General features: G+C 43.5%; 1 protein-coding gene across 1 annotated transcript; it reads right to left on the bottom strand.

Annotated features, from left to right (window-relative positions):
* Positions 1-7,179: 7,179 nt before the first annotated feature.
* Positions 7,180-53,060, bottom strand: LOC118121392 (BMP/retinoic acid-inducible neural-specific protein 3-like). Its single transcript, XM_035177232.2, has 9 exons — positions 52,350-53,060; positions 37,362-37,735; positions 24,959-25,149; positions 22,403-22,593; positions 18,376-18,481; positions 18,047-18,283; positions 14,042-14,264; positions 9,027-9,369; positions 7,180-8,480 (listed from the first exon to the last, which is right to left on the bottom strand). Exons 2-9 carry the CDS (start codon positions 37,583-37,585, stop codon positions 7,710-7,712), a joined length of 2,286 nt encoding a protein of 761 aa, XP_035033123.2. The 5' UTR covers positions 37,586-37,735; positions 52,350-53,060; the 3' UTR covers positions 7,180-7,709.
* Positions 53,061-72,089: the final 19,029 nt, after the last annotated feature.

Consider the following 72,089-nt stretch of genomic DNA (forward strand, 5'->3'; position numbering starts at 1 on the left):
CCAGCGGCCCCTGAACGCAGCATCGCCTGAAACATACGCCGGAGTTATCTGACAATTATGAAAATGCTCCAAAACGGACTCACAATGTGCTTTTGACGACTTCTGAGCAGCTCTTCCACTGAGGCCCGGTGCCGTCTGTGTTCTGCTGGGCCGTCTGAGCGAGATGCCGCCGCTGCTGCTGCTGTGTGACATTTTGGAACAACATTTCCATAATGAAAGTAGAGCCGAGGTGTCCAAGTTAGTGTCTCATCGTCCACGCTGATGATTTCATGCTGCTCCTCCTCCCCTCTCTCCCTGTGCTGCCTGACACCTTGTTCTGCTGAGACACTTCTGCAGCTTCGTTAAGGGACAAATAAATGAAGGAATGGAAGAGAATAAGAACTGGTGTTGAGAAAGTGAAAGACTTTTTAAACTAAACCCGACTGAATAATCAACAGTAGGTCAAACATGTTACTCTCTGCTGTTTGGAATATGATATGCATGTGTATTTTTATGTGTATTATTAAATTAAGAGCAGCACAAGTCCATCAATACAAACATTCGTTCTAAGAAAATGTTTGGAAAAGAGACGATGGTAAATTCACCACATTTACTCGTTTAATCCAAAATAACAATATGTTATTTTGGTACAATTTTCAATGTAGGTCATTTACTTGTCTTATAATAAATAATAACAATATAAATCCTTTTTTAAAAACATATACAGGTACTAGAACACTCTCATATAAGGAATATATATATCATATAATTTGTTAACTGACATACATTTTTGTGTCACTGTGTTTTGTGCCCGATTGTTTCTTATATAGTTCTATTTCATTGCATTCTAATGTTTTCTAATATTATTTCTACCTATATTCTATATTTGGGCTGCTGTACTATGCAGATTTCCCTCCACAGGGATCAAGAAAGGATCATCTTATCTAATATTTACCATATTTTCCATATTAAGACGCAGGCTAATTAGATACAGAGATATTACTGAACTATGATAATTTCTGCCCTTCCTCTCTTTGGCTTTTAATCTCAGCAGATTCACAGCTGATGCGTCTTTCAAGTCCAAATGACTGTCGCTGGTCTGCCGCCCTGAATAATGTCTCTTTAGAATGCATCATAGTGGCTAATAAACTAAAGATTGATTTTGTGCTCATACAAAAACACATCAGGCAGGAAACCATCACATCGGTAATAAATTGATGCTGATCTGGTCGCCGGCACGAAGCAGCCAAATGCCAGGAGAGTTTTATTTATTTATATATATTTTCTTTCTTATCAGAGGCTCCTCGGCGGTGCGATCGATCTCGGCGCAGAGCCTTTTGTTCTCTGAAGTAATAAAGCAGCGTATTGATTTATTGGCGGGCGACAGTTACCTTTCGCCTCCTCCTCCTGTTCTCGGCTTCGTTGCGGCGCCGGGTCCCCGGGGAGGAAAAGTTTGGTCTATATTGAAGCCGAAGCTCGACACTTTGCTGCGAGACAATGCACATCCATACTGACACCGAGAATCAAGCTGCCGGTGGAAAAGAAACAATGCAAAAGGTATTGATCTGGACGAGCTGATTCTGTTTTGTTGTTGTGTGTGTGGAATGGGTATTGGTGGAGGACTGGGAGCTTTGTCATTGTGTACAAATATGTTTGTTGATTTTTCTGATCTCCACTCGGGGATGAATGATCTCCTCGAGTTGTCATAACAACTGGGAGCCGCCAGTAATTGTGTGAATGTGACTGGGAAACAAAGCGGCGGATGTGAGAGCAGGAGAAGGAAACCTGCCACAGCTGGATTTCACCTGAACACCAACAATACGAGACCGTCGCAATAAAGGAAAAGTTCAACCTTAATATAGAGCAACGCTTGTTTCCTGTTGAGGTTTTTCATTCTCGTGCAATCTTCACATACGCCCTGAATCAATACAGCCTGGAGTTTCACTGAAAGCACACTAACAAATTCCATGATTGAATTTGCACAGTATGGTCCCCCCCCCCCCTGAAATAAAACCCTACAATTCCACTGGAAATATACCTGGAGTCACTTCATTACAGAAATGTGTTGCTTTTTTTCTATTGGATCCTTTCAGGGCTAAAAGCTAAATGTAGCTTTATTTAATTCCAAAGTTAGAAATGTGAAAGTTGGTCATCGTCGCTCTCTGCTGAGATGAAGAGGGAAAGCCTACGTTGCCATGGATTCACATTTTATACTTTACCTGAAATTATATTAAATCCATGTCCACACATGTTTCTAAAGGGAATAATTCACACCTTCACCTTTTACAAATTAGTTTTCCTCACGTCTTTGTCAAAAAAAAGAAACGGAGTGTCAGACAATATGAGAGCACATAACACATCCAAGGCCCAACAGTCCCCTTAATGCAGCACTGGGTAGTTTTATACCTTTTTAAAACAGAGTTTTCATTTTGATGCTTATAGGTATCTCTGTCATTTGTCACAGCGCCCCCTGGAGGCCTGGACTATGTAATTTGTGGAATTTTACGTCACACACCAACAACCAGAGGTGGAGCGATAGCAGCCAGATATACGAGACGGTTAGCTTGGCGTTGTTGGAGGAAATGAAGAATAGGAAAAGAGAAAGTTATGAAAGTAAGAAACTGAAAATGGGTGAATATAGAAGCAAACTTTTACTTGTTGGAGCGGATGTTGTTGTTGTTGGACAAGAAGATCGTAACTTTTGCATGTTATCTTTGTCTTGTGCCATCCTGCTTGCTTCATGTTGAGCTGTGTACGTGGAACTGTCGACTTCCTATTTAATCAGAAGAGAGCTAATCCTGCATTGTGTTACTTTAAATTCAATCGAGAAACAATAAATTTCACACTTATAGAATATCAGTTGCTGAAATACTTAATTTTCTTCCTCAAGATCCATGAATTAGCGTATGGTGAAAATGTCAAAACGTCCCATGTCACAATCAGCCCATTGTCGGGATCTGTGCCAAACTTTAATGGGCAGTATCTTGGCCCATGTCCCATCCTCTTACCAAGTTTCATGAAAATCCTTTCAGTAGCTTTTTGAGGAATCCTCAAAAACTAACTAACTGCTGAAAAGCTAACAGACAGGGTGAAACATAACCTCTTTGGTGAGGTAAAAAAAATAAAAAGTCAGAATACCGTCTCTAACCTGGGTCAGATCAGTCTGGCTCTCACATCATTTTTTAAATATCTCCTCATTCACTGAAAGCTTTTTGAGGCTTTTTGAGGAAAGCTTTTTGAGGCTAACCTACATCCTGGCTCTGCAGGAATATCAACAGACCTCTGAGGAGAGATGACACCGGCCTCTGCTGAAAGAAATGAAATATGAACAAGGCAGAGATGCTTTAAACATCTGTTGAACTTAATTATAACAAACACTAGTTTATTTTATTCACTTTTCCTCCATGTTTAGTTTATCCAGCTGTATGAAATGTTCCACAGGTGAACCTCGCCTGTTGTTTGCAGATATATTTCATCCAAGGTCGACAACAGCGTGACTATTTTGTGTTTTGGGTAAAACAAAATCTTCAGGTTCAGTCAAAGCAAGAGTTAAAAAAAACCAAAGTAAGATAAATAATTGCCGGTAAATCAAAAAACACAGAATCTCATCAAGATTTGCAGCAAATTAAATCTCAGTTTCTTGCGCCTGCTACCTTTGATTGGCAGAGTGGTAAACATCAGAGCTTCTCTAATCACAGCTCACCTCACACCACCCACTCTGCACGGAGCCACCGGTGCCTTGAAAAAACTTATTTACAAGCTCAAGCTAATGAATCATGACTGTATCTGCAGGACAAGTTTTTTGAACTGGTCTGGTAAATTGCTCATTGAGCACGGTGCCTTTTAAATATCATAATTATCGCTCCACTACCTTGGGATCTGTTGTGTTTTTGAAGTAGGAGCACGTACGGTTGGGGGGGGGGCAGAATTATGTTTCAGTTCTTTTTCCATTTTTCTCTTTGAAAAACATCATCAATATCCATAATTACTCAGCCTGCGAATACTTAATTGATTTTTTTTGGGGGGTGAAAATGAGTAAATGATATTACTTTTTCTTACCCCTGCAGTTTCCTGTTTTGTGATCTCATTCCCTCCCACGCACAGGGTTTTGAAAAGCGTTTTTTCGGGACCATTTTTCCTGAATTGAACCTCAAAGTGGGAACAAAGTCACCGTGTAGACTCGTGAACACACGACCGGAGGTGCTGCCTCTCATCCTGTCAGAGCCGCTCTCCCCATGCTGCAGTGAAGCGCTCACTCCCACCACGTAACTGACATGGAACGTATCCGGGAGAAGACACGCTGACATTCGCTAATAAATTCCACCACCGGCTCATCTCATCAAACACAGCGCTGGTTCCACGTGGCTCTCGACACGAGCTGGAGTTGATGGGGGGGTGGGGGGGCGGACACAGGGAGGTGATGAGCGTTAACCTTCAGGTGCGTGACCTCCCTTTGGTCTGTGGTGTCACTATCTATGTTACAGGTGGCAGCTTCTACCCGAGCTTAATAATTCAGGCAGAATCTTTCAGAAGCAAATCAGTGTTTGAGTCGTCGCTGAATTAAAACTCTGTGTTTTTTAAAAAGATTAAAAAAAGAAGCTTGAGTCTTGAAACAGCAGCTAATGAGCCGAGACAGTTTTTACACTTAAAAAGTTTACAGTTTCCATCACTTGCCAAACAGAGTTTAACCTCAATAACAAACCGTGGACTAGTGACATTTTCAAAGTTCATTGCCGACATGGATCAGATCGTAAAGTTGGTCTGACTTGTTTACTTTCAGAGAGGATGGAGGCCACAGCTTCCAAAGTGCATTTGCTGGGTACACAAGACCCCGCCTCCATTTACAGACGTCATGTTCTATCTACTGAGGGAATCTGTCCGTCTGTCTGTCTGTCTGTCTGTCTGTCTGCCTGCCTGCGCGCTTCTGCCTGCCTGTCTGTCTGTCTGTCTGTCTGTCTGTCTGTCTGTCTGTCTGCCTGTCTGTCTGTCTGTCTGTCTGTCTGTCTATATGTGGAAGAAATATCTCAAGAATCCTAAAGACCAAGTGCAGTGTCACATGGTACTCTATGGAATCTTGAATCTTGAAAATCTGTCAAATAAATGAATAAACAATAACAAGCTTAGCAGCAGTGGCGGCTGGGATTCCTTAAAGTAAGTGTAAGCGCCATTTATGTTTGTTTTATTGTGAAAGTGCACTGGCTGAATTCATAGACAGGAAGTTAGGAAGTGAACTTGTATTATTATAAGGTTCTGTAAAAATAAAAGAGCTACGGCCGGGAGAAACACATTTGGTTTACCGTCACAGAATCAACGTGTAAATCAGCCTCTTGTCGCAAGGAAGTTAAGATAAAGGATAAACCCAATGTTAGATTAATATAGCTTCTACACTTGTTGTTGATCATGACAACAGCGTATTCACGACAATGATGACAACTGATCCTCTAGTTCGGGGATTGGCTTCACCGAACTTTGACTTATCAGGTGACCAGCTCTTTGTGCAGCAGTATCGCAGTGGACGTGGCTTCAGGGTTCTGCAGCCGGAGCCCCGCAGCCACAATGAAAGACAATCACATTGCCCAACTTAAAACTGTCATTCAGCTTGTTAGCTTGCACACTAATGAACTAATTAACTATCAGTTTGCTTCGGTGTGATGCCTTTGAGATGAGGTGTCTCATCAAAACAAAACACTGCAGTGCCAATCTGTTTCAAATGGCAAGAAAGGATAATGATGCATCTGTGCAGGATTGTGTTCAGGATTTCAAGCTCAATATGAAATCAAACTGTGATCAAGCTGCACCTCTGCATAGGCGAGAGTTGAGAAGTGAAATGGTGTTATGGTCGATCTGGTTAAGGAAACAACACCGTCTGCACAACACTGTCCACTGATCCAACAAGTTTAACTCTTGTTTCCTTCCTTCATCTTCTTCTACCTCAGCACACACACACACACACACACACACACACACACACACACACACACACACACACACACACACACACACACACACACACACACACACACACACACACACACACTTTGTGTTGAAAGCACACTTCAACAATCGGTTGTTATGCAGCTACTCACTTGACTTGTGCACAAAGTGCGGTGTATTCCGCATGAGCCTAATTGGTATTTGTGCCATCACCTTGTCTAAACTAGCCGCGCGGTGGAAGCGGTACGTCAGCTCCACCTCAGCAGCAGCCGCCGTCAGTCCTCAGGATCTGCACTGGATCCGTTCAGCCATGGTACTGCCGTGCGCCCGAGACCTCTCAGCCCGATGCAGGAGCGTATCTGTGTGTGTAAGCGATAAGCGAGAGCGGTGGAAGTGTTGACAAAGGCGTCAGGTCACGCTTACGTACTGTATGTAAATTGTGAGCGCGGCACAAGCAGATACACAGCTGCTGTAGCCGGCTGCCAGAGTTAAAATGCAAACAGATGCTTGGGAAGAGTGGGGAGTGAAGATATGTTTCTAACAATGCACTACAGAGAGAGAGAGAGGTTGGGCTTTCCCACAATTCCTATAGTAAAAATAAATATAAATAGTCTTGTCTCCCCAGACCTGAAACCACTGCTCAACAACGCTGACACTCGGACTCGGTTCATGCACGATTTTAGACCTCCGCCCTTCACTCATCCGTAAATGACATTTTGTTTTGCGCACCACTGAATCACATTCGGCAGCAAATTACTTTGATGGATTTACAGCATTTGTGAGTTGGTGTGTACGTGATTAAACCTGTGAGTGATATCACCTTTCAAACACGGTTTCAGGTTTACATCAGCTTGCCTCAGTGCAACAGAGTCAGTGTTTGGCATTAAAAAGGGGCTGTAGGTTGTTCTTGAAGAGACGGACAATGAATGGATCTGCGTTAGTTTTATTTAATTTACTAGAAATGTTCTAAATCTGTCTGTCTCACACAAAGAGACCCGACCAGGATGAGTCAGTTTATACACTGATGCCTGAAAACCCTTTTAGTTTGACCTGCTTGCGATTAACTTTTAAAACGTTGGGCTTTTTAGTGCTTGTGAGAAAAATACCTGAGTTAATGTCTGTTTTGTGAAGTGATCAGAAAAAACATCTGAGGAAATCTGTTTATAATCACTTGGAACCATTTCAATTTCCCCCGACTCCAATTTCTTTTTCAAAACGAGAGGAAATCTAATCAAGTGCCATGAAGAAATGTTGCCACAGCTGGGATCTGTTATAACATGATGTTTTAATATCAATTTATCTACAAAATCTTTACTGACACCACTTTATTCTGGTCTTCATGGAAAGTGCACTGTCACCGAAGCAAAGAAACATATAAAAATTACAAACAAACATACTGTACCATATATATTATTTTTTTTTAACCATAAAATGTCCATTGATTTCTGTTTGGCATTTGGTACTTACAGTATAAATGAGCAGAATCATATTGAAACAGGATGGTTCAACGTTATGCGGTGGTATCTGAAATTCTACTGTTGAACTGGTTCCAGTTGTGCATTGTCTTGCCTCATCCACCTCATTTTAATATAATATAGCACTGAAGTTAGTTGCCACAAAACAAAAACCAAAACAACCAGATAAGTACATTCGTCAGCTGTCCACAGCCGGTCCCCTTCCCGGGTTTTACCAAACAGTTCGGTAATCCACAGAGACGGAGAACAACTTTAAGCCACGATCACGTCCCGTAGTTCTCACCGAGCCAGTGACAGTCCAGATATCCCTTCCAGCAGCTGTTAACTGCACAGCTTGGTGGTCTCGTAATCCATAGAGTTGGGCAGACGTGAGCTGAAGGCCTGTAAGGAGGCGTGGATGCGCACCACCTCGCTGGGAGTCAGTTTGAGTCGGTGCCGGAGCAGACAGGCAAACAGGTCCAACCGCTGTTGACCGGGAGGCGACAGCCGGTTCACCCTGTCTCGTATCTCCAGGAGCTGGAGCATGGCCGTGTCCTGGGAGCCCTGCGTGTACGGGTAGTCCAGCTGGAGGATCAGGTCGCGGATCGCCTCCGGGTCAAAGTGCATGCTGTAGCCAAACACCTGGATGCTGTTGATCTTCATGTAGCCCAGGTTCCGAGCGGGATCCGTCATTTCCAAGGGCTCGTAGTAAACGCTGTCGTTCACCCCTTCGTGAGTCTTTATCCTGCTCCGAAGGTAGATGTGAATGGTTTCAAAGAACGTCTTCCATTTGTTGCCCAGTGTCAGAGTCCAGTTATAGCACTCGAAGGGCAGGTCCAGCTTCTTGGCCTGCCAGTCCGGGAAATTGTTCTCATTGACAGGGATGTACCAGCTCTCTGAGTGGCTCCCTCCAAAGGGGTTGATGTAGAGAGTCAGGACCGGCTCCAGGGTGCTGTTCTTAGTAAGGCAGATCTGGAGGGACACTCCCAGCAGCATGTGGACCATGTTGGACTTATACTTGTTGCTCTTCAGGGTCAGCAGCATCCTCTTCCTCCACGAGGGGTCAAACCAGCTGTTGAGTCGCATGTCGTTGCTGATGAAGATGGCGTGGACCTGACAGAAAGCAGACATGAAAACAGTATAAGTGTTGTGATAAACCAGTTGCAAAACCAATAATCTCAAGTATTTTTTGGTACCCAGTCATTTCATTGAAATGATTGGGGGCGTCACCTTGAAAAAACAGATATACTGTCTTCTTGATACACCCCTGGGCCAATGTGGCTGCTTTGCTATTTATTAATTACGTCTTGTTTGTTTCCAGATCGTTACCTCTGCCAAGGAGGTTATGTTTCCAGTGCCGATTGTCTGTCAATAAGAAAGATTACGCTAAAAACTACTGAACAATGTTATAGTAACCTGATGGAATATTCTCCTATTCTAAGCTTGTAGATGTACAGAACATCTAAAACATTGTACGATAAATCCAAAGGGAAACAAACTAGGGGAAACTATAAAGTTGCTCAGTAGCCAGAAGGACAAGACTCTGTACTGCTGAGTGGCTCCCATGAGTAAACGTACGCACCCCAGGCCGCCGCTGTGAACGACAGCTCCGCTCCCAGTCAACCTGACATGATTAAACAAAGGCTAAAAGAGAAGTACCTCCAGCCTGCGGTCAGCTCTCTGCAGGAGGTAGCCCAGCTCCAAGTCCTGGAGGTCGGTCTCGAATCCCAGGTAGTTCTCCGTGGAGTCCGCCACCATCGGCCTGCAGAGCCCCTGCGTCAGGCCAAAGCCCGGGTTGCAGCTCCCGCAGCGGGTGTGGTTGTCCGGTGCACACGTTGCACACGCCGGGCCTTCCCCGACAGTGCAGGGCGGAGGCAGCTGACACGGGCTGTGCTCGTATCTGCAGCTGCAGCTGTGGAGCTCCTCGGAGAACGCGCCGAGCTGGTTACTCTCCGAGCAATACAGCAGGGACTGGAAATGACTGAGCCAGTAGGACTGAGGTCTGAACCGGGGAGGAGAGATAAACAGAAGATGGAGAGAGAGACAAGCAGAGAGAGCGAGAGTGGGTTATTGAACAGGACTTATGGGTTTAACTCGTTTAATAAGTGGAGACTTTATTTGGTCCAGGGCACCTGCAGACAGCTAGCGCAGAAAGAAATGTAAAGTATAATATATGAGACCTGAGAGGATTCTGGGAATCATGGTTTAGATCATTTACAGGGAAAGAAACCTTCTTTTCTAGATTTATAAACACAGCCATCATTTCAATCTGTCCATATCAGTGCATACTATATACTATACTATACATACTATACATACTATATCTATACTACATAGTAAAATACTGTGTACAACATAAAACCAAATGATTTGAGGAGACAACTGAACAATGTCCATGATAACCAAGCAAACTCTATCCACTAGTGTAGTTTATTATGTCTTTGGTGCTGACACCTCAAAAATAACTTTAAATAATTGAATATTTGTTTGTTGATGGAATAAACAAAAAATTGAGAACCTCAAAAATGACTGCCCTTGTGGAATCTATGATTTTTATACATCACAAGGTTTGCTGTTTTTCTTTAAACAGATAAAACTTCCATAACTAAAGAAAGTATCTGTCTATTCCTTTATGTTTCAGTTGGATATTCACAGCAGGAAAATAATCTCTAGATATTTGCACAACAATCCATTAGGACTTTTCTTTCTTCAGGATTATTTGTTTGCATTATCAAGCGAGTTCTGCCTGAGATTCTTTCAGAGCATTTCCTGCGTTTGCCTTCAAGTTTCCTGATGAGTGGAGGATATATACATGCAGAGGATATAGGCACAAACATCGGTGTTTGACAAGGAAGAGGAAGCGGGAGACGGGATGTGGAGAGAAAGTTGTCTTTGATCAGTCTGCGACATTAATATTAGAAGTGCGCTGCAGCTGCAGGGCAACTCGCTCTCAGACATGCATACTGTATAATTCCCCCTTGTGAGCTGGAGTTTGATTCCCGTCTGTGGCACTTTCTTGACTGTGATCCCTTTATGCCTCTTATCCTCTTTGCCTTGCTGAAGAGAAGCAATGCGCAGTGCACACCGCTGGCTTCCCTTTCAGAGAAACAGAAAAAAAAGCTTTTTTCTTTGATGGTGGTGTATTGTGGTAAACTTTATGCTAATCTGAAAATGTTACAGATTACATTCGGGGGGGGGGGCATCCTTCCTCCGTGTCCCCATCTCATTGTGTGCTCGGGTGCGGGAATCGACTCCGAGTTCAGAAAATCACTGATTTGAATATCAAAACCTTCTAATGGAAAAAAGCAGCGAAGGGAAGTGAACCGAAAATGGCATTTCCTCTCCATCACCTCGCTACCTGTGGGCACAGCAATTCGCCTCCGACAGCGTCAGCGGGGCAAAGCGGTCGCCGAGACAAGCCTGCAGTTGTGCTGTTAGTTCCCCGGTGTGACTGTGTACAGCCTTTCTGCTCCCCGCAAGTCTGGTTCCCAACCAGCGCTGTAAATCACTGGGCCGTCTCACTGCAGCGGTGAAGGGGCAGGAAACACAGTTTGGAAGGAAAAATATAGTTGAACCCGGGAAGTTTGACGTGCTGAAGATTTGTGGAATTTAAGATTAAACCCACAGTTGGATTCCCTGACACAAGACCAACGCGCCGAGTTTAACTAGAGAAATAAAAAAACACCCCGACATTACACTTTGGCACAGATCTGCCACTACAGCAGCCTGCGTTCCTCTGACACCTTCTACATGATTTTGAAACCTTAGCTGAGGAGATTAGCTCCCGTGCAGCTGCATGTGCATTAATGAGGTGAAGCACAGATCAGAGATCAGTCGTGGCTCCACTTTATCCCACGGCTGAGGTCAGGGATGTTTTCAGGTCAGTCAACTTCTTTGACTCCAAACTGGGAAAAGTATAAATACAGTAATGCACCACCTCATTTTTTTATGTTGCTCTTGCAAATCTTTACTCCATTTCGTTTATTTATTTTCTGTGTATCTGATGATGCATATGGAATATTACATAAAATCATCATGCAGTACTTTATACCTTCACTCCTACTTGCACTGCAGGGTATACTTAAAGAATAACTGATGCGTATTTCATGAATTTCTCTTATGAAAGGACCAGTGTGTAGGATTAAGTTCCTCTATCTGCAAAAATATAATAAAATAGTCATAAGTATGATAACATTGGTATATATACACTACACACTAATGGTATGAGCCCCTTGTGCCATCTTGCACCGTCATGTCGCTACAGTGGCCAACGGAAGATGAGAAGGTTTCATCATTTTTACTTCTCTTACACATTGGGAAGAGGAGAGGTATTGCAATACGTAACCTCACCTCTAGATGGCACTACATTCTACACAATGGTCCTTTAACCCCTACGTTCTCTCAGAGGTACTCTACATCTGAAAATATAAAAACAGCCAAGTAGTAAAGTAAAAAATATGAGGAGTGTAAAGGAATGAAAAGGCCACATCCAGCAGCTATCTCCCCCTCTGGCCATCTTCTCCTAATGTGACTGAAACAGTGCGAGGCTGTAAAGATGAGATTGGTCCGAGTGCCTCGACAAGTTCATTAAAAACCTATTCAACATGTTCAGGGTTACATCTTAATTGCACTGTTTGAGATGAGAGGACTCACATTTATCAAGATCTTTCTGTGCGTTTTTAAAAATAAACCTGACTCCTTTTTTTTGGGAAGAAGCGTATGACTAAGAAAAGGGTATTTTTTAAAAATCTAATTAAAGCAGCGGAAGTGAAAACTCCTCTTGAATGACAATGTGGAGGATTTTTGCCAAGTGTGCTGTGTGTGTTTTATCATTACAGGCCTAATAAAAACCAAGCTGCCTGCTCCCTCCACTGTCTTATCCCCTCATAATTGTCAGGACAGACGAGAAGTAGCCGGCAAAATCAATCACATATCTCTGATCTATCTCAAGGATGCTAAAGAGAGAGAGGACCTTAGACAAACTGACAAATCTGCCATTTTCACTCCGAGATTTTCTCTGAAGACGGAAAAAGAATGAAAAGCTTCACAGTTAATGCTGCGGTAATGGAAATAGATAAACACCCCACGGTTGAGGACGACGACGATCCCCATTCCTTCTCCACGCACGAGGGCGGGAGGATCAGCCGCACACATCAGTGATTAATGTGTGTTGTTTTTTTTGCCGCGGCGCCGACGAGAAGAGAAGAGTTGAAGGGAGAGGTGAAGCGAGGCAGAGAGAGGGAGAGAGGGAGAGAGGGAGAGAGGGACTGGACATTGAAGGGACTCCACTGTATAGATTCATCTGCCGCTTGATTTATGTGTTGTGCTCCGTGGCGTCGCTGCCATTACTGTGGTGGCTCCGTCAAACTTAACGCGCCGTGACTGACAGTGACGGTTGGATCCATCACCTTCAGCGGTCGCACTCTTTGACAGATGGAGGTAGACTGCGTTTTCTGTTTTTGTTTTTCTGGTGATTTGTGGATTTAAGACCAAGTTAAACCCACATCGGTCTAAACAGTTAAGGGACTGTGACCCTTGTTTAATGTAGAATAAAGTTTAGTCTTTCTTATTATCCCCCCTGGAAATGGATGCACCTGACTGGAGATTGTTGTTTGTTAGATCTAATCAAATAAAAAACATAATAATTAGAACATACACATCGTACGCTTGTAACGACGTCATTACGTTTCGTTACGTGCGGTGAAATATGTGTCGATAACAGCGGGAGCACGAAAAAAATAACGTATAGAGCGTTAAGAAACATTTTGTTCATGTTTCAAAATTTTGAAATCTGTTGGAGCAATTTTTTTCAAGTGTTAAGCAAAAGTTTATTCAAAAGAACCTGCAGATGTTTGTAGTTTTTTGTAGAGTCAGTACTTTTATAATTCATAATGGTTAATTGACTCTCACAACCTTTTAGCTGTACAGAGTTTAGTGATAGAAAAATACTCAAAAAAATTACATCAAAAAAGGAAAGATAGCAATGTTGGCCCCTCGTGGATCATTTTGATTGCAAAGTTTTAGAAGTAATATGAATAATACACCAAAACCACCATTAAAGGGGAATTTCTTCCTTTGAAGCCATCAAACCCGATTTGAGAGGATATCATGGAGATGAAGCCCTTTTAAATGAAATTAAGTTTTCATGATTTTGTGTAAAGATTTAATGGGGGATTTCTTTGAAGTTCACTTTTATAGCAGCCAAAGACAAAGAGCTTATTAAAAAAAACAGACGTCTCACTTGTTTCTACTGACGTTGATGACTGCGTTTCCCAGCTCTTAGCAGGATGAACATATTTGTTGGTGAAAGCTGTACAATAGAGATTAAAATGTGAAATCCTTTTTGCATACGCTGCCATTGTTGCGGTGGCATTTCTCCCGTGTTCACTTTGCAACAACCCGTCAGCTTGTTTACCTCCACCTACGTCTCCTGGATTAGTCTGAGAGAACTGCAGGCTACGACTCCACGCAGCCTCGGGCGAAGAAATGCCAGAACTTTGCTTCTCCTACGGGGGTTAACATCAACATGAAATGGGGGAATTTACTAAAAAGAAAATGAGATGTCTTATTTACTCAGGAAAGTTTCCCTTGACTGGGAACATATAAAAAAAGTAGAAACGATTCAGACGTGGAGAATTGAAACGCATGTTTCGGTGGGGGGGGCTTGCGCTTACCGGTCCCTCGGGAGTCGAACTTGTGGCTGTTTGTGACATCTTTTACTGAGACTGAAGAGCTTGAAGATCACCCGCTGCGCTCGTCTGGAAAGGACCCGCATGCTGTTCTCCAGCTGCTCGTATCGCCACTGGAACAAACCGTCCAGGGACCACAGATGTTGGATGGTCGACACGTTGAGGAAGTAGTTCTGGGGCAGCCTCGCATAGAACCCCTTGAATTCATCTGTGACGGCAAAAAGACGGAAGACAGAAATTTAAGCCCAATATGACAAATATGGTTTTATGACACTGGTATTCATGTGGATGGTTTAATGGGCTCCATGATCAGAGTTGTGGTTAAAGAACATCTCTGTGGCGTCCTGGCAATAACGGGAGAGAGGGTTCGGGTTTGGAGCCTCCTACTGTAGCTTGGTAAAACTCCAACAGCGACAATAAGCACTGAAATCACCAAAACAAACCAATTTAGACGTATGCACTGGAGGCTTTTGGTCTGATTCGGTTGCAAACCCCTGGAACATCTGTCTGTAATGAGGTGATTGTCCACATGGCCCCTGTGGACGGACTGGTACAGTGCCCATGTGCGTCGAGGGCCGGCGAGCGGCGCGTGCATGGTTGCAGAAGGTACATGAGGGACATGGAGGAGGGGGGATTGGCAGCTGAGTGAAGGAGAAGGAGCAGTCTAGCGTTCCGTCACCACCAGACCATGTGGCGTTTTGAATGGGATTGTTTTGGGACTGCAGACGGGAGCCCGGCCGCGGCATGACTGTGGAGTATGTGGGGAAATTATGCTGGAAATATGCTTTGCCTGGGCAGCGGCAGCTTATCCTCCTCTTTCTTCTGAGCCCTGACTCCAGGCGGTAGATTTCATCCCTTAACTGTGAGTAAGCGAGTTTTCAGTCCATGCAGCCGTGAGATCCGCTGGTTCTCAGTCCAAGTGAAACTCAGAGAACAACAGGACTGATAAAAACTGGAAGAATGGAAACGGCAAGATAAAAGTAATCCGACGATTGGTTGAAACAAAATATAGATATTTACAAACCAGACCTGCTTTATTATCGATGGAGATATGTAAATACTAATATAAGATATGTAAATCTCACTATATACAATATGGAACCTTTATCCATCCAACCCGCTCACACTGATGCATCTTAAAGTGATGAATAATTTACTTCTTATACATTTTAACCAAACAGATGTCTAAATTGTCATTAAATATCTATAAATACTATTTGTGAATTGTGATTCATGCACAGGTGTTGTTTTGAAGTTCTTACATCAACCTTGATGGGTATATAATTAGGCTTTACTCTTATTGTGTGGGTTTAAATACCAGAGTGTTTTATGTTAATAATAAATGTGTCTATGTGGCCTAACTTTGATTTTCCTGCCCTACATGTTTACGTCCTGCAGGAGCTTTTTCATGCGTCCTGGTCTTGTCATATATTTACCAATCGATGATGACCACCTGAAACCGGATACCTTGACGAGGCTCATTTCAAAGCTCCGTTAAACAATTGATAGGTGCCCATTGGATTGTGTTATAGACACCAGAGGATGCAGCAGAGCAGAGGAGACGCTGCCTCTCTGTCGCTTCCGAGGAGCCTTTGAAATTGAAAGAGACCTTGGCAGCCGGTTTTATTTGGGCTGGAAACGTGGACTTTGTAGTGGCTGAACTGGGGACACGGCATCTGGCAGGTGCCGCTGTGAAAGATCACTTCTAGCAATTTGATCATATTCGGCAAAGCAAAAAGGAAATCAAAGGCTACTAGGATGTCACTTAGGAGGGTAAAAGATGAGGGGGGAGTGTGGGGGGGGCTGTTCTGCAGCAGGAAGCCAAGTGTTTTATGGGAACTGTGGTTTTCAATCTGGAAAAAAACCACCGGCGCCGTTAGAATGAGCTTTACCACGGTATCGTAAACATTTACTGACTCATCATCGTCAAGTTTTAAATGATAAAAATTGCATCACTGGTGGTTTTATTACTGCAAATGCTACTTTTACTATTATTTATTATTGTAATTCCTATTTGTGCATCTTCCTCTACGACTACTGAGGCCTGGGAGACGGTCAGTCAGGGAGACGGGTCTCCTGGCGCCTCCTGGTCACATGCACAGTCCCTGCTATCTTTATCTCTTTTCAGCCAATCGCAGCCTGACACTCGCACCTTGAGCCAATCACCTGTAAGATGTCAAAGTTTAAAATGAGTGACTCCCCTCCTCTTCTTCACCTCTTCCACCCTGGGTCACCTCCCTTCTAATCAGAAGCCATTCAACTTCATTTCTTCTTGTTCGCATTAAGTTCAATATATTTATATTTACTCGTTACTCATTTGTTTCTTAATAATAAATCTCAGACTGAAATAAAGAATCAACTCCCTTGAACATTATTATCTCCTCAGAGATGAAACCACATTTATTAACTATATTAAACTTATCTTTACTTCCCTCCTTCCACATCCTTCACCGTTTTGTTTTGGAGAAATTTCGAATTGACTTTGTGATCACTACATTTTAATGAAAATGTATATTCTACTCTCTATTTTCTCTGTCATCATTCGTATTACATTTATCTTCACAGAATGGGTTTAGCTATAATTGTGTTTCTTTCATCCTTTTCCTTTTCCATTAATATCAGACGGTGTGGTATTATTTTATTTGGCGTCATTGTTTTAAACACTTTATAACTTCTCGTTTGAAAAGAACTTTCCAAACAAGTTATTCATCATCATTATTACCTGCATTGCACATGAAGCAGAGCTGAACAATGGCCGACGCATTTCTGATTCCAGTATTATTTCCTTTTGTGTCACCATTTGACTTAAGGATAAGAATAAGAGGCAGGAATCACTATTCATCATCTTATTTGAAGCCCAATTCATGCTCCTACATGTAGACGTGTTCCCTACACAGAGCCCTACGCCGTACTCTGACGTGCAAGAGCTGTGATTGGTCCGCTTGGTAGCGTCGCATCTCCGGCAGACTTGCTGCCATTTTTGAAACGAGTTGAAGGAACGAACACGGACGACGTCTTTCTTTTCTTCGTTGCAGATCTTTAAGAAAAGTAATAGCTGTTCAACATCCATCAGCTCCAACACGATCCGTTGTAACTCTCGCCAGTAAACAGAGACGCCAGAGAATTTGTGGGACTGAAAAATAGGAAGACGCTCAACACCAGAATAGAAACTCTACCGCCACTAGTGTTTCTGCGGTGTCATTGCAGCGCGACTCACACACAACTACGCACAGCTATGAATCCTCGGCCCCGTGTGTAGCCGATGTTCGCAGCTCAGACGCAGAAGCATGAATCGGGCTCTGGTTTCAGTATTTTCACCACCTACTGTCCTCGTCTTCTGCTGATAAAGCAGCAAAGTAGAAATCAGTGGAAGGACACGTTTATGGATTTGCACATATCTGCATTCTGGGCACAAGCTTGCCCTCATTTCACACCCAGCAATGAAAACATTGAGAGTAATTGCACTTTGGGACATTTCAGCCAAATCTGAAGAGTGAGGGGAAAAAAAAGAGATGCATCCATTTTGATTTCACCTGAGTAATAACAAGCGAAGCAGGGTGACCGAGCGCAACGATAACAGCCCAACATTATGCTAAGAGCTTCCATTCAAACTCTGTCTCCCTGGTGATGTGAAAAGCTGGACCACCAATGAATGTTTTTTTTATAGCTGATTAATCTGCTGCAGACATATTGTAAACTAGCCGAGCAGAAAGCTGGTGAAATATTTAATCCCGTTCTGTCGGCCTGTTAATTTGCTATTTTCCGATGTCGTGCCAGGACCCAGGACCGACAACCACCTATTATAGTTCACCTATAAATCATAGAATAGGGAGAAACATGCATATAGGAATCCACCTCCTCCTCCTCAGATTTAATGGTGGAGATAAAACACTTGAATTCCTCCTCTCTTCCTCTCATATGTATGATTTATACTCTACAAGTTAGAATTTTTCCTGCAACACTCGCATTACTTTCAAGGATTTTTCCTACCTGATTCCTCAAACTCCTTGTAGAGAATCCCCCACGTCTCCGTGATCCTCTGCAGGCTGTCCTCCATGGCCTGGATGTCCATGTAGGGGCAGTTGCATTCTGGGAACTTGGGGTCACAGCTGCACCAGCAGTCGCTGTCCCTGCACACAAATCCGCCTTCTCCGTTGCAGGCGATGTAGCTGAGAGCAGCCTGCACGAAACTTTCCCTCAAGTAGTCCGGGAGGATCATTTGCAAACCTGTCGAACAGAGAGTTTAGTAACATCATCCTCGTTTGTCCCGTGTAGGAAAACGTGAGAATCACATTAAAAGTAGAAGTAGATGTACGAACCTTGCAGCTGGACTTTATTTTCAGGACTCTGAACCAGCACGGAGCTGACGGAGTCCAGGTTGTCATAGTTACTGCATCCGAGAGGACCTGTGCGGGTCTCCGTCACCTGGGAAACAACAAATACAAATTAAGCTCATCTCTGAATTCTCCACAGATTTCATTGCACAACATTCCCCGGGTTGATTCACTTCTTTGCTCAAAATGTATTGTTTTCGAAGGGGAAACAAACAAACAGATGGTTCCTTGTGCAACAGAAACAGTTTTCTCTGTGTAAATGAAGTCACTTCTCCAAAATCAACTGTGATTGTCAACGTGAAAGAAACAGAAAAGAAGAAACTACACTTATTTGGATTCTTCTTCTGCACTCTTCTCATATTTTGTGCCACACACAACGTTTCCCTTTTTTTCATCTCGCCGCTGATTGAAGACGATTCCATTGACCTTTGCCACAAAGCAGCTCCAGCAAAGCTTTCCCCTTTTTACACTTCATTTGCAAGAGGAGATCTTATTTCAGCGCTCGGCTTTCTCCTGCTGCGACGAGGCGGGGGAGCACCTGACCCACTCTCATTTTTCTCCCTTTGTGGTTGCGGGACACCATATTTTGCTCAGTGATTTGTCCTGGTCGGGCTTGTCAGAGGACAGTCGGCGCAAAGTGACAGATGGATGAGGCGGGACAATGAGGGTCAGTCGATCAGTAACACAGTCGCAGGAGGACCGTGGGGCTCGGGCGCTCGTTTGGAGCCGGTGCTGCGGTGAAGTGCAAAAAGCCAGTGTGTGGGGGGGGGGGCTCTTTAATCAAAAACACGATCCGGAGGAAAGAGGTTGGCGGCGAGGAGAGGAATAAATATCCACGATGAATGAGCGAAAAGGAAAAGAATGAAGATAATTCGAGCGCAATTGTTCAACTGTAATATTTATATCACATTAGATCCCTTGTTACTCTCACGGGGGATTTTAACGCTGCTGTAAATGTGAGGAAATGAGATACAACCCCTCTGAATACAGATTTCATATAAGGAATTATTTGATAGTGCCATATGATACGCCGTATGGCAAAAATATTGACTGATGAGCAGAGCATTCAATTTCTGCTTTGCTGAGCAGCTGTTGTTCACTGTAGATACATTCTGGTATATTAAAAAATACTTAATAGGACGTTATTGGCCACCTGCATGGGGACACGTGGCTGTTTGAGGGAACGAGGCAAAAGCCTGGAGCTCGATCTGTTGCATTATCTTAAATCTTAACTGTGCTTGAAAAGAAACACAATATTTTATACCTTGAAAATAGCAGCGTAATGAGTTTGATGGTTGAGTGGGTGTGAATCTGGAGAACGTTTCCTCTTTCATTCCCTGAGCATCTGTTCTATGTAACTGAGCTGAACTGTGGATCAGTTAGAAACACTCAGAAGTTATTTAAAAACCAGAGTTTATCTCCAATATTCAGGAGGAAACTTTTAAAATATGAAGAATTCTAAACAGAGTTTGGTGGATTTGTTACAAGCAGCAGCTCTTCTGGTTCAGGAAGCAGAGGATCATGGGTAATATCCACCGTTTAGTAAGTGGGACTGACACTGAGGCCAACGGAATGAATCACCATGGTGTGGCTGCAGGGGGCGCTGTTGCTCAGTAGGAGTTACATAGTGTTGCTTTAAGTATTTTATTTTATTTACTCATACAAACAGACGAGTGATCGTAAGAGATTCACGAGAAACAGAGAATTTCGAACCCTTGAAAAATACCTACAGCAGATGATTAATAGCTAAAAATCTTCATATACCACAATTAGGCTCCAAAGTGGGGGCTTTGCCTCGCCGGCCCTCTCCCGTTTACCCCCTCAACCTGTTTGATTTTGAATTCATTCATTGCGAGTGCTTAGTTGCATCTGTGCCGCCTCTGTGTGGGTCAACGCCCTGTGGAAACGATGAGCAGAGGAATCTCTCCCACTCCTTTTGACTCACTTTCTCCTCCCCCCCACCCCCTGTGATGGAGGTGAAGCTCTCCTCTCTCCTCTCTCCTCTCTCTGCCTTTGGAGCATGAAAGCCCTTTTCTCTCTCTCTCTCCTCCTCGCTTCCTTTTCTGTACGGCTACAAAAAGAAAAAAACCCTCTAATTCCCAAGAAATGAAACAGACAAAAGCATCTGCCTCTGCACCTCAGATGTGCCCACCTCAGCTGCGAAGAGGAACACCCTCCCCACACACACACAATGCACGGCGGCGAGAGGACACAGCTTTGATTATAAGTACAGGGAGTCTGATTCATGTTCTGCTGCAGTGGAAAAAAGAAGTCGCACACATCACAAGTCGACTGTACGGAGGAATGAGAAAAGGCGTAAAGGGAGGGTCATCTTCTCCTCGCCATCACCCCATTAACCCCCCGTGCCACCTGCAGGCGACAGCCGGAGGCACAGACCTGACATCAGCCGTGTTTCACCTGATTCATTTATCGTCCCTTTTTTCGCCATATGTGCTCGTCAAGCCGCTTTACCCTAAACTCCGTGTGACTCCTGGAGCCGGAGATCACATCTCACCACACGCAGGCTGATAAAAAGCATCGTCTTTACTCGGCCTCGCTGTTATGATTTTATTATTACAGGGACAGTGTTGACAGTTGTTATAAACCATAAAACCACATGGTACAAGTTTAAATACGATGAAATTATATTCGCTTCAGTCACTTAATTCTCAGCTGACGTTTTTATGACGTAAATATCTCAATTTATCACTTTCCCTCTGAAATATAATGACTATATATTTTGTTATTTTCAATATTTGTATGATTTCTCAACTTGGCAACTTCTTAAATTCTTAATGTCACAAAACAACAATGAATGTCTCTTGAATCCTGGACCTGCAGGTATCATCATACTGGCTGTACCACGGTGTCATGGTGAATAATGGAAAGTATTTCATTTTTCATGGTTACAGATCTACTCTCTCCTATTGAATATACTATCTGCTGCATAACTCAGGTTTTGCACTTATTATCTGTGCGATCTTCATTTCTGTCAGTGAAACTCAACGTCAACATATAATCCATTTCACTGCACATGTGTTCTCCCACATTTATAAGTATGCTTCTTATTATTACTTTACTTAACCCTCGATCTATTTCTGACTCTTGCTGCTGTCAGGTTGCACATTCCTCCACTGTGGGGTGAATAAAGGATTATCTTTCTTATCTTATCTTATTGTGACAGTATTTCAATATTTCTTCATAAATAGAAGATACAAAAAAGTATGGGACAGAAACTCACATCACTTCTCCCAAAGGTAATTCATATTTAATTCAGCGAAGGGGTTTCTTAAGAAGCTTCTCTTGGCACTGAGGTAAATCCTGAATATTAAAACCCAAGAAATCATGAACCGTTACCGTCAATGTTCATGTTTACTATCAGAGCCAGTGAGATGTAAAGGGGGGGGGACACAAGGATGTAATATTCCAGACCTTTGTTAATATTAACTATAAAAATACTTGATTTATTTGGACTAATACTGTTTGATCGGCTCTATTCACGTCCCAACTTTGCCTTAATCAACTTCTTTGCTTATTTTACTGAGTAGCCGCTGATCTTTCAAAGCGATTTGCCATTTCTTTTCTTCTGTGCTGACTGGAGATCAGCCTGCCTCATAAGGACTAATGATGTGACTTCGCCCTGGAATTAGCTCAATATTATAATTTGCAAAGTGTGCGTAGCTTAGCAACACAGGATAATGGTTCCAGGACTGACCACAGACAGTGAGGATTTACTCCCTGATTGTCTCCTTGGCTGTCGTGGGTCATAAAGAGGCAACAATATTAAAATGAGATTGTTTTATAACCAGTTAAAAACTTTACAACAGAAGTAGAGGATGACTGCCGATGGAAGATGGAGACACACGATAAACCTTCTTGATTTACACCGTTGCTGGGATGAAGTGAGTTTGACGAGATTGATGAATCACGGAGAATCATGAGTAAACAGAATCTTTATATAATTCGGCGCATTTGTCCTTGGGGCCGCGTCTCGGGGGAACAAAGGCGTTACCTTGATGGCGGTGGAGGCGATCTGGATGTGGTGCAGCTTGCGCAGGGTGCTCTCCCTGTCGATGAAGTAGGAGGCAGCCAGCTGGTGCAGAGCCTCCAGCGTCACGGCGGAGGAGTTGCCCGAGTAATCGCTCACCTCCGCTTTCTTACTCAGCTTCCTCTTGTCCACAAATATCGTCAAGGCCTCCTCTCCTGCACGGGGGAGAAGGGAGTGTGGTCACATTACCTGCTGCCATTAAAGGGCTTCAGAGAATAAACTCACTCAACCGCTGAGCTGCACGTCTCTGACATAAAATCAAAGCGTAAACATCCTGAGTGACTTTCGGTGTTTGTCAGTATCTTTGCTTCTAAGCACTCGCTGCTGAGGTGTTCAAACGATGCACTTCCCACAAATCGGGTGTTAACTTGTGTCAGATCTTATTTTACTCAGATATTCTGGGGCCTGAGTTTGCATCTGGAAAACGTTTTAATGCAGCACGTTGCTCATTTTCTTCCCAATTTCACTACAATTTAGCTCGTTTTTAAAAAACCTGCCACCTGCTCTGCTCGGAGACCGAATCCCAGGTGGAAGCAACTCAGCCGTAGCTTTTCCTGTGAAGCACAAAGATATTTGACCTCAGTCAGGACATCACCCCCTCTATCAGCCGCCACTGATCATAGCTATCAGCCCCTCATAAGAGCAGGGGCCTCGGTGCAGCACACACACACTTTGCGTTGAGTGCACATCCCATTTCTCATCGTAATGCAGCGTTAATGCTTCAGGGCCATTTTTCTGCCGACGGTCTGTCTTTCTTCCTCGGCTGCTGAAGGGCGGCCTCTTAATATCACAATCTATTTATTAATTTCATTAAGTCCATGTGTTTCTGAACCACGCAGGCAATCCATTCAGAACCACAGAGGCACATCTCTGGCCACAGTCCAAGACAAACTCCTCATTCTCCCCTTCGTGCGGCTAAGTGGCCGGGAGCCAGCGTGCAGGGCTGCATCGGCCCAGGCAGCCGGGGTTGCATTATATGCATCCACTCACACTAAACCTTTCCTAACCAAGGAGTCAGGTCTGAAGTAATTGGCAAGTGTTGCTCTTTGAGAGAAAATCTGCTTTGGGCCTCTCCGGCATCTTAAATGAGTTTATTTCTTTCTCTCCGCTCAGAGGACCATTAACGCTCGTCCATTCATCACGCTGCAGAAGAAAAGCTGAATTGGGTTACTGTGATTGGTGGTGGGAGCGGTGTATTTACAGTACACAGGCATTTGCATGTATTCATACATCTCTGAAGAGGGATTTCTGTGCCGCCAGTGGCGTATTATTCTGCTGCAGTCTGTTATGCAGCTACTTACTATGACCGAGTTACTGTGCCACGTCCATCTGTTTTCCAGTTGCGGCGCCCGGAAGAGCCGATTCTAAAACCTTTCATCAACACAGAGTGTGGACTCTACTGGAGCCGATGTCATCGGGGAGACGTGATTCCTGAGGACATGTTTTCCTTGTAATGGTCTAAAACACTATATCTGGCAGAAGTAGCTCTAGGTATGAAGAAACTGCTTCTTAATTTTTAATTTTACTCGTACGAGGATCATCAGCCGACATCACCTGAGACACCGTCGTTTTATCATCGCTGCACTGACGTTGCAAGATCATCATCCATGAAGACCTATTTTGCTGAATTCTCATTTTCAGTCAAGTTCGTTGAAACGTTTAAAAATCAAGCAGCGAGCGAGCGAGAGAGAGAGAGAGAGAGAGAGAGAGAGAGAGAGAGAGAGAGAGAGAGAGAGAGAGAGAGTTTTCATCCAACTCACAGAATTCATCTTAATTATCCGTCTGGTTACAGTTGATTAAATCTGCCAGCAACGGTTTTATTTCACCTGGAAAAACTGACGGTCGCTCACTGACAAAAAAACAATGCACCGGCTGCTTCTGTCTGCATCTGTGGGCAATCAGGGATCTGTTGTTCCCCAAAATACAACGGATTTAGAATCTGCCACTATTGTAGCTGCAAATTGGAGACATGCTGAGCGATAATGAGGTTGTCGATTTATGAAATGAAAGAGTGTTTATTATTGCCAGTAAAAAAGACGGCGTAAACAAATGTATGCAGAACATCGATGTACAATAACCAACATACGTGCTCAGAGTTCAAATTAAGACTGTGATCATGTCAGGTACGACAGATATGAAGGAATTTTGGGGTCCCAGCATTACTAAACTTTTTTAAGTACAGAGCGTTGTACAGAATAACCCTCCAAACACCACGCTGTTATATTTATATGACAGAAACAGCAGGTATCCATAGTTCCACCCACAGCTGAGCCGGGCAGACTAGATAATTATCATCAGGGGGTTTGAAGATGATCAGTATCAGTTGCACGTTGGTCTTTCTCTTCAAAAACTAATTTCTGAGCAGTTAATTTCATTTTCAACATTATTAAGACTTGCTGAAAACGTGTTGAAGACCTACCACATATGGTTTTACATTTTTAAGATGGACACAAATTCCTACGATTGAATTTTAGACTCTTTTAAACCATGTAATAAAATAATAGTCCAATGATCGTTTACCTCCCAGTGTAGCTGACAACAGGAAGTGGGTGCCATACTTCCGGATCAGGTTGTCAGTGACCATCTGGGTGGAGGGCCGGCGGCCCAGGAGTCGGATGTTCCTGATGAACTCGGGCGTCAGAGGCAAGGGAGACTCCAGGAAATCTCTCCTCTCTACAGCCAGGTTGTTCACCTTCCATCTCCCGAACTCCCTGCACACAAACACCAGAGCACCAGCATCACAATCAGAATAAAAAATGAAGTAATTTGTAATAATGGGAAGTTTTATGATCTATTGTAAGTGTAATCATTCTGCCAAAAATATCAAAACATTTGCTATTTGCAATTATTTATTAAACATTTTGTTCTCCAGACTTTGTGTAATAAGTTATTTCCTCATGTCTTTCACCTTCGTACTGAATTCACAGCACATGAGTCTGAAGAGGCAAATTCACCCTCTCTGAATTTTATATATATCAATATCATATCAAACATCCTCCGAGAGCGAGAGACGTAAATTGAATCAATGTCACTCTCTGCTTTTTGCGATGTAAGGAATCCCTGGACCGCCGCTGATAGAGAGCGAGCTGAAGTGAAAGTGAACTGATGGAGTGAGAGAGAACAAGAAAAAAGAGAGAAACCCGGTGAAAAGACAAGTTTGATCGTTTGAAACCTGAAATGTGCTCGTACACGACACAGGTGACAGATACTTTCCCTCAATGGCTTCGTCATGCACATGGAGATGGATGAAGTCAAAGATGGCGCAAGGAATCAGCTCATTCCTCAAACAGAGAATATTGTTTTTACAATGAGAAACAAAAGACTGAGAGCTTTTGTTGCATTTTCCTTTTCCTCTTCTGACCTCTGACAGCTAATCGACCTGACCCCGGCTATGAGTGCAGCTTATTGAATCCCTAGTGCTTCATTGATTATAATCGGTGTCGCATACATAGCCAGACCTGTCTCCTGGGCGCTGTGTCAGCACCGTGCAGCCATTATCCTCCCGCTGTAACGCCGTGTCGGGTGGGAGGACATGTTTTGCACGCGGGGAGGAGATCGCACTCATTAAAACGGCCGATTCCACACAGAAGACAGATGTTGTGGACTTTGCGAAGGCCCCGGGTTTACTTCCTCATCAAAACCTGTCGTTTTCTGTGCGTAGGTTTCCAGCTCGGCTCCTGTTGTGAAACGGGGGAATTGAAAACCAAGTGTACCAGGGCAGAAACAGGAGGGGGGGGAATCCAGCTGCCTAGATCCGGTGAGGCGGACATCAAATATGTCTGGCCATGTTCCCATGTGATTAGCCCTGATAGGACATTGCTGCTCCACACAGCAGGAAGGGAAGAACTTGAATAAACGCTTTGAATCCTGCAAAAAGACTTCTCTTCCTCCGTATCTCCGTCTTACAGCTTTTAAGCTCCTGTACTTTTTCTACTTTCATGTAAAAAATAAAAAACCTGCAGCACATGTTGGGACATTATTAAGGGAAATAAACAGATGAGTCAAACGCGGCTGAACTGCAGCAGAACTCGAGGAACCAATGGATACAGAAGTCGGATCAATAAAGGCCGGGCTGGCATCCGACATGCATTATTCCTCGTACGTTTGCTCAAGGCGCCGCTTTCCGAGCTGACATCGCATTCGCCGGCGCCTTGACTCACGCGGTACATAAAGTTATTCCACTACCAGCTCAAGTTCAAGCTGTTTAGTGGGAGATCTCCATGCGAAGTGTCCTTGACAGATGCCTTTGTGCCACTCTTCTCTCCAGCACTTCCACACTCACTTCAACAGGCGGCGCGCACCGTGCAGCAAAACCCGCCCGACTCCGTGTTTTCTTTGTCTGACACTTGGTAGAAACAGTTCAGGTTTAAGACGGCGCACGTTGGGTTTGGAGAGGAGACGTGTGCACGGCATCTGAAAAGCTCTGCAAAGTCGGATGTGTCACTGAAGGGAGAGCTGCGCTGAAATATATAAAGGCATTTTATTTTATGTGAAAGAAGCGAGGTGTTCATATTTCTCAAATTTAATAAGGAGCAGCAGCCACAACCACTGAGCAGTAAACTCAGTGGTCAAGCCTCCATTTCCTCGCCGCCGGCGTTTAGACGCATCCAGTGACGTATGTTTCTCAGTCATTTCATAAAATATAATTATTATGATATCAGGCTCCAAGTTACAACCTGCGACCAGGAAGCTGCTCATCTGTGCTGAATCCTTTTTATATCACAATTCATGCAAGTTTCTTTGTTCAATAGGACGAGTTAAACACTCACTTTACATTCATGCACTTATCTAATTGATAAGTGCACGAATCCCAACATGATTTCTAAAGGATGTGTTTCACAGCCACGAATTCTCCACTGGCTCAGTTCTGCTTTTCAACATGACCCTCCTCTTTGTTTTAACAGTTTTCCATCTCAACCTTTTTTTAAGCCAAACATTTTAGAAAAGTGCTCTTTCAATATTATATATTTGTTTCAGGGTTTTGTGCCTGGTGCAGCACAGAAACAGCTTTTTATTAAAGTAACTCTCAGACCTGATGCTCACTGCAGTTTCTGCTGCTGGCGTTTTTGCTAGATTCAAGTTCTGTATTGAATCCAGTTGACCATGGTATTATTATAAATACCTTAAAGACCATTACACCAACTGCACCTGACGTTCAAATGTGTTCTGGGCGACTCCATTGCGATTGGATGGTGCTTGACCACATGACGGTGCAGGTGTGAATGAACCCCAGATGTTGTCAGGGAAACGATACAATCACAAAGAACACAAGCTGAATCTCTGCACTCGGAGCACTACCACACATCTGTATCTCATCTCCAGCTTGCTAAACAACTCTTCTGCCAGATATTTAACCATAGTACACCCGCACTGCATTGATCACCTGCTGGTTGTGGCCTGCTACTACACTTTATTTGTGCCCTAGGAGGCTACAGCTGCTTCCTGCGTTCCTCAGGTTGGGCCGTCCTCATCGTCCACGCAGTTGTTTGTAAATGAAAGTAACTTTTTGTTCGAGTCCTGCTGCTGTGGAACTCCCTCTGTGTTATGAGGAACTTAATTCTACAAACTCACAACCCGGATTTAAATTGTCCTCAAATCTGTTGGGGATCTATTTTTACTTGTTTTTATGATGTGCTCCATTTTATCAGATCCTGTGTCCTCTTTCTAAATCTTTATTATTTATGTGTTTTTTTTTAAAGCAACTGTGTGTTTTATCTGCTCTGTGTTGATAATGAGAATGAACAGATATTTAATTGATAGTTTATTAAATTAATCCTGCCCAATTACTTTCTGATCAATTAGCATTAATGACAGCAGGAGTTGGACCAACTCTGTCTGCAAACTGGAAGATGCAGCCAGTGTAAGTTATGGTGAAGGAGGAGAAGTATTTAATTTTGTCATTTCAGTTTTGACGAGACACTAATGAATGAACAGCTTTTAACGAGCCTCAAGAGTGAGACGTTAATCACGAAGGAAACAAGGATGAAACTAATCAGCAACTTCTGTCACACACACACACACACACACACACACACACACACACACACACACACACACACACACACACACACAACACACACACACACACACACACACACACACACACACACACACACACACACACATATATATAAGCTGTAATGTTGCCACTTGCCCTGAGCAGGTGAGACGAGAAGCTTTCTTCTGATGACTGAGCAGCAGGAGGCCGGACTCTGACCACCGCTCACCTGCTGTCATCACTGGATACAAAGTACTAACGGCCAAACTCCAGCAGAATAAACTTGCTTTAACAGAAAATAAGTTCAGAGAAACGTCCGCCGAGCTCAGGGATTCCACATCTGTAGCTCCTCTTTGAGTTTAAAGGCCCGAAAACATCTCAGGAATCAGCTTTTTCTCTTTTTACTTTCCGCAAAGTGACGGGATCCCACACGGACACGCTATCCACCAACGTTTAGGTTGTTTCACATGACAGATTCCTGTATTTGTGTTTTGTCTGTGGTTTTCTCTCTGGACTGGTTTCCAGTAAAAAAAGAGGTTGTTAGATCCTCTCACATATTGTAAAATTGGATTTGTAGAAAACATGTGGTGAGATTTTTGACCGCTGCTGTTTACAAGGTAAAAAATCGGCGTGGAGCAAAAGTCCTTCATTGCTTACAATGTAACTTTGAATCACGTTAAATATGTTCACAAGGAAACACCTCTTGTAAATCTTGCAATTTCACATTGATTCTCCAAGTCCCTAATTTTCATTGGCGATAATAAGTTTGTGTCAAGCCCCAGCTCCTGTAGACGAGAGCACAGGATAAGAAGGTCGCTTACAAGTGACTGTGAGTATCCAGCTTTCCTGGAGACTTTGGATTGGATCCTGGAAACAACCGGGGAACTCTTCAACCCTGAGACTTCATAATGTGCAGCCATGGAGAGCAGAACACCCAACGAGGTCTGGAGCCCCGTGCTCCTTTGTCCGAGGACGTCTGAGCTGCTCAGGAATTTGCACAACAAACAACAGGTTTGAGCTCAGGGTGGTTCACAAGGACTTTGCACCTTGGGGCAAAGATTCATGATCAACAAAAAAAAAACCTGGTGAACCCAAACAAATAGTGAAGGTGAATGAGCCCCCCCCCCTTGTCCCAAAGGTCCCTCAAGGATCATTGGGACACTTCCTGTCTATGGTTCCCATTCTTAGCAACAGGTGCACGGTGGCTGTATGGGATATGCAGGTTATTTATAGAGGCCATCTGTTCCTTATGTTCAGAGTGTGGTGTGAGAGCCACGGCGCTCGCTGAAGGATTGTTAATAAGATTTCCAGTCGGCGTTGGCTTCTCGCCGATTCTGTTTGTGATTTTCAAGTGCAGCGAGGGGGAAGGAGGGCGTCCTGTTGCCTTTCTGCTTTTTGCAGATGAAGTTGCTCCGTTGGCTCCATTAAGCCGCGACCTTCGCTTTGCACCGGGAGGGTCCGCAGCCGAGTGTGAAGCGGCTGGAATGAGGGTCGAGACCTCCAAGTCCGAGGTCTTCTTCACAACGGACTGTTACACGGAGCCTGAGATTGACGGACGGATCGGTGCAGCAGCAGCAACAATATGGACATTGTATCGAAGAGGGAGCTGAGCCGGAGGGTCAAGCTTTCGATTTACTTCCCACCCATGTGCATTTTTGGAAGTTGAGAATTATATTCCTGGATTCAAGTGGACAATGAGGTTCCTCCTCAGGGTGGCTGGGCTCAGAGTTAGACAATGGTAAAGGAGGCCGGACATCCAGAGGAAGATCAGAGTTTTAATCACGTCAAAAGGACCCGGATGAGGCTACTCAGGCAGATCATACGTTCCCCAACTGGTTTGATCCCAGTGCAGACCCAGAACAGGCTGTAGATACATCTCATCTGACCTGGAGGAGCTGGAGAACCTTACTGGGGAGATGGAGGTCTGGTCTACTCTGCTTCGCCCACTGCCTCTATTACCCGACTGTGGCCGTGGCAAAGAAAACGGATGAACGGACATTTGTTCAAATATTTCTCGACTGCTGCTCATTTAGCACAAACATTTAACGTGCAAAAGAAATAGTTCAGATTTGTAAACAAGTACAGATGCTATTAGAGGGAAATGGAAGATCATAAGAGAGCTATTAACATTCTCAGACCTTTTATTTTGTTCAGAATTCACAAAGGTCAAAAACATTAAGAGAGAATCCACATCGATTTTTAAAACAATTCTATCTTCATAACCTCAGTGAAACTCTTGCTAACAGACTGTGGAGTGTTTGTGTTCTACCCTTTTATCTTATTGTCTCTTTGTGAGAAGCCATTGAACTCAGTAATTTTGAGCCGTCGGCAAACTTTGTCATTTGCTGTATTTTTCCGACATAGTTTCTAAAGAGTTTTGTTTATTTGTGGTCGATACAGATTAGCAGTAGCATTGACATCTCATATTTAAAAGGTATAAAGGAGATGTCACCCTTGCTCTCAGGTTTTCAGTGTAAGTAGTTGTTTACTTCTTCTGCACGTCGAGTAATTGGCTCTTCACTAAAGATTGTGTTTGCAAAGGTTATTATTACATATAGAGAACACGAAGCGAGACAACTAGAACTAATTAAATGTGTGCTTGTAAAAAAATTACGATTCCGTCTGAAGCCCACGACGACTTCTTGATGTTTTTAAAAACAGTACATCTCTGATACACGACGCCGGCAGCGAGCTGATTTTCAGGGAGCACGTTTTCCTTCTGTATCACAAATCTGCACGGCGATGGATTCATAAAGAGACAGTTATGAAGTTGCAGACAAATATAACAGCTGCAATTACAACAGATCGTCTGTGATTGCTTTGAAATTTCTTTCGGGGAGTGCGATGCCAATTTTTTTTTTTGCTACGCGCCTGGCACTGCCCCCAATTTACTCACATAATCACGCTTGCGTGAGAAGAAAGGTTTGAAAGACGTGTTCCTCAAAGAGCCGTCTGTCTCTCAAGACAGCGCTCCGCTCGTTTTTTAAATTTTTTTATTTGAAGGACTACATAGAATAATACGGTTGCCTTGACGGATGGATGTTTATGTCATCGTGGGAGCCACCGACAAACGTTCAGCGAGTTAATGCGAAGCGGCGTCGGCCCTTTAGTCGGATGTTGCTCTTTTCTTGCCCGACTGTTGTGATCAGAACGGGTTGAACAACCTTGGCCACATGATGATGGATGGGGGGAGTTTGGCCTTTTGAAAGGGTATACATCACATTAAACCAGGAGTAATGAGGAAAGCTCAAACAATCCAGATGTTTGATTCGCTCAAAGAGTCAAATCCAACCGCGGCGCGCACGAGAAAAGACAACGAGCCGAGATTCGCAGCGCACACTTAGTTTTCCATCTGACGAGACGAGACACCGAGGCACACGGCATGAAGCAGGAACCGCAGGCCGAGAGTGGGAAGTAAACATAACGATGCTAAATGGATACGTGGAGCCCGTTGACCTTTTTGCTGACACTGCAGTATTCAGACAAAGCCTTTGACTAATCTCTCGCTCACATGTATCTAGTGTCGCTATTAATCTTCACCTCATTTCATGCCACGCGAATAAATGACCTCTTCAGATGGGACGCCGTGTCTCTCGAGTTCCACTCTGCAGCAGTAGTTCAGAGCCGCGGCACGTTCTGTGGCAGCAGAGGAAAATACACGGGGAGGGGGGGGCAGAGACCAGGTATAGAACGAGTATTTCTCAAATCCCCCGCTGTCGTTCGTTTCTCCAGTTATCGTTGGCGGTGATAAGCTAGGCCCCCGTCTTATCTTAAACCCCCAATAGGCCAAATGGTTCATCCTGCGGGGAGAGAGGGGAAATGAAATGGGTTTCACCACGCAGGAGATTTTAGGTGGCTGCAATCCTCTCCCCTACAACCAGCTAAGTCATTATGTTTATCAATTTCATTGCACCTCGTCGCAAGAGGCACATCGCTTTCATCAGTTTAACGCTTTCAGGGCCGGGTTGTTGAGTTTCCTCAGAAGGAGAAGGAGACGTTTTCTTTCTCAGCTTGCTTCAATCCTATTTGCAAACGCACTGGTGGGGAAACATAACAAAGATCAGGAGTATAACACGGTTTCTATTATTCATACATCACTTTTCACGACAGCGTGACGAATTAGACGACATCTGGTTTACTTTTTTTTTTCTCCAGTGTATTTATTTGACAGCCATTATTTTTGAGTTAAAACCAACATTATGTACTTACACGATGCAGAGTGTGGTTATGATTGAAATAGTTGTTTCTACCTGTTGAGATGCACAGAATGATTTCCCCTCCTCCTAATGTAACTGTCTGGGTCCCAAAAAAGGTGAAATTACCACTATTACTAAGTCCAGAGGAATCTGAAATTAGTGAAACAAAACTTTAGCTTTATTCTTTCATGACTTTCCAACTCCATTAATCATCTGATAACCCAAAGATTTATCTGGTGACCCTTTCGGAGGGAGACCAACCCTGAAGTCTGGACCACTCCACCGTACCCACCGGAATATTAAGTCGTTACCATGAGCTGCACCTCAAACACATAACTGCTACTTCAGTTTGTTAAATGAGACATTTTCTGCAAAAAAAAACTATTTAAAATTGTGGTGCTATTTAGCTGATAATATTAAAAGTGTTTTTCGGTTAGTGTATTTTTAGATACTTACTTTAGATACATAGTTCCTCTGCTATTGTGCTTTTAATACTTCCTGCATTTGCATTTATATTCACATTTACTCAGCGGTTTAAGCAGTTTAATAATATTTAATGGGCATAGCGAGTTCTCCGCTGTTGAATTATATTCATAATGGATGAATTCTTGGTCCATAAAATAATAATCACAGACATTATCCCCGTGCAATATGTTCAGAAAAGGGCCAAAATACATGTAAACACTCCTGCTCCCCCCCCGGTGAATGTGGCAGCATTCCCTTGGCAACGTTCGCCGTGGACAGGTGGCTAAAGCGGAAGGCCCACATTGTGTTTGTGCTGGAACCAATGGATATGCTCTCCCATATCCAAAAAACACACACACACACACACACACACACACACACACACACACACACACACACACACACGCTCTTTCATTTCCTTCAGAGGACTTGTTCAAAATTCTTTCAAATTCAATCAGTAAGAAAGGCGGGACATCGAGCGGCGGGGTAACGTGCTGTGGATTCATTTCTACATCATTGCCGCGGTGGCTCCAACACTGCAACTCACACGACCCAGCCTGGTGAATTCATCTTCTCCTGTCATCGAGCGTTTATGAGGATTTAGCAGAGGTCTGGTCTGCACGTGACGAAGACCAGACCAGAAAATAATGGTGTCACTTTCGATCACCCTCCGCCGCCCTGTGTTCTGCCCGAGAGACGAGCCGCTCCACCCGACACGGACTTGTCACAAATGATCATTTACAGCAAACACAAGCTCGAGGTTTGTTATGTATTGTCGCTGGATCTTCTCAACGGGGGCCGACACGTCAGGATGTGAGCTGCTCACTTCATCCGAAAATGCAACTGCTCAGAATCTGCTGACACGACGAGATGTGGGCGAAGCGCTGCAGGTTTTAAAAGAGTCAGGATTCAGGCACGTGCAAAATGTTGAGTCCATCCGTGCAGAAGTTATTTAGATATTTGAGTTGAGAGCAAAGTGTTGGATCCTTTCATGTTGCTGTTGTGGCTAATAAAAAACGGAAGGGGAATCAAAATGAGGTTTTTCTCCGTTAAAGTGGAATCATCACCACTTTTTACACTTTTACTGAATCCGACGTTTTGCGAGGCGGCTCCACGAGAGAGTTGCCTGCAGCGCGAACAAATTGAATACAAGTGAGAACCAAAGAAAAAAACCTGAACAATTAACAGAGCTCGCTTAGGGTAGAATATCTAATGTCTCGTCTCTTATGACTTTCCAAAAAAATAAAGAAGTGATATTTGATATCCAGACTGAGGGAAATCATCTAGAATATATCTGCGTATTCACCCCAAGCAGCAACGTGGAGCTTCACGAGGCAGAGGAGCATCAGTGAGAGTCTGGTGAGAAGCAGCGCTGAGGGGATCTGCTCTGAAACACTCGAAACCTCGACGCAGCTGCAGACTCCCCCGAGGATCACAGAGATCTGCTGTTGTTCCGTGTGTTTGAAGCGGCTCTTGTATCAAACGCCGAGCTGCTCCTCCTTTGATCGAGGTGAACTCACAGGGTGGGCACGTCCTGAATCCACTAATTACAGATATCTCGTTGCTTTTTAATTCATTATGTGTGGACGCTAACTGGTGCATTTTTTAAAAACACTAATCCCTGGTTTGCAGTCACTTTCCTGAGTTTATCTTCATCCTCATCAGTTTGTAAATAATGTTTTTAGATTATGGTTTTTTTCCATGTGTTTATATAATTTCTCTTGTTATTATTTACATGTTCGAAATACATTAAAAAAGGAAATGAAATAGGAGGCATTTCTGGGGGAGGCTGTGGAGGTAAAGCGGGTCGTCTACTAACCACAAGGTCATAGGTTCAATCCCTAGGTCCTCTTGTCCATGCTGAAGTGTTCTTGGGCAAGACACTGAAGCCATCAGGATTTTGATGTAGTGATAGAGGAGCTGTATATAAACCTGCTGTATGAATGGATGAGAAGCTCTTTGAGTGAAAGAGGCCAGTCCAGCAGCTTTGACCGCTCCAGCAGCTCTGATGAGGAGCTTTGATCCAGGGACGATCGGCTGAATCTATTTAAACACATTCATACTCTTTACTTTTTACACTTTAAATCACATTTTAACCTTGAGCGACTTTGCTATTAAAGATATTTGATGGGAAAATCAATTTGAGGACTGTTATATTAAATAATTCACCAACAGTGTGAAATTGACCCCATCGTTAAAAAGTCGAGCGCAGAACAGCACCGGTGGTTCATTTCAAGTTTCAAGTTTGAATTAAAATTTGACTTGATTGCGTCGACATCCCAGAACCATGTATTTGATTTGGTTTGTTATTCTAATTAAATTATTACTAAATATTATAGAAGCCATTGGTTGCGCTGCTCCGATGTTTTTTCAACCTGTGGTGAAGAGCGGCGAGCAGAAGGGTTCAGACTGGTTTTGAGTCGCCCTGAGCGCCCTGTTATTTTCCAGTTGGCACGCGAGGGCTCGGCCTTGATGAGGAAACTCTCAGGGCGTCTGTTCCAGAGCAACACACAGCAGGGGGGCGTCGCTGCGACGTCTCGCCCCCCAGAGAGAGAGTATTGCAATTTTACCACAAAACAAGCCGGCTGAATTTTTCATGAGCCAACTCCAGATGTGCGTTTCTGAAATACGATCACCACATCTCAACCCAACCGGCGTCAGCACCGAAGGAAAGACATTATATTTGCTAAAACAGAAGCTACGCCGCAGCTGTGGCCCTCTTGTCTTTGTTGGATTCTTTTCTATAAAAAAATCGAACGGGACAGATTCCAAGTGAATTCAATTTGGGGAAGATTTACAGGCTATTTACTTTTTAGGTTAGTTTTTCCTTTTAATATCATCACTATTAATCAACGCCGCATTGTGGTAATCTAGAGGGCCTCAAACGCAACCTTGCAGCTGACAGAAGCCTCTCAGGGGATTCTGTGATAATGCAGAGTAATAAGTACTAAGAGCTCACTAATCACTTGGCCACATGATAAGACTATTAATCTCGCCGCTCCTGCAGCTCGGCTCCAAACGGACCACTGCCTTTTGCCAGGGAAGGAAATATTAAAAACCTCTAACACGGCAGCCGATCGGTGAAGCCGTAAAGCATCCGTGCGGCGAATCCATAGATGTCAGGAACCCTGTCTGTCTTTTTTCCCGAGGCCTGGACGTCGTCCTCCTGAACGACGACGGACATGATTCACGACCCCAGCTCCACTAATTCGGTCACATGCCGACGCCTCGGCCCGTGCTGCTGCTGCAGCCGTGACAAATCATCTGCTTCATTTTCCAGTTGCTAAATTAACATATTTCACTCGACCACCTGATCAGGTGACTTGCCCGGCGGCAGCAACACGTCTGCACGCCACGCATTGCGATTCTGTCGAGGCGAGTGCCAGACATCTTGTGAATGCCGGCTGTGAGGAACCTTTCTGCATGACAGCATAGGCCAAATACTGCAGTCTGCCTACTAAGCAGCCTTGAATGCACAAAGCACGTCCTCCCTCCGCTGTGTGCACTAATATCAGACGTGCAGTTGTGTTGCATTTTCTCCCTTACATCATTTTGATGTCACAATAAAAAGAAGCAAATGTACGGGTAATAAAAAAGAAAAGCCCCGTGCAGCTGCAGCTGTGAGCGCGGCCGTGACTTCATCACATGTGCAATTAGGAGGAACACGTCCTCAGAGTGACCTTGTCCTCAACTCTAATCTGCTCCTCCTCGACCAAACCGATCACAGCGGATGTACACTCGCAGGTTGAGTCAGCCGAAGCAGAATAAAGTTCACTTACCCCTCCTTCCTCATCTCTATCATTTAATTTCGACTCCACCTGATTTAACTGCAGCACATTTCACTGCAAGCTATATAATTCTCGCTGCAGCGCTTTAATAAGGGTCAGGTGAGGCTTTGTACAAATTCTGGGGCCTGGCCTTGAAGCCGCTGGAATTCATGGTTCACATTAATTATGAAGAACACTTCTCTAAATCTAGACTATATATTTTTCCTCTAACGAACCAGTTCAGAATATATGCAGTATATATCCCGTGTATGCAGTATTAATGGCATCATGCAGGGTTTCTCTCCCTCCACATTAAAGGATGATGCTGAATCCTCAAAATCCTCTTTAAAGGTATTTCCCCCCCGAAGCAGCGTGTGGGTCCCACAAAGAAAGTGATGCTACTTAAATTATACAGGATAATTATTGTTGTGACATTTTCATACGGCAGTAACGATGAAGCAGGGTTAAACCCAGTGCTCCTCTTCCTCCTGACTTACCTGTAAATCTTGTATCTGGTGGAGAAGCCCTGCCGGTTCTTCTCCACAAAGTCGATGTACTCCGACGAGTGGTGGAAGGGCCCCTTGTCAGACAGGAGCCAGTCCAGGGGGCCCCCGGGCTTGTCATTGGGGAGGCTGGGCGGTGCTGCCGCTGCTGCTGTAGCTACAGACCGTAAACACACCCAGCAGTGAAGGCTGAGGCTGACGACGCCCCATAGAGCCATCAGAGATGGAGGGGGCGAGGTGGGGGCTGCGGGCGGCGGTGGCGGCGGTGGTGGCGGGGGGGCGTTCAGCAGCCCAGGCCACTCGTCATTCGCTGGCTCCTCCACTGGGATGAGCGGGGGACCTGCATCACCTGAATGTCCCCCGGACACCTGCAGAGGAAGACAGACGCAGAGCTGAGGAGACGGATAAACACAGACGAGCATCACAATCACAAAACATAATAAAACTGTTCTGATCGGTTCCTGTGAACGACTTTAAACGACTTTTTGATTGGTTTTGATTTTGTTTATATTTCTTTTTGCCTAATTATCAAGATTCTGCAAAAACTACTGGATGATTTGCCAGGAAACTTGATAGAAGGATGAGTCAGGGAAGCACCCACACAATTTTGTTATGGATCTGTATCATGGGACGGATCCAGGATTCTGGTCGCTTTCAACAGTTTTGAATAAATTTCTCCTGATGAAAATTAATTTTAATTTTAGGGGACTGATATTTATGCATGTGTGCAATTTGGTGCAGATCCACATTAAAATAAACATCTGGATCTAGTGAATTTGAATGTGGTTTCATGAGGGGAGTGTTGGGTGTTTATCCATTTAGTTCCCTGGTGTTTCCTCACGTTTCTGATTGGTCCTGTTTAGCTTCTGACTTGTTCCCTCATGTTTCCTCTTCGTTGTTTTTTTCGGTTTTAGGTCCCCTTCATTTCTCTTTGCCTGTAAACCTGTTTTATTTTTATGGATTTGATTTATTTAAAATCCAATGTCTCTTCCCCCTGAAGTCTGCAATGCGGGTCTTGTTAAATTCAAACCACAACACTGATGAACTTTAACTGGTCCAATTTTCAGATTTTTCATAAGGTTCCAATGTGCATAAATACTTTCACATGATAAATGTCATAGAATACGATCCATGTATTTTAGACAGAAAGAACAAATTAATCTTTTCCTCCTGTGAGTTGAGACTTTTTTTATTAAATTCAATCGACAACCTTCATTTAATTAAAGAGATAAAAGTTTTGCAGGTTTGGTTAAAAACAAATATCTGACACAAACTTCTCACAGGAGACGAGAGCTGCTGCTAAACTGCAATTTACGATTCTATTTGTGAATTCGACCGCCAGGTCGTCGGTTTCAAATTCTCTGTAACACGTCTATTAAGAGTTGTATCAACATGTAAATCAAGGAGATGTTGCCGATGTCTGCAAAATAAAGTCTGTGCTGCTGCTGCGTTCTCTCAGACGACCTGCTGTTCACGCTGATGTCCGGGGCTCGTGTCAGTCTCCATCACCATCCGGAGGCCTGTCAATCATCTCCCCCGCTGTGACACACTCCTCTGCTGTGTGTGTGTGTGTGGGGGTGTCCGGGGGTTTGAGTCCCATTACAGTATTCCAATGACAGTCTGTCAAGTTAACTCAGCCACTGTGTGTGTGTGTGTGTGTGTGTGTGTGTGTGTGTGTGTGTGTGTGTGTGAGTGTGTGTGCACTTCAAAAATCATTGCTATCACACACCACAGCCGACAGCCTGGGACGAGCACCACGCCACGTGTGGAGGTGGACGAGGAGCCGCAACAGATATGAAATGTAGAATTAAACACAGCGACTGGTTTAGCCGCAGACATACGGGTTAGAGTTGAGCTCGTGGGTGGACTTTAATTCAGTAGCTTCAATAAGATAAGATTAACAGGCAATTTGGAAATTGATTCCGGTGAGACATCGCTGTCCCCAGCTTTGTGTGACCCGGGGGGGGGTGTACATGTGTTGGTGTGCAGTTAATTAAAAAATAGGCAATGACTGGATTCTGATGCTCATACGTGGAGTTTTTATTGATTTGTAAAACCGCTCCGTCTTTAAATCAGATCTCTCCTCGTTCACAGGAGCTGGTTTTAAAGTCTCCAGTCGATCAGAGCAGGTTTTAAGTCAAACCTCAGATGCGAGTCTTGATCCCAGGTCGGGGACACTTCAAAGCAGTTGAGCGTTTTTTTTTTTTTTACTGTCAAGGCCCTTAAAGTTTTTTTCACATCGTCAAAAAAATGCTTAATTGAGTCTCAGCTTTGACTCCGGACTCCGGTCTCTGTGCTTCTTAAGTCTCAAGTCACGTTTGCGGAGCAGCGAAGTACAAATGAAGTCTCACAATCCTTAATTGCTCGGACTGGGAAACAAACCCTGAGACTATTAAAACCTACAAAGAGCATAACTGTTCCCAGATAGACGGAGAGAGAAGAGCCGCTTCCAAAGGCTCGGGCCTGGACGAGGTGGGGAAAAGGTAAATGCAGGAAACCGGGGACTCTGCAGCCGGGAGATAGAAAAGCTTAATGGGAATGAGGTGAACTCTGCTCGGCTGTTGCTCTACAATGAAATATGAGGAAGTGGATTAAATTGTTCACAGACAGCAACACACTGCGTAACCGTTCGGTTTGCCCGGCTTTTACTACGCCGACCAAAGAGGTTAGGATTTCTCCCCCAGTCGGCTTGAGAGTGTGTTTGATTGTCAGCAGGATTTTGCAAAAAACTAATGAACAGATTTACATGAAACTTGGTGGAAGGATGGAGCACGGGCCAAGAGAGAACCCTCAGAGTTTTGGCACTGATCGAGAAATCAGTTTTCCATTTTCTTTAACGTTGTGACATTGTGTTTTTTTGGACATTTTCACCTATTTCCCGGGAATCTATGATGGATCTTGATGAAAAATATCTTGTATCTGACTTGTATTTAAATTACCATAACAAGTACAGCTAAAAACTTGCAACATGTAGCGGATTCAAGTTGTCCACTCAGTGCCCTTCTCGTATTTGCACGTTTTTACAACTGGAATCATGTTTTTATCAACGGGCAGAGACTGGAGAAGAAGGACAAATTAACTTTGGTCCTTAAAAAATGACAGAATATATTATTTTATATCCAAACTGTCCGACACTCAGACTGTGACAGACTCAGCTCAAATGGGTCCAATCAGTCTCATCACCAAATCCCTGATCAACAATATAATCACGATTACTTGAGTCCGACTCCAGTCCTCATTCTCAAGTTTTCACTTTTTAGATTTTACACAGTAGACTTCACCTTATGTACAACATGATGGAAGATGCAGGAGTAACTCTGGTAGAATTCTGCTCAGCACTGCAGCACATAGTGAAACGGGGGCAGGGATGAAGTTACCCCCCCAGTGCTCTAACTTCTTCTGTTGTTGATGCAGTTAAACTACGAACGAGTCCTTCAGCAGTTTCTGTTCTCACTCCAGCTGTGTTGAATAGTTTATTGGCAGCGAGACAGTGAGACCTCTGTCTTCTTTGTTGTTTTCGTATATGCCATGCTCTCTGTTCCTCTTCCCCACTTTCCATTCCTTCTGCAGAGGAACGACCACACAGAGTTGGACCGAGCGAGTTTCGGGCCAAATCTGACACTGAGTTTTTTGGACTTACTTGTTTCTAATCTTTACATTATTCATTTCTTTCTTATAACTTATCTTTAACTGTAAAAATGCATTTTCCTCCGACGCATTATTCTTCACAATCTTTGCACGACACACAGAACACGATGATGTGGGCTTGCGATCGGTGTTGGATAACGTGTGACCTGACTAATAAAATCACTGATGCTTCACGTTGCTCATTTTCACATCTCATGGACGTGATGCGTTGTGAGTCAATCTGCAGCTGTCGAATTAAATTACCACAAAGTCCAGCGATGACTTAACTCTTTATTCAACAGATGCAAAGTTTGCAACCTCAAACTCGGCGCTGTCGGCAGGAGACGACGTCTGGAGACCGGGTTCCTGTACGATGACGCATGACAATGTGTCTGTGCTGCAATAAAACAGACCCCAGATCACCTGTAGGTCCATGTTTTGTCAGTAAAATCCAAAGCTATTCTGAGCTTGGACTAAACAATGTGGGTGAAACGCTGCCTTGCTTTACATGGTGCACGTTGTGAACAGCGTGACCTTGCTCAGAGGGGAGCGTGTGGCGTGTTAATAACAAAACAGAGCACAGAGGTCAAATTCAAAGACGCGTTAATCCCATCATCCGACAGGCAAGTGTCCAAAAAGCTGATGCAGGAGAACGCAGGCGTCTCTCAGCTTCCTGTTGCTCACCTGCCTCCTTCCTCCTCCTCCTTCCTCCTCCTCTTCCTCTCCCACTCTGTCGTAGTTTGTCTCTGAACCTACTCTCGTCCTCCTCTGCAGTCGCAAACACCTCGAGAACCCACTTCTGACTCTCTCCTCCTCCCCGTGTTGTGTTTTTATTGACACACTCGCTGTGTCTGCAAACAGTCACTGTTTTCAGACAGGTCTCCGCCAGCCTTCTAATCACATTATCAGCCAAACAGAAGCCGTGCTCGCACTAAGCCGTTTGTTATCAGCCGCCCGGATGATATCAGATTCCTGCCATTTTCACTTCACAAGGACATTTCGTCACATTTCCAATCTTATGCAAACACTGCTTTTCATAAAACAATGTTAAAACGCTCCTCCTGGAGGCAGGGAGCCCCTCGCTTAATCTAGAAACAACAAATCAAAATGTCGTGCGATACAGGAAGTGATTTTCCATTCAGGCAGTAAGCAGCCGGCTGCGGTGGATCCACTCAAATGTGATTTTGCACAACACGGGCCAGCGATGACCCGGGGGCTGTTTGGAACCTCGGTGCGAAATGAAAGCCGTGTTTGTTCCTGTGCGGTCGTCTCGATGGAATAGTGAGGGGAGTGCAAACGATGCGGGCGACAGATTTTCCCACACGCGGATGTAATGAGGACTGGAATCCCCCGGAATGGGCAAACGCCACGAATAATATCGGGGGGGGACAGATGTGGCATCATCCGGCAACTTCGGCCCCTTTACCAATTACTCATGTTGGTTTTAGCTATCGAGTGGCTCTCTGGAATCTCGCTCCAGATTATGAAAACATTACCAGACGTATTCTCAAAGCACCGAGGTAATCATAATTTCGAGTTAAATTAAAAATTGCACGAGTTTCCCTGAAGCATTTTTCCGTGTTTTCCCGTCTTTTATGGGGCCCTCAAGGTTCACAAAGAGCTCTCTGGTGGAATTGAAAGTCAGCGGGTGCCCCCCCCCCCATGCACGATCACTTAAGCTTTGTCATAAGACGCATTATTTTCCTTTCATGTCTTTAGAAAACATGTTTACTGGAAACAAAATGTTCCTCCGAGTCGAGGGAAATCACGTCCGCTGCAGTTCATCTTGGAACAAAACACCTATGACAGGGTCCTGTTGGTTTCTGCAGAGGAGAGAAATGCGTCTTTTTTTTTTCCTCGGTTCTGGCAGTTTGATAGAGAAACAGGAGGCGGGCGGGGGGGGGGCGTTAAACAAATGGCCATTCGAGTGAAGTACAGCCAACAGTGGATCAGAATCAACACCATTCCCTTTACGCCCACTGCCCGTCATGATGACAGGGCTACATTCAGTAAGCACCACTGAATGTCAAATACTTCAGCAGCGGAGCCTCTCAGCCAGTCGCCTGTGATGACTCCTGTCGGATGCAGGGTTTAATATCTCGTCATTACTCGAGAAGAAAGGCTCAGCGCAGCGAACGGGGGCAGCGATGACCTGCTCCTCATTCTGTTCACTTCTATTTACCGAAGCTGACTGAACATTTATCAAATAATTACCTTCCACCGAGGAGCACTTGTGTTTTCCCCTCGTGTGGGTTTATGCAAAAACCAAAAAGAAAAGGATTTCCAAGAAACCTGGAGCGAGAGAGAAACCAAGACATTCTGGTTTGGATCTTGACCCAGGATTTTTATTTTCACTTTCTGTCAAATTGCAAGATTTCATTTCAAATGCATGGATCTGGATATGATGACACAGTAGAAACAAGATGCATCTAAGACTCTTGATAGTTCACTTAATGGTGGATCGGATTCTCAGTTGGATAAAACAGGATGAGAGATAAGATAAGAGTAAGATAAGATAATCGTTTATTAATCTCACGACAGGGGAATTTGCTGTGTTGCAGCAATAGATAACAGTCAGATAACAGACATCAGTAAAAGTAATAAATAAGTAAACGTGCAATATAGAAATATTAATAGAATAGAAATAATATAAACAATGTAAACAGAATATGTTCAGTGTGATCAGAATATATACTCAGTGTTATACACATTTTAAAATATAGCCTCAGGTTAAAACACCAGGATTTGTTTGTTTCTTTAATAAAGCAGAATGCATCTACTGTCAAATCTTTATATTTCCTCTCTTTTTATTAGCAATGGACGATAAACAAAGAGGTATTTACGTTTAAATCTAATCTGTGCACGGCAGCAACAACAGGACCAGGCTGGAGAAGTAAGGATCAGAGCTTCCTTGTGATAAATAAAGTGTAAGTATCAAGTACCTGAAGCTCAGATCTGATCTCCAGCTACGTCTGAGAGGTCGTCCACCAGACTTCTACCTCCATATCACACTCACTTTACACTTTGATCAACTACAAGATGCTTTCGTCCAAACATCTCAACAGCAAATATCTTTTTTGGGGGAAATATCTTGTTGTTGCTTGACATAAAAGTATCCGTTGACTCATTTGAATGATTTTATAACTTTGTGTGGTTTCCTCATTTCACTCGAGACGATTACGCATCTCATCTCCGGTAGAACCATGACCAGCTTGGAACACAGCACCAACCCCCACCGCAGTATGATCACTGTGGGAATCCAAGCAGCTTCGGAAAAAACATCACGTTGTTAAGAAAAGAGGAAATGGTGCTGAAAGACCAATCAAAGCAAAAAAAGGAAAGACACACTCATCGCTTGCTCATGTTCTTCCCCGAGGCTCCATGTTAAAAAAACGTCAATGAAGTGACGAGACAAGTGAGTCAAAGGCACTTTTCATTACGAGCACTCCTGGTGGCTGCATTAAGAGGTTTGACGTGCACAGTGTGAGTCTGTCCTCTGGCTGTTTGGAACCTCGGAGAGAAATGATAACTCTCTTTGTTTTCACCCTCTTCCTCTGGACGACCAAGAAAAAAGAAAAAATCTGATGTTATGTAATTTAATGTTTACTGCTCGACTCGTACTACAATTTATAAATCCACAGCCTTCGGGGGAATAGATATAGAATGTCTGCAGATTGGTCTTTACGATGGAGTATTAGGGCCATATTGACAAAAAACTGGATTTTAAGGATAATATTTTAATAATTAAAGAATAAAGTCAGAGTTTAATGAACAAAAAGCTTTATACTACTAGTATAAAGTCTTAATTTGAGGAGTTTCTTTCTTGAGAAACTACGAAACCTCTTGACACAGATTTAACTGATGATGACCTCACAGTGGACCAAACATGTCCTCCTCCACAAGAGAGACTATTTCCTCCAGGTCTGTGTGGCTCTGTCTTCAGAACAGATTAAAGTATTAAAGTACAACTTAACAAGAGGCTCCACATTCCTCATTTCAACACAGGCGACGGACTGATCCGGTGATATTCACCTTCGAAAATGACACATAAGCTAAAATTAAGCAATATCTCGCAATATTATGACTTAATCCTTAAAATCTCCAATTTGACACCACGGTATTAATTTGAAAGGGACAGGAAGTAGTGCCCCTAAACATCCAGGTATCACTTTGCCCCAATTTCCACTGATTTGTTGACATCAAGTCATAGAAGTTGTGATTTCTTTCATTCACGACATTAGTCAGCTCTTGTTTTGGAATTACGCGATTGATTCACAGCCCCCTTGAGCTAATTGAACCAAATTGGCAGCGTTGCCGCTTTGAATTAATACCTCAATTGATTCAAACGTCTGAAACAACCCTCGTTCGTCCGCCTTCCCCGCCAATCTGCCGCCTCTGTGATGAATGGGCTCATTCTGTCTTTAGAAATAAATGTTGGTAAATGTTTCAGACTCCTTCTGTAACTTTGTGCAACAGCCAGAATCGCTTTTAATCCACAGGTATAAGCTTGGCTGCTGACAGCAGAGTTGGCTGCCTGCGCTCGCCCGTGTCTTTGGGAGGATACAGTGAGCTTGATGAGATGTGGGAACTCTGAGCCTAATCTTTCTTTAGAGACTCGGTAGCAGCTTTTCATCGGCGACGGGGACAAAAACCATGAGCATTCAGCTCATAAACATCTGCTCCGCTCACTGTGCAACACCAAAGCTGTAACTGTCACCTACTCGAGCTGTGTGTGTGTTTGTGTGTGGATGCATGTTTGTGCGTTTCCCTGCAGTGTGGTCGCTTTCCACGACTGGAACCGCCACCACAGCAGATCCTCTTTGTCGGCGCCCGCACGTAGGCAAATTGGAACCAGTCTCTTTCTGCGATATCTCACACTTTGAGCACATTCGAAGGAAAACAATGGGAGGAGAAGGAGGGAAGATGGAGGGGAGGTGCTCGCTCTGCGGGGGGGGGGGTTTGATTAAAACGTTTCATTAGAAATTTTCTTCAACAGGATCCACTTTGCAGGTTGTCTGCGAGCCAACCCCAAAACCATCCTCAAAGTGGGGAAAAACAGGAACTGATAAACTTTACATCTTCCCCTCCACGCTGACTAATGAGGTTTTTGGCCCTAATTAACCCACTTATCTTCCCTCCTACAACTGTCAACAATACCTCTCGCACCAGCGCCGGGGGGAGAACGCTGCCTTTGTGAAATTATAATACGACTGCCAGTCGCACTCATCCGGCTGTCGTACAAAACAAATACAAAAAAGGGACGAGCTCCCACGGTGTCCCGGGAATACGACATCAAATATAAACACGCGATTCCATGAAAGGTCTTCCACACACGTGCACGAGAACTCGCATGTACAGATCCATTAACATGCATATTTAGAAGCATCAGAAGAACAGATCGTAGAACTTCTACAAGAGACAGAACTGGGTTATAGTAGAGACGTGTTTGTTTTGTAAGTTGTACATTTTACTTCTCAGCCTCCTGGAGATGACGTGGAGGTGATTTAACGATATAGAAGAAGTTTCAAGACAAAAAAACTTCCACAACAGAACACAACTTCCCTCACTGTGGTCTCCAGGTCCAGCTTCAGATTACGGAGCTGGACACCGTGAACCATCATTTCATGCATATTAACTCGGGCCTTCTAAACAACTTATGCTCTTTATCGCTGTAGTTTGACTTTAAAGTGCGACGCTTTGCATTTTAGCCGCAGCGTTTTCTCATCTTTTATAATCCTCTTTGTATGCAAATTAGCTTCGGTGAAGTCGCACGCAAAAAATAAAAAAATAAATCTTATTTACATTTGTTATTTACATATCTGCTGCAGCTCTATATGCAGACTCACTGTATATGAAGATTCATCGGGACCGACTGTCGCCTGCGGCTTCTCTAACCCGTGACTTCTGTTGAATTTGGCTTCACTTCCTCTTTGTTAGGAGCCTGTGATGTCTGTGAAATAGGCTAATTTGTGTTTGTCTTTGAATTTATCTTTTCACAAAGCGCTCGCATGTAAATTCAAGATGGATACATACACTTTATGAGGCCAAATATGTTTGTAGACACATGAATAACAGACACAAATGACCAGGAGAAGCTCTGGAGATAGCCAGGAGTCTCTTACTCAGACATTTTCTCACATACAGCCCCTCCCGATAATGTCAGGAGATTATCCGGAGTTCAGTAAATGTCTGAATGCAGCTATACATGCACATTATTTCTGTTAACGTCTCTAACACATGTGCATCAATATCAAAATAATCTCTTTATCATTTATTAAGGGTCTTATATATTTACCTAAAACTCTATTTTCAAATAATCTTTGAAAACTGTAAATTCTATTAAATGCTTTCACTTCATCCTCAAGATAATTTGATGAAGGTGACAAATGACCACAAGGTTAAATAAAGAAGAATGTTAAGTTACACTTTCAGCTACCTGGGCTGCAGAGGAACATTGTTATATATATCCTCTTAGCAGAGAAGTTGACTGGGAAACTTGCCTCATTCTACATCATGTTCTTGCTCAGTTTGAACTCAGACTCCTGAGGTTTGAACTCCAGAGCACAAATTGTTCTCAAACTCAATCACAGACACATTTGACTCCTCTGTTGAACTCTGTTGAACAGCTGAGGCTCCTGAGGGCTCCTGGAGCACGACATCACTTCCTGCAACAGGCTCCTGAAACACGTCGTTATGTCACCCCAAATTATTTAACTCATTCTCATTAATACTATTTAAAAAAAAAGCTCATTACACATCAAGCTGATGGAAGTAGGGCAGTTCTGAGCTGTTTGCAGGAACCCAAACAGAACATGGGCTCCACCTCATGCCCTGAATGATCTGTTTTCTGTGGTTGTTACAGAAATTCACAAGGTCTTTGTTGTCCATATGAAATGAAAGCAGCCGGTAGACAGAGGGAACCACAGAAGCACATCCACCAATAAACCCGGCCGGTGTTATTGTGTGTGATCTATTCTCTGAGCTGGAGCATATGTCACTTCAGAATCGTGTCTTTCTCAGAGTCCCTTTCTTCCACGGCTCCCGACCGCTGCTACGAAATACGACAGAAGCTTATTAAGGCGGAGGGGGGGGGGTCCAAATCAGATCTGTCCTCGGAAACAGATCAGGCCGACAAATCCTTCCCTCTCACAAGAAATAAAACTGCACGATGGAAATTTGGCTGAGAGAAGCGATAAAATGAGAAGAAACACAGCCGACCCTTCCTCTCTTTTATTACAGCGACCAATCATTATGGATTCTCTCTGACAACCAAACATAACACGATGCAGAGATGGAAAAAGGGAGAAGTAGCCTCACAACAACTTTAATTGTTGAGACTATCAATTGTTAATTAGCAATCAATTACGTTCATATAGGCAGAATGTGTGTCTGTGTGTGTCTGTGTGTGTGTGCGTTGTCCTCTGTGTCTGTTACAGCAACATTCATTATTAAGGTATAGATCCAATACCCTGCTGGTGTCTCTCTTCCAGCCCATGTGCATGTACTTATATAAATTCAAGTTAAAATCATCTCAAGCTGCTTAAAAGCTGAAATTGAAAGCAAACAGGGGGAGGAGTCAGAGCAAAGATGGTTCCCAGACTGTAAACTTCTCTCTGGCACGTGTTTTTATACGGCTGCAGATCACCGGGCGGCCGAGAGCGCACGGAGAGCGGAGCTGCTATGAATCACGGTGAAGCACAAACAGAGCTCCTCTGCTGGTGGCCTTGTGCAAACAGGGACAAAAGTTGCTCTTAAATTAAAAAGGAACTCACTCGTCTCTCTCGGCCGTTTCTCTTTGATTTATTTTGTTTGGGTCTTCAAGCTGCTGCTCCGACTTCCTGAACACCTCCCGACTGAAAAATGAAAATGTTGTTTATTCCATTTCGTACCATGGCTGCAGGGTGGAATCGGATTTGACTGTTTGTTTTTTCATTCCTTTCTTTACAAATCGAGAATTGCTTTATTGAGTTGCTAGTTTTTTTTTTTAATGGGGTAACATATATTTGCATGATTTATTTAGGTTATCCCTCCGAGCTAATGCATGCTAACTGTGTATGGATCCCAAACACTAGATATCCAAACCAAGGTCTCAATCGTATTAGGTTTCTCTCTCAGACTCGACCTGGGTGCAGTTGTGCAGCTTGTGCAGACAGACGGGACAACTTGACAAATTTGACCCTAGTGAGTGGAGTAAAAACTAGGAGCGCTCACTCTGCAGCTACTTCTGGAGACCAAAAACTTCCCCAGAAGTCGCTGCACAACGGCTGGCAACAAGTACACAACACTACACAAAGGCTTGACTTGAAGTGTCTCAACTTTCAGGAGGCAGCTCTGACTTATACTTCACTTCCTGTCACCACACAGAAGTGGTGGGGTAAGGAAAAGTATGAAGCTCAATATTTTATACTTTCTGAGGGATGCATTGTAATGATTTATTGATATTTATTATTTTATTATTGTGTCGTAGGTCCTCAGTCTAAAACAGGCTCGTAAGAGAAACCATCCTGACGTTCCTGAGGTAGCCGACTCAAATTCAAAGAGTCATTCCGTTCTGTCATCATCACTGCACCAGAACATTTCTGGATTTTGAACCAACATTACTTATAATACAGAAAGAAAACATGATTCAGTCTCATTCTCTCTTAATCCAAACAACTTGTCGTCCTCAGGGAGGTTCTTGAAGGATTCCTGTTCTCCGCTGTGCAACTAAAGAAGTTTGACTCCTCCATGTGTTTTGCGTTTAAACAAAAGATTTAGTGGCTTAAGTGTTTTTTTTATTTCGATGTATGTTTATAATTATGGTTTTAACACAAGATAGACTTCATCTGTAACTTCTGTTGCCTTAAATAGCTGCTGTGTGAATCTTGACGTTTCAATTAGCATCCATACTTTCAGAAATTAAACTTTTCTGAAAAGACCAGAGTTCAGGGGTTGTTTTGAGATGCTGATGTTTTTAAAACTTGTGAAAACCATAAACTTTAATAGTTTCTCTTTTTCATCCTCCCTTTGTCTCTAAAATGTAATAATAGCTAATAGATAAACCCATGAAAAGAATAGGGAGTCATTTACTTTATAATCTATCTCACAGGAGGAGTGTTCGTGGGACTTAAACCTCTTGATCCCCGACTTCACATGTGGAAACTACATGTTCCCTCTGCAGGCAGCTTTCATTCTGATTCGTAATAACAGTAATTTGGTTATTATATTAAATATAAGTTATAGCCTGTCGGCCATAATGTGAAAATGACAGGACTGCAAATTTCGCACTTGCCTCGTCCGTCCATTATTGTGTTTGATTTTAGGAGAATGTTCAGATTCAACATTCACTTATCAGCTGCCTCAGAGAGAGAGAGAGAGAATTCAGTCGAACGCCCCAGTCCCTCAGTAATCTGAGAGATTCTATTTCAGCGTCCGAGTCAGTCACAAATCGTTCTTCTCTCCTTTTCTTTTTTTATAATTTTCCTCTTTTGCTCTCACTCTCATCTTCTCATCTTCACCACTTTTCACACTCTCCCGCCAGCTGCTCCTCTCCATCATTTTTAGATTGAAGTCAAACTCGCCGGTTTTTGCTCATTATCATAAAATAATGGGCTGTGGATACTGAGCAGAATCTGCCAAAATTCTCTCTTTCTTTCTTCCCCAGTCTTATTTCAGACTTCCTATTACCTCTCTCTCTCTCTCTTTTTCAACTCCCACTTTCCCGGCAAACACAAGTCATGTAATGTACTGCGGCAGCACTTCACACGGCGAGGGCCCTCGTTCATTAAGTCCAACACTTGTTAGCATTCTTCTCCCATACCTACCCATCAGTCTAGAATAGTGATGGAGAAGCGGGACTGTACTCACTGAACACTCTGACTCTGTTCAGCCCCGTTGTGGCATGTTTACAGTGGCAGTGGGAGGAGGGCTGCAGTGAGCCACTCGTTTCCCTCCTTCCTCTCCCACTCGCACGCCCACGTCTCATGATGACGTCTCATCCAGCCGCTCAACGCCGAACTGCGAGGAGGCTCGGAGTGGAAAATGCTCCCTGTTGTCATGAGTCCAGAGGCCTATACATGGCTCCAGTCGCCGTCGCCATGTAACGATGCAGAAGGGTTTTTCAAGCTCGAGCAGATCACAGGTCCGTTCTGTCATCAGCACCCAGACGGACAAGCGCACTGAGACATGGAGAATTAGACGTATACACACATGGAGCTGGGCCGCACATCCTAACGGTGACAAACTGTGGCGTCTGGGGATGTAATGAGCTGTTCACCTCCATCCTCCTGGGAGTCAGGTGACCGATACCGGCAGAGAAATCTCTCTTTTCATGGGAGGAGACAGTGTGCCTTTCAGGCCTGGACACGGTTGGGTTCACCAGTCTCCCAGGATAGATGGGGACGCCGCCGAACAGTGGCCCTGTTGTGGCCCTATAAACAGTCTGAGGCTTTGGCACCGCTGCCCAACCCTGGCAAGTGGCAATGAGAATTACAGCAGTGATTCACTGTGCTCTCCACCATAAAGCCCCGGCTACAAAACTGCCTTCCTGCCACTGGGAAAGGGGGTTTCACTCTGAGATACTGGTTCAATATAAAGTTCCATCTAAAATACTACCACCAGCACCTGTGCCAGTCTGCTCCTGGGCCAGCATGATTGCATTTAAAGTGTTGTTTGTTTTCTTGGAGGGCATTTGGCTCATTATCAGAGCCTCCACTGACGATCCCATGAGGCTGCCCTGACTCATGCGCCTTCAACGTGGGTGACGCTTCGGGGGAGAAATGTATAATTATGAAATCAGTGGGACTTCTTTCCTTTTTTTTTCTCCTCCTCCTCCTCCCATTTCTTCATATTTTATTTCATTCCTAGGCAGAGAAGGAGCTGGTGCTTGGCAAACTGAGCAGCATGCACACACATCACTGTTACAGATCTGATCCTGCACAGGCGAGAATTCCAATACACCCCCAAGGAATAGAGATTAGACATGTTCGTTGGAAAGGCAGATAAAGGGTGCGTGCAGGGGGAGGACATGAGTCTCATTGTGCTCATGTACATAGTGACAAGGCATGAAAAGCAATATTGTGTTTGGTTTCCTGAAAGCAGTAGCAGGAGATGGGTTTTGGTGTGTGTGTGTGTGTGTGTGTGTGTGTGTGTGTCTGTGTGTGTGTGTGTGTGTGTGTGTGTGTGTGTGTGTGTGTGTGTGTGTGTGTGTGTGTGTGTGTGTGCATTGTGACCAAGCCTCAGAAAACATCTCACACATGTCACTGCAACAGCACATTTCAGAGCTATTCCAACAGAAACCCTGCGCATGTTAATTTAATCTAGATTCATATCCACACGTCCTGATCCAACACAAGATGCACAATGATAAGAACTCACCGTGGTTTGGAACTGCAGATAAAGTTCAGCTCAGTATTTCCCATCCTCCAGATGAATCTCTGTGGCTCTCCGGTGCCCAAATCGGCGAGAAACTCGTTTCCCAGTTCGGGGGAACGGGTTGAATAGTAACTCCGCAGATGAAGAAACAAACACTCCAGGTAAAAAAAACAAAAAAAACAGTCAGGGATCCAAAGTGATCGGTGAAGCTGCTCCGGACAAAATCCCGATTCTACACCGGTGAGAAACTTTGGGCAAAGGAGCCGGTTGGGGGTGGTGCTCTGCGTGCGCTGGGGCTGGATCCCAGTTATCCCAGTGCAATGCAGCCTTCCTGCAAATCACAGGCTTTGACCTTTCTGCACATAATGACTTTACAAAATGAAATCATCCAGCAGGAGATGTAGTGAAGAGGAGAGGAGGAGGTGGAGGAGGAGGAGGAGGAGGAGAGACTGGAGGAGCGCAGAGGGGCTGTCGATTAGCAGATTAAAACGGCGCGTTTACGCATCGGTTTCAGCCGCGAACCGGCGGGGACCCGCGTCGGAATGCGGACACAACACCCCCCGCGGAGACGGTTGAAGATCCCGTCCTGAATTCCGCCCTGGAGCCGGTTCTCTTCCCGCTACTTGACCCGCCTACTCCGCATCGCCGTGTGGAGGAGCGCAGGGAGCCGGAGTGTGCCGGAGCTGCAGAGGACAGGCTCGGGATGCTCAGCTCTCTCTCTCTCCCCCACCCCCAGTGTCCCTCTCTCACTTAATCACATGTTTAAGACACAAGGAGCCTCTGTAATAGCTGCCAACGAGGGGTGGACGAGGATGGGGATGGGGGACGTGGGGAGAATCCTAACCAGCGTTTGGTTAACAGTTACCCTCTCTCCTCCGCACTTTAAATGAAAAGCACCGGTGCGCACTAAGCGAAATGACACTCCTGTCATTAACTTTACGCCCTAATATACTTCTTTTTAATGCCGCAGTTATTTATAAAGACATGGGCGATGGATGTAATTGAATACCCCCCACACTCCCCCCCTCTTCCTCCCATAATAGCTGGTGCTCTCCATGCAGCGCCACCAGGAGAGGACGTCAACATTCAAAGTCCTGATCTGTCTGAGGTGCCACATTAGTGCGTTAATGTCTAATCCTCCCTGGGTTTTTTTTCGCCTGGTGATGCGTGGCCGCGCACGAGCCTCCAGTCGTTAAGTGGCACCGCACAGGCAGCCCCGCAGAAAGCAGCTCGCCCCGCTGGATGAATGGATGCTGGCGGTTTCATAATGACTGTGACAGCACGCATTACAGCGCCGGGGATCAGCGCTGTTTCCAAAAACTGTATATGTGCCCAGACACCTGGTTTCATTTTCAGACCGCAGGGATGGGAACCAGCGCCGCCACAGCCTGCGGGAGGTGAGAGGACAGGACGAGGCTGGTCCTCTGGTTGGCTCCTATAGAGCTCAGAGAGGAATACTTCATATGCAGAGATACAGGAGAAAGAGAGAGAGAGTTCCTCTGGCTGAGAAACATCTGAGACACAATCTGAATCCCCCAGTGGACACTCACATAGATGGATGGACAGATGATTGGTTTAGGTATCCACACCACTCAAAGAAACAAAACATCACATTCACTTCATCTATTTACGCCAACCGGTCCCACAAAACTAGGTTTAAAAGGGGAAAAAAGACTAGAGATGTAATTATTACTACATATGTTTAAGCAGATCTCTCCAAACTGTCTTAAAGGGATAGTTCACGTTCATTATCTCCTCACCACTGTGCTGATGGAGGTGGTGGGTGAAGTGTGAGAGTCCACACAACACTTTTGGTGTCTCAGGGGTGCAATTGTAGTAAATGGTGACCACTTATTGAAACGTTAAAAACAACAGAAAATGCCTCCAAACTGTCATCAAAGTGTCCGGAAGCCCTCGACATTCAAATTTGACTCCAAATGGCCTCATTTACACCAAGTGATAAGCCTAAAAGTGGAGCCGCATCCGCACGTGGATCACAGCTGACATTCAGGCTAAACACACGGTGTAAATGAAGCCGTTTCAGATCAGAAAGGAAACAGACTCTAAGCCCTAAGTAAAGTTTGATACTCAACAGTTCACAGGATGATGGGAACAGGATGTAACTACAAGCTAACTGCACGGATGCGTGCGTACAAAAGTGTGAACGTGTAGGAAAATTCACTTGCAATGGAAGCTCCAGCAAAACTGCATCTTAACAGGCAATCAAAGTAAGTTCACATTAAATACTTTGTTTAATGCAAACAGCATCCAGGTTTCACTTCTGAGAGTAGGAGGAGAACACGAGGTCAGAACTCAAGTAAAAACAAAGACAGTAAAACAAGCGAAAAAGAGAAAAATAATTAAAAGTAAAGTAAATAGCATAATGAGATAAAGGTGTAAAGATTAAAGTTTACAGAAGCAAATTGTGCAGTTGTGCCAGTGACAGACTGACAGCAGCAGAATAAAGGTGTATAATGTCCATTTCCTCCACTCGTCTTCCATCTGTTCTTCTTGTAGTCTCAGGCCAAGTGTCAGTTCTTCAATTGTGTAGATTTCTTTAATCCATTGCTCTTGAGTCAGGACGTCGATTTCCCCCCCATTTCCTTATAATAGCTCATTTGCAAGCTACTAAAAAGGATCTTTACTAGCTACCCATCTTCTGTTCGTATATGTCTTGTTCTTTGGAATTAAACTTACTCCAGAAGCATGTTTTAATGAAGATAAAACCGGTGACACGTGGCGACGCTTGGGTTCGGGCGCCGTCTCGTCCACGTCACGCTGTTTGCTAACTCGTGATCGGGGCCTGGAACTGAACAAATGAAGTCCACCTTTAAAAGGAAATTGCAGAAATGAGTCCATGGAAGCAATCAGGCGCGGAGTTGTGCAGGCGCAGCAGCCTCAGTGTGGTGCTAATTAACCCAGTTCCCCGTGAGTTTTAGTGTCCGTTTAGTATGCTGCTCTGCGCCGGAGCTGTCCATAGACCTGAAGTTGATTTATGTCTCGTCCCAGCAGAGATTTGTGCCAGATACGCTGAGACACGGACCCAGTTTCATATTCCTATCTGTCAATGGCCGTCCAGGCGTCGCCCGCGAGATTGTGACAACTTGTTAGAAAAGTGTCATTAATTTAACAATTTCCTTAAGTGGATTCTTCCGTCTGTTTTTGCTGCGTTAGAAATAAACGTGTTGTTCCCCCGCCCTGATCCATTTGTCGTTCCTATTAAACCCGACTGGAGCCGTGGTCGGCGGTGATGAGCTGATGGTGGGGGGGCAGAGAAACCACCAGACTGTTTGGAGCCGTCGAAGTTGGACTTAGATTGACATGATGAATCACATGATTGGATAAATCATTTAGTGTGTTTGTATTATCGAGCCTTAATTTCACTTCAAAGACACAATATGGAGCAGATTCTTTAATAAAATGTCTTAAAACAACGAGACCTATGTTATTCAGTTTGTTTCCTTGTGTTCTTACATCATCCAGGTTGTTTGCAATAATGTTCAAACTGAAAGTAAAAGGGACGTTTCTATTTTGGTTGATGATCAAGAAATTAAAAAAAAAGATAATTCTGCCTCAAAGGCAATAAAACCAAACTAACGAGCCTTGTTTTTGAAAATGTAAGAAGTGGAAAGAAAAAATATCTCTGTTAAAATGAACAGAAGTAAAAAGTCATCAGAGAAATCAACTTTAGAGTAACTTTGTATTTGTACTTTCTTATTTCCCACCTCGGTGTTTAACGGCACAAATCCCAACGATGACTAAACGACTGACACGATTTTGTTTTTCACGGTGCAAAGACAGAAATATTATTCAGTATTATATATACTGGAACCGACTCTGCTGGAAACTGTGTCCCTTTCTTCTCGGCCATGACCTGGTAAGTACCATAATTCCATTAACTTCGCTATCAAGCATTAATGACCTCCATTAGCATATTAATGAGTGATGTTCATGAAATGGATCTCCATCAAGTCTGCTGGAACTGGAGCAGCCCGGTGGATTTGCTGCTCCAGTGTCAGTGATGAGTAAGGCTGCGTAACTAATTTACACCTTAAGCACAGACTCATTAGAGGACCTGAGAGTGTCTGGAGAGAGAGAGCGTCACGTCCATTCCCGCTCCGCCGCTGTCTGGGACGAGTCCTGAGAAACCGTCTCTCCCACAGGAAGAGGCGCGTCACGTGCGGCGTTTGGCCTTTTTTGGCCTTCGTTTTTTTTTATGCCGGCGGTTCACATCGGCTGGTGACTCACTCCTGAGATCAGAGATACAACCTTTTCTTAAAAAAGGTGGCTGTTTGGGTTTCGCTCGCACGCTTTTTGTTTGATTTTACAACGACTTGAATACACGACGCCATTAGCAGTTTCTCCTCCCCCTCCGTCTTCGCAGATCTGCGTTGAACTCTTCAGGCAGTTTCCTCCACAGTCACCTCCGCCACCCTCCCTCCGTAATTTGACCTTAGCCGTCTCCAATATCCCTCAGGCAGCCGTGGAGGACAGTCGATTCAGATAACTCCATTCCACCCGGGCCTGTGAAATGAATTTGGGTCTGTTCAACTAAGGGCCCATTCATTTTGGCTTCATTTCGTCGTCTATCATTTCCTCCCGAACGCCATCACACCAGCAGTTTTCTCCTCTATATTTAAAACAGCTGGGATTATTTGGTGCAGGGGATGAATACGTCTCGTACTTCATAGAGATTTCCTGAAGCGATCCGGTGTTACCTATCATCTACTGCGGCACTACAGATTCGCTATTAGAATATAAGCGGAGCACCAGCAGTATTATAGCCTGTTTATTATGGTAAATGCTTATCGCTGCAGACTTGGGATCAAAAAGTTCACGAACAAAAGGAGCTTTTTAAAAAAACTGCTCAGAGAGAATATTCAACTTTTTGTTTCATCACAAAATTCTTGTTGTTTTCTTAAGAAAATCAAGAAGCAGTCAATGTTTTTTTGCTCTTTATTGAAGGAAACTAAATCTCAATTATGCATCACACACAAGACTTAATGAGACTGTCCCGGGTTAATGATTTAATCTAAATGAATTTCCCAAATGCACTTTTATACATTAATAAAGAACTCTTCATATTGTGGCGTGTTGATGACCCTCATGAGAAGGAGAATGAAGCTGATACCAGACGCAGACGTATAAAAACATGAGATTACCTTATTTTCAGCTGGAAACAACAACAACAACAACAACAACAACAACAGAAATACTACGATACTTATCAGTGTTTTCAGTCAAGATATCTCTCACTGTACCGCAGCAGCTGCTAATTCAGTGGGATTGAAGGTTGGGGGGGGTGCGGAAGGTAAACTGCCTCGTCTACCGTTCAGTAAACAGAGATCGCGTTTCGCAATCTCATACAGATAATGAGCTATTCTTTTGAACATCGATCTGCTCGCATGACGCCGGCAGCACAGCGGGGTTGAAAAGTGCTTGTACTAACTACAAATGCAAATTGTGTTTCGCTGTTTGAGAAATAAACTCTTCACAAACAACAACCCCCCCAAAAAAAAGTTACTCATGCCAAATCCCTGGACGGGCTCAGAAACAGAAACTCATCTGCTGTCAACGTGCCCTGAGGTTAGACACTGAACTCACCACTACCCCCGTCAAGCTGCTCATTGGCCGAGGCCGAGCCGCGATAAACATTTGACGAAAGAATTCCCGCTGCTCCTTTGTTGCCGCTTTAATGTCTTCGTCTCTTTAACAACCCGAAGTAGATTCAAACATTAAAAGAACAACAACAAATAATTATTATCGTTATTATGATCCGCGGCACAGCTGGAATCTGTCTTTGTAGTTGGAAGTTTAACAGCGATGACGTTATCAGTCACTTCTCCTCCCGAGAATGAAGATAAATAAACTTAAGGAAATGCGGAGGGCTGGTAGGGACACACCGGTGCTTCAATATCCAGAGTATACAGCCGTGAAGGAAGCCTATCATTTAAACCCAGCGAACAGATGGCTCGGAGATTTATCAGAAATGATATAGTGCCGTGAAAGAGAAGGCTATGGCTTCTCCATTACCCATCCATCACTGATGATGTATTACAGATAAACTACGAGGCAGCAACAAGCTCTCGCTGAGAGCCTGACCTCGTTGATGAAAGCGAAAAACTCCCCCATGGCCATCGCGGCGAACGCAGCCCCCCCCCTCTCCTCGACACACCAGTCAGAGCTCGTCTCTGTGCGAGGGATCTCATATCAACAGTATTGCTTGTTGGGGGTGGTGTGTGCACGCTGACAGAAGAGAACAAACACACAATTTGTCTCCAGACACGCGACGGCAAGCCGCTCTCCTCGACACCGGCTCCTTGAAGGTGAAGTCAGAAGGCTGCTCTCACACTGTGCGTCGTCACCGCAGTCTTTACCTCCGCTTCTCAAACAGCAGCCGAGCTTATTCCACACAGACAGTGATAAATAGACTGTAGCTGCCTCGGCTTCATTTGATGGAAAAGGAGTGAACCGTGAAATCTGATGGGGGGAAAAAATCTCTATTTTTGTGCTTATGAGAAATAAGACTTTATCCAAAGAGCTGGGAAATAAAACTTATATTACAAATATCATTTTCATCAATAGCAAGGTTCAATATATATTTATGTATACGTCAGTAAAGTGTTTGCCATTCTCTGCGACAACCTTCACTCAGGAGCACAAATCTTCTGTGTTGCCTTTTAGAATGAGGAGATTAGAAAATAAGACATTTATCGTGACAATAATTGATATCGACTGATACGAACATGTTTATCTTGACGTATCATCCACACATCAGCTTTAGGACTTATCCTTTTAGGGTCATGGGAGGAGTAGAACCATTTCCAGCTGAAGGAAAGGTGAGGTACACCCAGTCTGTCACGGGGCTAACATCTAGAAACCATCAACCAGTCGCACGTCCACCCCAATGAGCAACTTAGAATCTCCACTTACTGGTTAAAGAAAGGCAGCGAACCCAACCAGGAGCCAAACCCACAACCTCCCTGCTGCTAATTGTGTACTTGAGTATCCAGGAGTCAGTGAACTAACACATTATCTAGCAAAGTCGGTCCATAAACACAACTAAAGCGAAGATTCATTTAAAAATACGACCCTCAGCAGGAGCTTTGCATAATAATATTCTGGCAACAACAGTTTCTGCTTAAGTGGGGGTGTCCCCATTAAGGTTTTACTCCTCAGTCCTGATTTAGGTTCTAATACTGAGGTTCGGCTCCAAGAGGTCAACTCCATATTTACACTTTCTGTCGGACTTTAGCTGCACGGTGCATAAATTACATCCTGCCCATATGAAAATTAATAAGCCAATTTATAGATATATTTTAAATCGTTTGCTGCTCGCATTAAGGAAAATACCCTTATCCTCTAAAATGTAATTGAGTGTTTGAATCTGGGGGTGTGGTTTTAGGTCTGGACAGGATTAGGATTTATCCCTTTAGCCTTTGAACGATGTACACAAGTTCTGATTTCAGAAAACAGCAGCAGAGCAAATACATTTAAAATATTATTATTATGATCCTGGTAACTGCTCCATTATTTGTAATATATTTCTGAGTCAGGCTTTACAAAAGATTTACATCGCAAATGTGTTTCCAAGGAAACGACTCTGCTTATATGTGTTTGTTTTAACGAAGACATATTCTGCTCATATTCAGGTTCATGTTTTTAATTTGTGTTATTGGTTGAAAGGGTTTAAATATTCATCAAGCTGTACATAGCTAAGTTTCAGCATCATGTATTTAAGCAGAGATTCACTTTCTCCCTCCAGGTCAAACATCTGCAAACATCTGTGTGAGAGTCTTGTTGTTCAAGCAGGAACATGAACGGGATCTTGATGTTGTTGTAGGATCCTGGGACCGAGCCTCACGTGCTCACGACAATTAGCTGCTTCGATGTCAAGGCCCAGAGTCATGTAAGAAGAACTGTTGATACAAACCCTTGTGGAGAAAATCAGCTTATTTAACTATTTCAAGAATAAATACCAACACATGTATTATTCTTCTGGGAAACTATTAAGTACAACCTTGGCCTCGGAAGCTGGTTTTGCTCTTGTGAGCAGACACTATTCCTTCTAGGGGTTTTTTTTTGCATAATCGTCCATCACTCTCTGAAATACTCTAAACGTTTGAGGGTTTTTCTTGCATGTTCTGCCCGTTTTAAAATCCCTCCACCACATTTCAATGGGATTCAAATGTGTGCTTTTGACAAGGCCTTTCCATAACCCTCCATTCCTTCTGTTCGAGCCCTTCCTTGGTGGGTTTGTGCTCTCAGGACCATTATCCTATTGCAAGATCCACATTCGGACAGATGGCCCCACATTATCTTCAAGCACTCTTTGATACACTGCAGAATTCATAGTTAAATCAATGGCTGCAAGCTGCCCAGTCCCAGAGGCGGCGAGGCGAAACCAAACCATAACATTTTCACCACCGCGCTTCGCGGCCGGTACGAGGTCTTTCCGCTGAAAAGTCTTTAGTCCGCGCCAAACAACTCTATCTTTAATTCATCTGTCAGGACAGCATCATTTCAAGTGTATGCTCATTGGCAAACTGCAATCTCGGCCCTAATATTCCTTTTGGAGAGCAAAGGCTTTTTTCCTGGCACGCGTCCCGTGCAGTTCACATTCCTGCAATCCCCTTTTTCTGATTGTAGACACATGCACTTTGACACCAGCAGCGAGAGTTACCTTCAGAAGCTGGAATGAAATTTCAGGGTGGTTGTGGGGGGGGCGGGGACTTTTTGCATGAAACAATCTGTTCCTGGGCTGAACTTGCAGCCGCAGCTGTTCCAGGACGAGTCGCCGCTTGTTTGTTCATGATTTAATTTTTTCTTCTTTGCAGCAGAGAGTTTTATTTTAAATAATTTGGATATGTTTTACTAATCTCTCGCCAGACAAGCTTTTTCCTGGAGGCCTTAGAGAGTTCTTCATGATGGGAACACTGCACATTTAAAGAGAACACCAGACCCTGTTTTCACCAGTTAAGTACGACAAGCTCCACCTGCTCTCTCTGAGAAAAATTGTTTTCATTTATACCGACTATTAAAAAAAGACAGATTTTAATAGTTTATATGTATTTTGTTCATTTAGTTTTTATTCTATTTCACGTTGCATGCACTGTCTTCTTTTGTAGACCTCTGTTAGATGACAGCACACAGTGTGAGGTCAGAAGAAAAGTTATAAAGAGTCACCATTTATTTATGTTATAATACAGAGCTCCCTCTTTCTCTCCTCATGACGTTTATGGGCTTATAATGAACTATTATGCAAGGACAAGTCTCTGTTAACTCAATAATGTCAGTGCAGTTCATCTGCCTAGTTTCCCTAAAGCAAGTGTTCAAATTTAATTTCTTCATCCTACAAGATTTCTCTCGCAACATCGTCGTCCAAAGACGTGCGGAGTGGGATTGGCTCGTTGCTTGAGACCCATTTTTATTTTTGCACATCTTATATTCATATGAATTTATTTCAGTCATGTTCTTTCCTTTATCTTTGCAAACAACATTTTTTGTCATCTTTTGTATTTAGTCTTGTGTTCTTCGCTCTATGTGCAAAGACACCATCATTTCCCAATTTGGGATCAATAAAATCTATCCATCCATCCATCCATCCATCTATCCATCCATCCATCCATCCATCTATCCATCTATCTATCCATCTTTCTTTCTATTTATCTATCTATCCATCTATCCATCTATCCATCTATCCATCCATCCATCCATCCATCCATCCATCCATCCATCCATCTATCCATCTATCTATCCATCTTTCTTTCTTTCTATTTATCTATCTATCCATCTATCCATCCATCCATCCATCCATCCATCCATCCATCCATCCATCTCCATCCATCTATCCATCCATCCATCCATCCATCCATCCATCCATCTATCCATCTATCCATCTATCCATCCATCTATCTATTTGTTTTGCACATCTTAAACTCATATTCATATGAATATATGAATATGAGTGGTCTTTGTTTTTCTCATGACTAAGTCTTGTATTGTCGATGTGTTTTAAGATCTAAGGTCTAATGAGATCTACACATCTAATGAGAATGACTAACAATGTGGTGGAGCTTTTTACCCACAGACAGGTTTTCCTCCCCAGCGTTTATAACGGACTTCCATGTTTTATTTGGGTAAATATGATAAATCCATGGTAACTTATCTCAGCAGCACTTCATGATTTAAGGTCGGGGGGGGGGGTTTACATAGAGAAAAGCTTCAGACAGGAGGATTGTTGGGAAACTGAGTGGCTCTCTTGTCTCTGGTCTTTTTTTTTCCCTGTGTGTTCTTCTTATCCAATCTTTTGCTTCGGCTCGAGCGAGTAAACAAATGACAGAAAGCTGAGTTGAATTCACAGAGATAAATCCTCAACCTGTGGTTTTCGCGGAGGATTGAGAGCTGGGAGGAGGGACAAGTGGAGGCATGTGAAGTGACCCGGTCCACATTACCCCTGTCACTATCTGTACTTCCCAGCCTGGCCTGATAGATCCATAGGCCCTGTGCTGACAGAGATAATACACGGCAGGGAGAGAGACTGGTTTGTGACAGCGCTGGGAAAAGTGGAGAGGAGCAAGGGGACGAGGGGGGGAAAGTGCATGACTCAGCGAAAGGTGTCGCACCATTAAAATTAAATTTACAGCTGGTTTCAGACAAATCTCCGAGCCGTGTGGCTGCAGGAAGAGGCGCTTGGGCATTTGGAGGACATTACAAATTGACACGCTGGTTCTCGGGACTACTGAATCATTTATTACACCTAGCACTACTTAAGCTGTCTGAGCGGCGATGGGCTTGGCTCTGTGTTGTCCACAGTTAATTTATCAGAGGTGAGCCGGCTGCTGCTGCTCGGGCCTCCGTCGAATCCTCCTCTGTCATTAAAAGAAATGTCCGGCTTTCGTTTCGTCAGCGGAGCTAAAAGGAGGAGAGGCCGTGAATGTGCTCGCTGAGGCGTGTCACAGAGGAGATTCACACGCGTGCCGATATGAATGATTCACGTAATAATGCAAACATGCATCGTCGACAGCTGAATGTTAGAGGAGCAGAGCCTGTTCACTTTAAAAGGACACAGGAGGTGCAGCCTCCTCCTCCTCCTCCCACAATGCAACATGGTCGACCCCTCATCCTCCAATAAAGGCATAACTGACTTCATTAGTGCATTTATTTTTTAACCTATGTTTGTTTTTGCCTTTTTATATTAATAAAAACCCAGAAAAACGTGGAGCCTATTTTAAAATGTGTTTATATTAACGTCAATATGTTTGTTTTTTCCTTGGTTATTTATTAATAAAACTTAATATTAAATCATCTTTGAATCTACATCAATATTTCTGGCTTTGCCTGTTATTTATTTATAACTATTGAAACTGTATTCAACTGTATTTAAATCAATGTCAATACAATTTAGTTTAAATACATTTGTTATAAAACCAAAAACCTGATGAAAATATAAGCAGCTAATTAAAAAAATACATGTTTTTCTGGGTCTTCTTGGGATCAAGGAACACGAGAACTAAAAGTTCTGAGCAGGTGCAGGTTTGGATTAGGTGAGATTTTAATTGATCAAATACTTTGGTTGTTGCCGTGTTGCTTCCTGTGTTGACGATTCTTTCTTTAGAAAGTAAGAGTCTCTGCTGGACTCTGTGTGTATCAACTAATTAACTTATACAACTTTGCGAAAACAGAGCATTTATTATCCTTGCAAATGGAATTTGTGAGTATCCAATACTGACAGGTACATTAAAATGTTTGAGTTAATGTGAGGTAAAGGCTTTAGAGGAGGATGTGTGACCTTCAGTGAACTATGACCCCCGATTGACCACAAAGTAAAAGCATGAGTTAAGCCTGCATGGATTTGGTTGTTTTTGTTGAAATATCACTTATAACCAGCTCTTCCACCATTAGCCAGAGGAATTGATTTTTTTTCCCTCACATTACTGTAATAACCCTCAAATTAATTATGTCTATTACACTGCAGCTTAGAAGAATGGATTTGTGTTTTTCCGGGAGCCTGAAAGCTAAAGCCAGTCACTTTTATTTTGACAATCAACCACTGGCTGTGCTTCCAGTTGTTTGAAGTCTCTTGTTCTTCAAAGTCCTCCTGATGTAATACTTCATAAATGTATTCATTGTCAAAACAAATGTCTCTTATGTAGCAGCTCTAATAAATGTGTTTTACTTCCAGTCTCTGTCATGCAATGAGCTTCGTGCACTTTGGGTTCATGCAACAGTCACATGATTCATAAAGAACCAACAAAGAACATTTTGAATCTCTGACCTTTGATCCTGAGGAAATCTAAGTGCCTGCTTGCAGATTTATGATCAGACTCTCCTCAGTTTTGGAGTTTTTTATCAAGAGCACAAAAGTTCAGAGAGGAATCGGGTTATGAATAAGAGGCTATGACATGTATCTACAAATTCCAGAAATCTCTGTGTGTCTGTATGTGATTCACATGTCTGAAGAACCGGTCATCTTATCAGCTTCGCTCTTCACATGTGTGTTGTGCAGTGGACACACGATACGTTCAATATCCATAATCATTTGATAAACAGGTGACCTCAGGTGACAGGGAGGACTTACCAAGGAAAGTGATCAGTCACGACCTCGACGATGGCCCCAGATTCTCCAGCTCTGGGTTCTGCTCACCGATGAAAGCTTCACTGAGCTTTGACTAACCAGGTGAGCAGCTGTTTGTGCAGCAGCGGTGTTAACCTCACTGAACTCAAAGAAATTCTCTCTTTTGACTTGTTTTTTTCTCAAAAAATGAAAGAATTTGCTTTTGTCTGAATCTAAGGTTCCTTTTAAATTAATTAGAATTCATGTAACTGCACTCATCTGAATAAAACGTATTTTTTTTACTCACATGTCTGAAAACCCTCTTTCAAGCATCTATTCAATCAAGTGCTGTTTCTGCTGTTGTTATTATTATGACTGTCATAATAAATACTTATCGGGGGAGATGAAGTGGTTTCGGGGTCACCGGCGACAAACTGGAGCACTTCAGTCCCGAACGCTGCCGCCGACCTTCCACGTCCCAACCGTCAACACTGGCTCAACATCGTGAACATGCCTGCAAATTAAAATCTGTCAATAATTATTCAAACCTGAAATGTTGGTCTCCTTGTCGAGGTGGAAACAAGTTTGAAACAACCAGTAATATTTCATATTTAATCTTATTCAGCTCTGTTTTTGTTGCTGTAACTAATATATTTTATAGAAACACGCAGAACAGTGGTGATTTGGCTTTTGACGCTTCATCACCAACTTTCTCCCATCAACATTAATTCTGAGTTTGAATGCTGGACATCTGTTTTTTCAGGGGGTTTTGGAGGATGTTGACTGGGAGACCGAGCTGTCCCCAGTCCCCTGGTGGTGGTGGTGTTTTATCCCCACTACAGACAAGGGATTTAGGCGCCACTCTAAAAAAACTGTGATTGACAGCCATGTAAATTACGGAGGGCTTCCAGAAGAGGCTTCTTCCCCTCGTGGTTCCACCGGCTGCAATTTCAACCTCAGTCTGGTGGAAACGTTCCCCTGCTCCCGGGCCCTGATTTAACAATCCTAACCCCCCCACCCCCACCACCACCACCACCATGCACTCGCTGCAGAACAAAAACCAAACGCTGCTAATGCCAAGTTAATTAATAGAAACGCAGCTGCCCGGGCCTCAGACAGACGTGCGGCGCCAACAAGGAAATATTCTTCACCCTCGTACGTGTCAGTTGTGACAATAACGCCTCGGTGTCAACGGGACGTGCCCTCGTCGGCCCCCTCTCATTTGCTTTGTTAATTTTGTTTACCGAGACGTCGCTGCATAAAAAAGTGTTTCTGATTAATTCCGGTATCGCGGCTCTTGGGGGGGTTTTTTCCACGTGCCGTCAGATCTGAGGAGAAGTTGGTTCTTCTGCACGTTTCCACTCAAAACACTAACTCGTTAAGGATTTGATCTGATGGAATCCAAAGGCTTACAAGAAAAACCGCCCGCGCTCATGAGCCTCAATATTTAACAGCTCTGAACATTTGCATCTACTCGCACACAACTCGTGGGTTAAAATAAAACCGAATCTGTTTTTCCAAATTATATTCAAGAGATGAATATTTATCAGTGTGATTCCTTTTATTTTGTCAAGTTCTGTGTTTACCACAGAGCGGCGAGGATTGATGCAGTTGGAAAAGAAGCAGTGTATCTCCACCAATATCACAGTACTACACGAGACTACTACACTATACTCACAGTACATACAATACACAAACTACAGTATACTGACACACTATATTTACAAGATTAAATTCATGAAGAAGCAGCAGGACAATGGTTCGTATACACAGTCTTGTACCTTTTCTATTGTTTCTCCAAATCAAATGTTTAATGGTCACAATTTCCATTAATCTTGGAGCTGGTTCCAGGATTTAAACTCTTTTTATAAGGATTTTCTGATCAATGAAGACAATGAATGAGACATTTCCTCCCAGAACCATTTTAAAAGTGGGGCGGTCACTTTTACGCTGTATACATAAAAACATATTATTATTTCCATAAGTTAAACGAATGTCAACAGTTAATATGAAATGCCGAAGGACCCGACTGTTTTGAAAAAGGTCAAACTCAACATTACAATAAAAAAAACCACTCTTAGGATCCGGCAACAACATCAACTACAGACAAAGCGTGAACGCAGCCTGTGAGATAATCACTGACTTGAAAACAACAGACCTCCTTCAATTACAAGCGTCTTCTTCGCAGACGTTTCCTATGTAATCCCTCCTCCTCTTCATCAAGGGACCTGGGTAATTGAAAGGATAGATAACACACCGTGTTTGCATTGGGCGCAAAAGCTTTATCTAATCCAGTTTAGAAGGAAGATAATTAAAGGTCAAACGACTGACCACAGCCCCCCCCCTCCCCCCACCCCCTCTGATAAAGCACCGTGTCACCCAATCATTTAATTGACTTTGCTTTACATGTGGTATCTCAGAAATGAAGAGCGATATACGAGGGAGGCAAGGTCATAAATCATCGAGCCCGCCTGTAAACACTATCACTTAAAAAGGAATAGCAGAGATCTCGCAGGCGCTGTTAACAAATCTCCTTTGACCTGAGAGAGAGAGACTGGCAGCCCCCGCCTGCCTGCCCCGATGCCTTCAACACAAACAGACACACACAGACACACACTTTCCATTCTGTATCTTATCCTTTAATTTTTTCATATACCTCCTGATATGAACAGGCAGGTCAAATTGAGAAACATTGCCCCGAGTATGGTAACTGTGGTCAGATAATGGCCCTGAAATATGTAGGCATTCTACCCCCCCCCCCCACGTAAAGTATGCATGCTATTGATTCCTTCGGGGGTTTCATCAATCATGGCGATAACTTCAGCGTCACATAAGTTACTGAGAGCCATCAATCAGGCCGGAGGCTGAGAGGGGCCACGACAGGAAGGGACAGAAATCCATGGGCTCTTTATCTTTCCCGTTTATTTTACTGTTGCCGCCGCCGCTGACTGTGTGTGTGTGTGTCTGTGTGTGTGTGTGTGTGTGTGTTTGTGTGTGATGTCATTTGAATCAGCTGACAGGTTCATTGACAGTTTCCCTCTTTAAGTGTGAAAATTGGATTGTCTCCTCTTTGTCGCCTCTTAACTAATCAGTTCCGCAGCATCGTCAACTCGCAGGTCTTTGGGATCGTGTGTCACCTCGCTCATGTTTGTCGTCGCACACACAGACGCAGAGTTATTTCATTTCAACTCTGCTCCGCTCACAGATTTGATTATTCAACAGGGACGTGCAGGTAGTTCAGTAAAGAAATTAAGTTGTTTTTAAGCCTCATTAATGAGAAAAAACAATTTGCAAAATCAAATTAATTGGCTTATTTTGGTTCCATGTGTTAAAATGTATACTCATTCCCATTATCAGTTAATCTGGGAGCTATTTTTTAAAAGATCATAATGTTAAAAAAGAGAAAAAGTTGCCAGAACCAAGGTGACAAACTTTGAAAAGTGCTTTTTTTTTTTGCTTTAACAAACCAAACTTAAATTGACCATTCTCTTCAGTTGTTGACAGCGTTAAACATTTCTGAATTATTAAAGCCAAAGTTTGCTTCTTCATCAAAATTAAAATCACTGCTGCCAAAGTGCCTGAAACGTCTCATTAGCGTCGGCCGGATGAGGTGAGACGTGTCTGACACACGCTAAGTGGATTCATTCAAAACAGGTTCATTATTTTAATTAGTGTTATGGCTTGAAAAAGTTCTCACACTCTAATGTTCAGAGAAAAACATCACTTTCCTCTGTCCATTGCTGCAGCTCCTCTATTCAGCCTCTGTCTGGGAAGCAAACACCCACATGTATAGAGAGTTGCAGCAATTCAAGCCCATTCACAGATGTGCTGTTGGGAATGGGTGACACAGGGTGAGGGAGATATACTGGGAGGCTGTGGGAGACATCTTCAGACTTGGGGGTGACAACTGCTCTGTCAGCGTTTGTATATTGTTGCACCTTCTGGTCTCCTTGTTGCATCAAGTCTACATTAAAACCTTCTGCTGCCTGAGTTCACCTTTCAACAGCTTCCAGAACACGTCCATCACAGTTATCTGGGGTAGAGCGGAGCTTCCTTTACTGTGAACTTTGGGCTTTTTAACTTTGTAGAACTTTTCAATTTGCAAAAAAAATAACTCTATAACACGCTAGAGGGGGAATAGAAAACACAGAAAAAGCATAATTTGTCTCCTTTATGCTCCTCCCATGGCCAACGAGGCCCCCCTCACACTGCTCTGCAGGGTCACTGTCATAACGTTCTGAGTGTCGCGCCTCTCAAGGCGACTGCGATTGGTTTTAAGAATACAAACGAGCCAAAGCGTTTTCTTTCCCTGTAGCACGGTGATAATGGCTGCACCCAGAATGTTCCCCAGTGCTGACACAGCGCTGTGGAGATGAGGTCTGGCTTTGTGAGAATACTGTGCACTTGACAACCATAATTCGCCCTCCAACAGCAACAGGGAGCAGTTTTCAGCGAGAGCAGCCACGATAAATCTTATTGTCCACAACCTGTCCAGCACCAACGAGTGGACAAACAAACTGGGGTGAGGACAAGGAGGGAACATGCGGCTGAGGATTCATCAGGTGGACAGAAATCTAACTCTAACAGAATTCTAATATCAACCTGTGTCTGTTAACGACAAAGTATTTGCTAACGTGTTCACAGTAAAAACATGTCAAGGCTTAAAGGAGGCATGTTTTTGTCAGTGCTTCTGTCCTCTTGTTTGTTTTATAGGTTTTGGTGAATGTAAAAGTTCTGCAAAGTTTAAAAGCCCAACGTTAAACGGAGCTCCTCCTCTCCCCCAAAACACCTCGCCAATTATTCTGATATGGTTAAATTATGATGTCATGTGACCTCACAATGCCCCACAATGCACGTCTAACGGCGAGAACAAACAAATTCCAGGTAAAGGAAGAGCAGAGGCCGACATTGGACACATGCTGGAAGCTGCTGGGGTCTTAAAGAGAAAGCGTTTACAGACAGAGGCTGAAGAGAGGAGCTGCAGCGGTGGACAGTTTGAGGAAAGTCTTGAGCATTTAAACATTTTCCTGTCATAACTCAAATTAAAATGATGATCCTGAATATGAGATTATTGCTCCCGGCTTGTTCTGGTGAGTTGTTTTGGTCTCAAGCGGCCACAAAAGAAACGGGAACTTAAAAGTTAGTAAAAAAATGTGGAAATTGGAAAAACACATTATACAGTTGCTCAAACAAGTAAGTACAAAAAACTATAACTGCTGTATCGTCTTTTAATATTCTGAGTGTTGTTTGAGATGTTTCCAGTTCTGGTAAAATAATGAATACTTACTCCTTTCCAGTGCTGATATCCAGACACATTGAATATCAGCACAAAACACTGGCCACTGAAAAAACGTCCCCATCAATATCCCCCCGTATCCGTCGCCCACATCTCAAACACCATCGCGCTGCCATTTGTTTTTCCGAGTGCCACGACGTTTGGCGTCGCCGTGGATCAATGCAATTAGTTTCCTGACAGTAACGGGGATGTATGAGAAAGTCAGTTTAGTACATTTCCTGTGTGACTGACAACCTGTCCACTCTGCTGACACAGTCTTAATTGTGCCGGTGCAGTAAATCCCTGCCAGCATGTACCGCACACAGATTAAAACACAGAGATTGATTTGCACTTGGTCTCTGACCCCCGGTGCCTCGCTCGCCAGCCTGTGCAAATGTCACTCACACGTTCGAGCAAAAAAAAAAAAGCCCCGAAAGGCAGCAGGGAAGAATAAATATTTAAATATAATTTGTCTTTTTTATTTATTTTTTATGTGAAAGCAAAAAGGTTTGTTCTGTTTCTTTTAAAAAAACAAAACAACTGTGAGTAAACAAGTGGCCATTGTCTGATTGCTTTGCTGATGTCAAGTCTCCCTGGAGACCGACATCAAATATTCATGAGGCGCGGTCTGAGATGCAGAGGGATGTTTAGTCACCGTAGGATTTTCCTTTGTAGGAGCTTTTATTCTGGAGGAAAACACCAGCGTGTTCCCACAGCGAGCAGGTGACCTCGATTCAGGCTGAGACTTCTGCTCAGGTCCATGTCGGAAGAAATATCACTAAATAATACTGTAGAATCTCAAAAGGAGCCTGTTAAGTTGAGTCGCTGGATAATTCAAGCGCCTGATGATGAAAAACACAATCATAGATTTTCAGAAAGATTCCTGTTAAAAAATATTTCTGTCTTGATAATATGTGTAAAACAAATTATCAAAAACAAACTCCCGGATAAAACGGGAACATTTACTGAGGTTTAGATTTTAAAGCCTTTAAAACAGCAAAGTGTTTTTTTCCCTTTTGAATTGCTACCAAACAATTTTCTTACAATTTAACAAAGGGAGGAAATCAACTTGGGAAGTGATGGGACCTGTAAAATAAAGTGTTGGATCCTTTGTTATGATAATTACACATTTTTCAAGATCTGAAGATTATTAAAGGAGTGAAATGTTTGGAGCGAAAGAAAGTTAGCAACAGTTTGAAGAGACACACACACACACACACACACACACACACACACACACACACACACACACACACACACACACACACACACACACACACACACACACACACACACACACACACACAATCCCCTGTGTGGGTGGATCATGTGAAGTTCTTGCAGATGCACTCTGATATGAACCCCTGACACAAACTAAGAGTCTGTTAAAAGCCTCGAGTCGTTCAGGCTGAAACATGTGAAACAAAACATGTTGGATGAATGTTGTTTATTTAACAAATGTGAAAAAAAAACATGTGAAAAAGTACATGAATCCATTTTTCTTATATTGTCTTTCCAACGACTCAGAAGCCTTTTTTTTACTCCAGTACTGACAATTCTTACCATATAAACATCATCTACATTTTCTGTTCAATAATATATATATATAATTTCAGCTTTTGTTTTTACTACTACAACTCCTGCTCACTTTAACTTTCTATTTACCACATCCTGATGTTACTTTACATCACTTCCCACCACCGTGTTCCCTTATGACTGCATGTTGTACTGGGTACTATGTTTTGAGTACCTGATGTGTACTTATATGTTCTGTCTACCTATATGTTTACACCGGGGATCAGAGAGAAACTGTATTTCAATCCATTTATAAATAGTTTAGTAGTCTGTCTGATAATGTCTGTCCCCCACTATCACAAGTGGAATCTGGTTTTTACTTCCTAAATACTGTCTC

The sequence above is a fragment of the Hippoglossus stenolepis genome, chromosome 14 (genome assembly GCF_022539355.2).
Source record: "Hippoglossus stenolepis isolate QCI-W04-F060 chromosome 14, HSTE1.2, whole genome shotgun sequence".
Taxonomy (NCBI): Eukaryota; Metazoa; Chordata; class Actinopteri; order Pleuronectiformes; family Pleuronectidae; genus Hippoglossus; species Hippoglossus stenolepis.

Coding starts and splice junctions, on each gene's coding strand:
- LOC118121392 (XM_035177232.2), bottom strand. CDS start 37,585: ATGGCTCTATGGGGCGTCGTCAGCCTCAGCCTTCACTGCTGGGTGTGT. Junction 25,150..37,361: donor ACCAGATACAAGATTTACAG/GTAAGTCAGGAG, acceptor GTTTGTGTGCAG/GGAGTTCGGGAGATGGAAGG. Junction 18,284..18,375: donor AAATAAAGTCCAGCTGCAAG/GTTCGTACATCT, acceptor TCTGTTCGACAG/GTTTGCAAATGATCCTCCCG.